Source organism: Cyprinus carpio, chromosome A7, assembly GCF_018340385.1.
Source record: "Cyprinus carpio isolate SPL01 chromosome A7, ASM1834038v1, whole genome shotgun sequence".
Taxonomy (NCBI): Eukaryota; Metazoa; Chordata; class Actinopteri; order Cypriniformes; family Cyprinidae; genus Cyprinus; species Cyprinus carpio.
Window position 1 is genome coordinate 664,221 of NC_056578.1, and position 72,089 is coordinate 736,309.

The window sequence follows — 72,089 nt, forward strand, 5'->3', positions numbered from 1 at the left end:
ATTTTAACCTGTGGCTATTACGCTGATTTATCTTTGAAAGGCAGGATTTTACTCTCGAAGGCAGAAGGAATATCAAGGGTAAACATACGCTGCTCGTATCTTTATGTATAGATCAACCCATGTGTAAAAACATAGATAAAATCCTTAATGATTTTGTATGGAAAAAACGTCGTAATCATTATCTGAAAAAGTCTGTGTTGTAATGAATGAGTACAGTAAAGGTGGCCTTAGTTTTTCTAGACTTTTCTATTTAAAATTACACTTTCAAGATTAATTGGATTTGAGGGGTATTTTAGAGTGCCCCAACCAATCTGTGGAATTTTATTCCCCATTATGTCTTTCTTCAGTTGCGGTCTCCAGTTCTTGTCCCGTGGTATGCACTTATAATATTGAAAAAAAAAAATTCCTGTTAAACTGTCTGTCGTTTCCATAACAAATGCTGCTACTGGCTTGGTCTCTAATTTCCAAGCACACAACTGCACTCCCTCATAGATTTTATATTTGGAACAAACAGATATATATTTGTACAAAAACAAATCCCTGTTCTTTCAAAAGTGTTATGACAATAATATTTCTCTTGTAAATCAATTATTCAATCATATGTGGTCAACTTTATAACTACACGAATTTATTCATCACTTTGGTATCTCCCTATTTCACAAAGAAGAACTTCTCTATCGTCTTCGATGCAATACCTTCAGCTGCCATCTCACTTTTTAAAGGTGCTAATCGTCTGTTGATTCCCTGGTGGATGTGAAGGAAACACAACTGTTGGGAATATCTGTTTTTCACTGCAACCTAAAAGCAAGAATAAGGCAGTTCGTCAACTTTTTCAACAGATACTAGGAATACTCCCACTGCTGTATATTATTGATCCTCATTTGTTGGAGATATTTGTTGGGAAAAAGTTTGGCTTTTTGCCACACAAGTTTTTTTTTTTTTTTTAACCAACAAAGTCAAAGAGATCTCATTCAAAATGCTTCACAACAGGTTCTACCCCACTAACTATTACCTGAAAAAAAATGAAAAAAGACTTGGATATCAGCTGTACTTTCTGTGAAGAGCTAAACGAAACACTGGTGCATTTATTTTGGTCTTGCCCACATACCAAGAAACTTTGGAGCAAAATATCTCAAAATTTATTGTTGTCCATATTTACCCTCAATTTGCATTGCGGTGGGAAAATGTTTTTGTTTGGTTTTACTCAACATGAAAAAAGTCTATGTTCAGAGTATTATGTGCTAAATTAAATTATTTTATTATCCAAATTTTATTTGCACAAGTCAAATTCTTAAAAAGAAACCAAGCTTTGCTGGAACTTGCTGCTAATATTAAGCACTATGTTCTCTCAATATCTGAGTGTACAAACAAAAAAGCTGTTAGATCATATGACCTCTGTGAGCTTTACGAGATATTTTTTTTTTTCCTTCTTTGCCTTTGTTTTCATTATACTTTGTTTTTGATAACCCCTTGACCTCCCTGGCTTATTTGTATTTTGTCCATAGACTTTATTGATGTACAGAAGATGTTTGTTTCCTGCTGTATGTCCTTTCTAAATGGCATGCAAAAAAAAATAATAATAATAATAAATAAATAAAAAAATAATAATAAAAAACGTAACTCGGACACTTTTCTAAATGGCATGCATCTCGCGGTGATCACCGGTGATCGGTTCTGCAGATTTTGTTCATCTCAAACAAGCCTATTGATTATTCACTTAAAACTCCACCCACGGGAACGAAGTTTTTCACGGAACCGAATTTTACACAAGAGCGGTGAGAAGAAGTCATTGCCAGTACAAGTCTTGGATATGAATGAGTTGATGAATTAATAATTTCTTTATGTAGAAACTTAAAACAATCTTAAACTATTGGCTGTAGTACGCATCAAACACAAGACAAACTTTAAGCAAATAGTGTATAATTAATATCTAAATGAATTCTAATTATATTTTATACAATAAAAAGAAAACGTTACCTCAAATAAGAAAAGCCATGGACCAAACTATGCAAACATTTTTTTGTTTAAAAAAAAAAAAACAAAAAAAAAACGTTTTCCGTCCAAAAAGCACCTGATGGAGTTTGCAACTTCACATTAACTGCTTCTGTTTTCACACAAACGCCGACACAGAGTGCATGTGCGGCTAGAATCGCCCTGAAAACTCGTGCATGTTCGGATGCGGAGCTATGCGGAAGTTACAAAATAAATGCCGGCACTCCGAACGTGAATAGATCTGCGCGCACTCAGACCGAAATCCCCAGGCAAAAACAACTGCGATGACCACAAGAGAGATGCGGACGCGTCGAGTATAAATCAGCCTTGGACCGAGCGGCAACTCACGTCTCTCTCGTGAACAATAAGGAAGTGATAAAAACTGCAATTCATATAGAACTGTCCGCCCATGAGGCTGGCTGCAAAAGGGAAGTCAGTCCCATAGACTCACATGTAAAATGCCGAACTTTACAGCAGAAAAAGAACATGTTTACAGCATGGTTCAAAACAAATGATTTTGGTCTATATGCTAATTTTGCACTTGTTGTGACAACTGTGAGGGGGGTGTGAATTTTTTTTATAACTATCCGTGTAAAGTATCATAAGCCTTACAAGTTCTGCATATTAAGGGCGGTGGCCCACTGAGTGACAGGTGGATGCCGCGTGCTGACCAATTCGTTTCGCGCTAGGGTGGGAGTGGGCTTCAGGCACCAGCCCGCCGCCTTTTGCCCATTTTCGATTACCGGGAGAGGTCGCGACGGTGTGACGCGCTGCCAAGATGGCGACAGCCCGCTCGGCACACTTTGAGCTCAAAAACCGCTATTGAGGAGTTATGGGTGACCGTCACGCGACATACGTCCATATTTTCTTAAAGTCTAGGCCTTGACCAGAGAGAAAGGGACCGATGGCAGCCAGCTGGGTTTCGTCTTTGGAGAGGAAATTAGCAGATTATTATTATTATTTATTATTTGATTATTATTAGTTATTTATTATTTTATTAACTTGATTTGTGTGTACTTCTAAACATGTTTGGTTGGTAAAATAAATGTAAATTCAAATCAGAGAGTCTTCCGTGTTCTGGAATGGAGGTATTCGTTGAGTCTATAACGGTAAAACAATAATATAATCAGATAACCTTGTTTTGAAATGGGTTTGGCTAAGGAAGAAAATTTTGGTTTCTGCGTCCTATACTTCTAGGTACTTGTACTGTTATGGCCTGGGTGATAGAATTGCATTACTAAGACGAGACTAAAATACCAATTTCATTGACAAAAACTAGACTAAATGTCATCAGTTTTCGTCGTACTAAACTAGTCTAGGACTAAAAAAAAGAGTATGACTAAAAACGAAATAAAATGAATAATAAAAAACTAAATGACAGCTTCACACAAAGACTAGACTAAAACTAAATCAAAACAGGCCAGCCAAAAACAACACTACTAGGAATCCAAAATAAACCACAACCAAACACTACACGCACCGAGAAGAAGAATGAAACATAGAGTTTGCTCCATTTCTGAGGAAGAATAAGAAAGTAAAACATTTAATTAAAAAAGAACAATTCACATTCATTCAGACAGCAATATAACATCTCAAAGTCTAATTCTAGTTAAAGAATGAAGATGTGAGTTGTTCTTACTTTAGAGGTGGTGTGTTTCTGTTCTGAGTCTGATGTTTCTGTCTGCAGCTTCAAACTATGTGATTATTATATCTGCTCTCATCCCTCACTCAACACGTCCACTTCATTAGTTTACTCTTAAACAGAAGCCCTTTCATTGTTCTTCCTCATTCACATGTATTTCCTTTTGTTGTTTGTCCATCATCTGCATCCCCATTTGCATTTTTGTTTTCCATTTTCTTTCAGTTTTGATATTGTCAGAGACCAACAACATGTTTCTGTATCCCAAAGAAGTATTGTCTTTCCACAGCAGCTTTCACAGGAACAACCACCTCAACATTTACATTTTTGTTTTCCATTTTCTTTCAGTTCTGATATTGTCAGAGACCAACAACATGTTTCTGCATCCCAAACGAAACATTTTCACACAATTTGAACATATTTTGTGTCACCATTAGCACAGTATCTGTCGTGTCATGAAAAACAACACAAACAAAAACATACAAATAAAAAACATAGCCTCAGAGAACATCCACATTATTTCACTATGCAACACTATACTAATGCCAACTTATATAACAGTAAATTTCATTCGGAGGCACTGTCTTCATACAGTAGAATGCCAACTTAGATAACAGTAAATTTCATTCACTGGTGTTACAATTCATGCTTGCATTTGATTTAAATGTTACTTTAACCTCTTTCTCTCATTTACCTCATCCTCTTTAATCTTTCTCTCTCTGCTATTTATTATTTTTTTTTTTTTCACTGATCTACATGCATATGACTAGACATGGGGTCAAGCCAGATAAAAGGTTCCTTTTTAATACTTAAATTCATGTTCAAATTCACCATTTTTACTCTGAAACAGCAGCAGAAGCTACATAATATAGCAGTGAGCAGGTGAGCGTTAATATATTGACATATGAGGTACAAAAGCAGGAAACTAATCTAAAAATAGAAAAGAAGGAACTGGTAAATTCTGATGCAGATGCATTTACATCAGCAATCAGTGTTGACATGAGTCTTTTCCTGCAGCTCTACTCCGTTTTTCCCTTGTCCCAGCTCTACTTGACTCATGAATATTAATTGTTAGCCTATATGAGCCCAGCAACCATTTGACGTCAGAGAGACGTTCAGATCATGTCTGTATAAACGTCCGTTAGCTCAGAACCACTTTTGGGAAGTCTTCTGGATGTGCAAAACTGGCTTCAATATCTGACTGAGACCCTATTTTTACGTCCGTGGAAGTGCAGAACTTCACAGAGGCAAGAACATAAATGTTCTAAAGTAGTGGCAGTGTTATGAGATATGTGTTTGAGCATATATTCAACAACTGGTTTTGTGTTTAACATTTTGAGCCTCATGGCTGAGCATAGGGTGTGCCGATAGATAATAGTATCGTGTCATATCACCTGTTGCCTTTGAAGATAGCAAAACGATTATTATTATTACTATTATCCATCAAAAATACACTACAACGTGGCACAGCTGGTATAAACACAAGCATTAACTATACTGGCTGCAATCAGCTCGTGGCCTTGTCAGAGCTGTGACGTGCCACATACATGTGCAGTGTAAATAAGGGCTAAGAGATTTATTCATCATACAGTTTACATAGCTTCACTGATTATAAAGGGAGTGTTTTTGCACCGACTGAGCTTGACTGACTGCTGAGTACAGCAGAGGAAGGAATTGCGCACTGGGTTTGCTTGAGTCATTCAAACTTAATAAATCATACGGGCACAAAACTTGTTACAAGAGCTATATCCACTATTACGAACAACAAAGTAATATTTGACAAGTTTTGTCTTTCAGATTATGAAACTGATCAAACACAAATCTCAAGATACTCTGGGAGGTCTTTCTCAGAGCAGAGTAACAGGTCCTCTGCACATGAATCAAGACGTACAGGGCCTCGTAGGGAAACAGACTTAAGATTCCAATGGATACAGCAAGTTAAGTACTTAAGTTGGAACTGGTATCAAAAGCACAAGTATTTGAATTGAACAGGACATATAGCATTAGCAGATTTAACTTACACATCTGTTTAAGGATAGCAATAGCATCAATTCCAGCACAATAGCATAATTTTGATTTCAGAGTTTCAGAAAAAAGTTTTGTCTAAATTGGTGGAAATCCACATGGAGGTCAGAAGGCTGGGAAGAAGTGAGCCTCCCCTTCCATCCACCCACAGAGAGCAGCTGGAGACGATGGAGGACTTTGAGAGAGAGGAGGAACGCCTCAAGAAGAGGCTAGCCTTTGAGTCCCTGGTATGATTTGCAAGACACACTCTGGAAGTGATGTAATTTTATGCTCTGTTTTATTTATCAATGTTCTTCTGTCGTATATCAGTGAAGCGTGTTATTATCTGATGTTTTCTAACATGACAGGAATATTACCCCCTATCTTTAAAGGTGTTTCAGCTTGCAAGAATTGGAGGGAAAGATGTAAGGGATTGTGTCCATAGAATTCTTGACAGGTATTTTCAACAGTATCCCTACATTTAGAACTTGCCAAACATGTTAGTACAAAATACTAAGGAAGTCACTAAGGACCAGCAACTGTTTGGTTACCCACATTCTTCAAAATAACTTTCATGTTCAACAGAAGAAATAAACTCATTTAGGTTTAAAACAACTTGAGAGAGGGAAAATGATGAGTGGATGATCTTTTTTTTTTGGGGGGGGGTTAACTATCCCTTTAATGTTGACAAAACACAAAACATCTGAAGATCTGAAGAACTTTAATACAGTTGTTTTAATAAGAATCAAGTGTTACACAGTGAAGTGTATATAATGCTTTATATTTCTTCATTCAATTTATTGAATGCTACTGCTAAATAGCTAATTTGTTTTATTCGTATATTATGTGTATTTTTAATGTGTATCTTTGTTCTTATTTTTTAATAACAAAGATAACATAATGACAAAGTTTTTATTTTCACCCATTTTGGCCTTAATGTCTGACATTTTTTATTATTTATTTATTTTATATTGTGTTACCTTGTAAGGCTTTGATTTTAAAATAGGGAAATTAGTTTGGCTGTACTGCTCAGACAACTTGCAAAAAAGTAAAACCAACATGACAAAGAATCATGATAAAATCGTAATTGTGATTTTCCTGAAACATTATTTTGATATTATATTTTTGCCATATCGCCCACCCCACATGCAATTTAATCCTCAGAAGAAAAAAAAACAAAAATAGTTTGTCTTGGCAATCTTTCATCAAAATCTGAACATTTGCTTCTGCTCTGGAATGAAATTTCTTCTATGATGATGTCAGTGTGATTGGGCAGAATATCCTTAACCACGTCCCTCCAACCGTTAGTTTGCTATGAGTGAGATGGAGAGGAGGAACACTACAATAAAACCATCCCTGCTATTTAATACTCTGTTTCAGTTGGAAATATGTCACTATACTGAAATGAAGTCAGCAGCGAATTCCAGTTCACACAAACTTTAATTATCTGAAATTAAATCATGAGACTGCATAGAAACCTGTGGAAAGTTAAAGAGGATGGGAATGTCATTGGAGCTATCAAATGGTCACCTCCCAGAGGTTTGTTTAATCGATTTCAGAAAACTACAGTGTCCAAAACCACATCTCTTGAGTCCACTCTTAGCACACTCACCCATGCTACAGCTTCATAACAAAACACACAATTCATTTTTAATTGGTGCATTTGTTTCTTTAGGCTCTTTACCAACTGGTTGATGTCAAAATTCAACATGAAGGGGAAGGGAAAGAAGCAGAAACTATATAGAAATTATATACCATGCACAGGACAGACACAAAAATGTGAATATGAACAAGGCAAGAGAACAGACAAGGCAAAACTAGACTAAGGCTAGGACTTGGAAACAGAACAATGGTTCCACAGAGCAGCCGCACTAAGACAGCAACAACACTAACAATACTCCACAACCAGAAAGAGGAAGGCTATGGCTTATAAGGAGTGTCTGATGGGTTAAACCTGTGTGTGATCAGTGCAATGGATGATGGGTAATGTAGCCAGGGGTGTAGTGTGATGGCACTGTATGTAAACTGTAAAAGAGTCCTAGTGGTGATGAATGACCTCCGGTGGTTACTGAAAGGAAGCTCATGGGCAGGATTCGTGACAGTTACAGTCGCTGCACTTGCTCAGCTGCATTTGTTATGTGGCATGAGGCAAAACTTGCTCTCACATTTCATTTTGAGGAATAAGGAGCTGACTGTTCAGTTTATTAAACTGAGGGGTGAAAACTGTGATTTATTCATCAGCGGCAGATATTAGACCAGTGTGGCTTAAAGGTAACTCATTTGTAATATCTCCATTTAGTACATAAGGTTACAGTTAAAATACTCCTCACCCTATAGAAATCACACAAAAATAAATAAAAGCAATAAATGGAGCAACACTCTTTCACTTTGTTGTGTTTTTGTAGTGCTGTCCTACCACCTTTGTCTGATCAATTTTTAATTTGTTCATCCAAATAAACAATTTCTGGGGGATGTTGTGCGTTTGTCCTGCTGTGCCAGATTTACTTAGCTTTGTAAACATGTTTCTCCTGTTTTAGAATGATTCTGGAAAAAATGGTAGATATTTAAATTGCACATAATTGTTGCTTAGATAAAATCAATATTAAACAGTTGAACCAAAAAAAAAATAATAATAATAATAATAATAATTCTGGCTCCATCTTTGTATGTAAAAGTCGGTCAGAAATGTCTCACTCGAAAGTCTCACTGAAATACAATAACACGCACAGTTTATCCTCCTGTTTCATATCAGAGATGTAAATATTGTCCAGCCTGAATGTCTAAATGAGGTGAAGACATAAGCAAATGAGGATGTGTATAAATGCAAACATATTCATGTTTTATAAACAAAGAAACCATAAACACCTGGGGCCTGATGTATAAACGTTGCGTACGCACAAAATGGGCATAGAAACATTTTTCACGCACATATCGGGATTTATAAAAAATAAACTTGGCGTAAATATTAACGCACCGTACGGACATTCTAGACCATGCGTACGCACTTCTTTTTCCTGGAGTGAGAAAAGTAATTAAGCAAACAGCGATTTTAAACTCTGTTTTCATGTCGATATACACATTTAAAACTCCACTCGCATTAATGGATATAAACACTAAAATTATATAATTTTACAAAAAAACTTAATTACATATTTTTTTAACAATAGGCTAAAAAAAAATTCCTGTGGTATGTTGTTTTAACGACAGCGAGGAGTAATAATTCATCTTTAAACTAAACTACAGATCACGTTATGAGAAATATTGTAGTGCGAACAATGATCAATGATGCCCACTTATTTCGATATTATGATGGACACTGCAGGATTCAGTGGTCGAACAGTCCATTGTCCGGTATAGGACCAATGATAATAGCTTTCTGTACAACCGCCGCTGCACGGAGGTGTTGATGACGTGTGAAGGCATCTCCACAACATAATGAAAAATACCACTATGTTTGAAGGATATAACTAGGAGAAAACGGTAAGATTTTTACCTTTCCTTTTTAAAATACTTTGTCAGTGACAAGCCAAATCAGACAATTGTGTTTACACTGCAATAAATATGGACTTATCTGTTTCCACTAAAAAAAGCTAAACGATGTTCATCAGCAAAACTGCATACATTTAATTTGATTTTTTTAAAACAATTGAAATACTATTTGGCCAGTGGAAAAGAATGAGATCAACTCTATTCTATATGATGAAAACAACTTTAAACCATCTTGTGTTTATGGATATTTTCATATATATTATTAACATAACAAGGATACTGGATAATTTTTTAGCAATAAAAATTAATGTGTATGGCACAAATGGCGTTATAGTCCCCATCTCATATTTCTTTAATGTCTCAGTGTTAAAACATAGTGTCACGTGCATGAGAAATATGCATGGAAATGACATGCAGATGAGGTTATATGCATAGTAAAACAAGGCGTTGTAAGCTCCATATATGGTGATTTCGGGGTCGGAGTCAGGGTGGAGATGCACGCACGCACAATCTTCCCCTGACTGGGATTTACTGTATAAAGGGATTTTTTCACAGGTTCTGGCATACGAATGGTTTAATAAATCTGAAAACTTTTGTGCGTACGCAAATTCTGCCTTATGTGCGTACGCACACTTTAAGGATTAAATCTACGCAAAGTTTTATAAATGAGGCCCCAGGAGAATGAAACAAAACAAAATAAGAATTTTCACAAAGAGAAGACCTCTAAAAAGTAACAACGATTCAACTCAAAAGAAGAAATAACCTTTCTCTTCAATTTGTCTTCTCTAATACTCTAAATCCATCTCTTGACATAATCTCGCTCAAGAATCACACTCATTCCTTCATCTCACACGTTTCTTTCTCTTTGTCTGAAGCTCCTCAAACGGAGGGTTTTTAAAGGCTCTCAGTAACCAGTATCACCTGTCTTCACTAATTAACTCAACCACCATTAATCACCTCAGTAGTTGAGTGTTCGTTTCAGCACCAGATAAAATAAAATGTGACCCATTTAAGCAGCTGTTTAGTTGCGAATGTTAAAATACTGTATATATTATAAATGTTAATGTGTACATAATTGTTTGATTAAAATCCCTATTCCTGTTGACAGATACTGACTGACAGATGTTAATATTCAAATAAGTGGAAAGAGATGGACAAATACACACAAACAAACAGAGGAAGTGAAATATGAAAATTAACTTTAGAGCAATAACTGACTGATGAGAGCAGATATAATCATCACATAGTTTGAAGCTGCAGACAGAAACATCAGACTCAGGACAGAAACACACAAGCTCTAAAGTAAGAACAACTCACATCTTTATTCTTTAAGAAAATTAGATTTTTGATATCTTAATATTGTCTTTATGACTGTTAATCATGTAATGCTGTTATTTTTTTTTTTTTTTTTTATTCATTACTTGATCATGTTTTGCTCAGAAATGGAGCAAGCTCTATATTTCATTCTTCTTCTCGTTGGTGAGTGTTTGTGGTTTTATTTCTGGTTTCTAGTTTCATTAGGTTTGATCCTGTTATGAAAAGCATTAAAGCAGCGTCTCTCTTTCACAGCTCTCTGCTCCGTATCTGAATGTGTTCAGCGTCAGTATCACTTTATAAATCAGAAGAAGACCTGGACTGAAGCTCAGAGATACTGCAGAGAGAAATACACAGATCTGGCCACCGCTGACAACATGAACAACATGAACGAGCTGAAGAATTATAAGGAACGTGTCTGGATTGGGCTGCAGAAGACGGATCGTGATGAATGGCGGTGGCCTTCAGGTGAACCTGTGCTCTATCTGAACTGGGCGATGTAGTGATACACGACCTTTCATCTGCAACAACAGTAAGTGCAGCTATTTAAACTGACAAAAAACCCTTCATAAATGGACAAAATACCAAATCTGAGTAATTTTTTATTTGATCATGGATATACACGAGACTGTGGATATTTGTCACACTTTTATCGGTCATTCAATTTCTGTATAGACACACCAACCCCCCCCCCCCAAAAAAAATAAATAAAATAAAAATAAATAATAATTAAAAAAAAACTTTGTGTCAGAAGTATTCCAGAGAGATATATAAGAAAACAAAATCAATAAATAGAAAAAACATTCAAAATCATTTTCAGTAATCTTGAAAATACTGTGAACATCAATTTATCACCAGCTGTAGAAGCAGCTCAAGTCTTTGAATGATATGTTTCTGATGTTTCCACCGCTGCTCCTGTTCACATCCAAACCATAAAGCAACGTAATAATAATGAACAAACTGATTCATGAATCATTGTCCATTTGTTTTTCTTAAAGCAAACACAGGACTCATCTTTATCAATCAGACGATGAAATGGAGAGACGCTCAGAGTTACTGCAGACAGAATCACACTGATCTGGTCAGAGTGAGAAACCAGGATGAGAATCAACAGATTGAGAAGATCATGAATGACAGTCTGATATCTGAAGCTTGGATCGGTCTGTTCAGAGACTCATGGCAGTGGTCAGATCAGAGTAACTCTTCATTCAGATACTGGAAGTCTGATCAGCCTGATAATTATAGAGGTGAGTGACTGAACCAGGAGCTCAGGGACGATGGATTGACATCTCTTGCACCAACCACCAGTTTCCTTTTGTGTGTCATGAAGGTGAGTAGATCCTCACAAAACACACACAATCCATCATCACCTCCAGATCTCTTAAAGTTCCCGCTACATGTCTGACATGACAAATTCATCCCCAGTGTTTGTTCTGCATGTTGTTTTTGATCAGTCTCTCTCTAGTTTCTGCTTGTGCTTTGTTTGGTTTCCAGATAAACTGATTGTGATCAGAGAGACTCTGACGTGGTCTGGAGCTCTGAGATACTGCAGACAGAATCATGTGGATCTGGTCTCGGTTCATTCAGAAGAGATTCAGCGTCGTGTGATGAACGTGGTTAAACTGGCGTCTACTGCGGAGGTGTGGTTGGGTTTACATAACTACTGCATCATGAACATGTGGCTCTGGGTGAGTGGAGAGACCGTGTGCTATCAGAACTGGGCTCCAGGGAACGGAACGAAACCGGAAAACTGTAAAACTCGAGAAGAGAAAAGGAGCAGTTCAGTCTGGAGGAGATCAGCGCTGGATCAGCCGTCCTGAAACTGACAAACTCAACTTCATCTGCAGCAGATATTAAGAGTGAAGGACACGTGAATTGTTTGTTTTCTTGTTCACTCTTTTTACACTTCATTATTTTTCTCACTTAATTATATGTGATATTTTTTTCTTTGATAGCTTCTGAGTGAATCTGATAATTTGGTTTTAAAAGTGTCAAAGTCTTGCTTAAGTCTCAAAAGAATTATAATGATATAAAAATAAAGTTTTCTAACATCAATGTTTAATATTATTTAACTGTTAAAAACACTTACATGATGTGTTTTAAGAATCTCTCTGTATATCTGGTGGGGATAAATCTCTTTGTTTTGCACTAATCATATATTAGAAATGACTGCTTAATTGTGGTTCTGAGAGCAGCAGCTCTTGAGAGAAATCTTCTTTGTTTCTCAGCAGAATGAAATCTGGTTAGTGATTGAAAAGCAAAAGTAAAAGTTGGGTATAAAATATATTGTGTTTGATCCAAAGAGGAAAGATCAAAACCATGACATAAACACATGATAACAGAAGATCAGCTCAAATAAACTCATCTACAGCCAGTATTCTCGTCTACTCACTATTTCCTGATTTCTTTTAGATGTGACAATGAATTATATGTAACAAACATGTAAACTTTACTTTTGATTGTTGATTTATTAGGCTGATATTTAGGATATATTGTCACTTACAAAACAAGCACATTTCAGCTTCCTATGGCTTCGTCAGTCATGTATCATGATGGTAAGCGAGGTAGACAGTCTTCCCAGCTCTACAGCGCCCCACAATGTTCCAATGTAAATCTGTGGTGAAAAATGGGACTGCAGCGCCCTGCTTCGTTTATTAGACCGAGACGATTTCACAATAAAATATGTTTGGTCTTTTTATACTAAAAAAAAACCTTGGAGGAATTGGTCTTGAGAAGCATTTGTTTTCAACGCATAAGTCATTTGTAGAGAAGATGCATTGCTTACCTTTCAGTATTTTTTATTTATTTATTTTTATGTAGGCCTATTCGTAATCATAATCATGGGATTGTTTTAAATTAAGACAAGATTAACATTATTGTATTGCGGAGTCTCTTTTTTGAATCCCCTTTTTGAAATGCCATCTAATGTATCGTCTTCTTTAATCATTAATTTGTTCAATGCTGGGATCACTAAAATTATGGATTTGATTGATTTAACAAAAGGCCAGTGGTGAACAACACATGTACTTGCTGAAGAACCTAGACTCCAGTTAGAATTGTGGAGGGATTAGTCAGGAATCTTAAGGCATCTTTTCCTCCAAAATTGATTTCTTTTATTACAAATGTTCTACTGAAAGTTTTTTTTTTTTTTTTTCTGACATTTTTTTAAGATTTTAAGATTGTTCTCAAGTCTAGGAATATCTACTGATATTGCAAATCAGACAATTTTGGACAATTGAACACGTGTAAAATCCATTTCTCACAGTATTAGATTTATTTTAGTCCTGTCAAACGTGAGAAATCTGTACATCTTGGCACAAAGAGAAACGAAGTACCAGACACTAAAATCCATTTGCTCACAGTACTTATGTATGCTCATCCTTTATACTTTTTAGGGATCCTGTCAAACGTGAGATAAAATCTCCTAACTGTATAAGCTCACATTCTAACAGCAAGCAAAGAGCAGCATCATATCCATCTAGTACTGCTGTTCAGGGTCTGAGGAAGCTGTGGAATTACTTTAATAGATTTCATTGCATACTACTTATTTAGCTAAATTTAGTATGTATGCTCAATACATTCACATTTTGGAAACAGCACCGCTGGCAACCCAGATAATATTTTAATAACATGCATTAGTACAATGATTATTTAAGAGTTTATATTTAATTCAGGAAATAATATGTTAAATTATGACTCCGAAGTAGCAATGAATGTGGTTAAACTCAGGTGTTAAACTCACTTGAACTTAAACAGTTACAGGAACAAGAGTGAATGAAGTGTAATGAAATATGACTAGAATAATAACACTCACTGTTTGTTTCACGTCAGAGATGCAAATATTGTCCAGCCTGAATATCTAAATCACTGTTTGTGGACATAAGCAAATGGATGAGGATGTGTTTGGCATGGACATTCAAACATGAGGATGTGTTCGTGTTATTCGTAAACAACCAAAAAATATACAGTAAACAGCAGCAGTATGAAACGAAACAAAACTAGACTTTTCACAAAGAAAAGAATTATAAACACACACATAAATATATACATATCATATATATATATATATATAAAAATCATTGCATTCCATCCAGTCACAATCAAGTATTTAGACAGAGAAAAACAGAAACATTTCTTCTGAAACAGAAACAAATGATGTTATTATTATTTCAGCTGGGATAATGAGACTCTTGCCTAACATTATAAATAGACCTCAGGAGAATAAATACACAATATGACCAGAGTCTCATTCTCATTCTTCCTCTTTGTCTTGTCCCACTTTTTTTTTTTTGTCTTGTTTTTTTTTTTTTTTTTTTTCATTCTCAACAATCACACTTATTCCTTCATCTCACACTCTGAAGCCTCAAACAGAGGAGTTTTAAATGCTCTCAGTAACCAATATCACCTGTCTTCACTAATTAACTGAACCTTCATCAATCAGCTCATTAGAGTTATTTGTTTCAGCACCAGATAAAAAGTGGCCCAACAGAAAAATATAAAAATGAATTTCAAATAATGTTATGCTGCCCACCTATAACATTAAAACAGCTTTTTAGTTGTGAACGTTAAAATATAAATAAATAATTTTCAGAATATACATAATGTATGTAATTGTGTTAATTAAGGTCCATATTCACATTTACTAATACTGACTGATCACAAACATCAATATGCAAATTAGGGAAAGTGATGGACAAGTACACAAATATAGAGGAAATGAAATATGAAATGGGGTTTTAGAATAATAAACAAATGAAGTGACATGTTGAATGACGGATGAGAGCAGATATAATAATTGCGTAGTTTGAAGATGCAGACAGAAACATCAGACTCAGAACAGAAACACACCACCTCTACAGGTCCTTCTAAAAAAATTAGCATATTGTGAAAAAGTTCATTATTTACCATAATGTAATGATAAAAATTTAACTTTCATATATTTTAGATTCATTGCACACCAACTGAAATATTTCAGGTCTTTTATTGTTTTAATACTGATGATTTTGGCATACAGCTCACGAAAACCCAAAATTCCTATCTCAAAAAATTAGCATATTTCATCCGACCAATAAAAGAAAAGAGTTTTTAATACAAAAAAGTCAACCTTCAAATAATTATGTTCAGTTATGCACTCAATACTTGGTCGGGAATCCTTTTGCAGAAATGACTGCTTCAATGCGGCGTGGCATGGAGGCAATCAGCCTGTGGCACTGCTGAGGTGTTATGGAGGCCCAGGATGCTTCGATAGCGGCCTTAAGCTCATCCAGAGAGTTGGGTCTTGCGTCTCTCAACTTTCTCTTCACAATATCCCACAGATTCTCTATGGGGTTCAGGTCAGGAGAGTTGGCAGGCCAATTGAGCACAGTAATACCATGGTCAGTAAACCATTTACCAGTGGTTTTGGCACTGTGAGCAGGTGCCAGGTCGTGCTGAAAAACGAAATCTTCATCTCCATAAAGCTTTTCAGCAGATGGAAGCATGAAGTGCTCCAAAATCTCCTGATAGCTAGCTGCATTGACCCTGCCCTTGATAAAACACAGTGGACCAACACCAGCAGCTGACATGGCACCCCAGACCATCACTGACTGTGGGTACTTGACACTGGACTTCAGGCATTTTGGCATTTCCTTCTCCCCAGTCTTCCTCCAGACTCTGGCACCTTGATTTCCGAATGACATGCAAAATTTGCTTTCATCCGAAAAAAGTACTTTGGACCACTGAGCAACAGTCCAGTGCTGCTTCTCTGTAGCCCAGGTCAAGCGCTTCTGCCGCTGTTTCTGGTTCAAAAGCACACGCCTGTGCACGGTGGCTCTGGATGTTTCTACTCCAGACCCAGTCCACTGCTTCCGCAGGTCCCCCAAGGTCTGGAATCGGTCCTTCTCCACAATCTTCCTCAGGGTCCGGTCACCTCTTCTCGTTGTGCAGCGTTTTTTGCCACACTTTTTTCCTTCCCACAGACTTCCCACTGAGCTGCCTTGATACAGCACTCTGGGAACAGCCTATTCGTTCAGAAATTTCTTTCTGTGTCTTACCCTCTCGCTTGAGGGTGTCAGTGATGGCCTTCTGGGTTAACCTCTTACCCATGATTGCGGTTTTGAGTAATAAACCAGGCTGGGAGTTTTTAAAAGCCTCAGGAATCTTTTGCAGGTGTTTAGAGTTAATTAGTTGATTCAGATGTTTAGGTTAATAGCTCGTTTAGAGAACCTTTTCATGATATGCTAATTTTTTGAGATAGGAATTTTGGGTTTTCATGAGCTGTATGCCAAAATCATCAGTATTAAAACAATAAAAGACCTGAAATATTTCAGTTGATGTGCAATGAATCTAAAATATATGAAAGTTTAATTTTTATCATTACATTATGGAAAATAATGAACTTTTTCACAATATGCTAATTTTTTGAGAAGGACCTGTATAACACATGATTCTCAGTTTATCTAGAATCGTGCAGCTCTAGTTTACATGTTTATTGCTGCATATAATAGATATATTATATATAATAGAAGTTTAATTTCATAAAGCACAAGTTGATTTCAAAATGCTTCTACATTTTTTGCATTTTGTGTTTTTCAATAAAATACTATTTTCCCCTATATATTTAGTCTTTGAGGATTTCTTTAAAAAAGTCTAAAAATCTTGTCTCGTTCTAGTGAACCCAGTCTCGTGTCTCGACTTGTGGGATAAGTGTCTTGTCACACCCCTATAAATGTTCATATGGATTAGTTAACTAGCTTATTTATTTGCGGTGTAACAACTTCCTTTGTTTGTTTCTCTCATCCGGCTCTTTGTGTCTGAGTCAAGTGTAAGACTTGTAGAACCTCAGACACTTTGATCTAAGATATGGACAAAACACACAGTGTATTAACATACAGGCATCTGTTTCAACATTTCACTGAGAGAGGATGTGAGAAAAGTCCCTTCTCACCTGTCCTTTTCATTCACTTCTTTCCCTCACCCACCTCCCCTCACTCAGAATGGTCAACAGCATAATATAATGTTCTAAATACATGCAAGTGATATTCACAGTCATGTTTGGAATCATTTGAGTTTTCTCAAGTTGACTGGTATGGTCTCAATCTTACAAGTAGACTAGAAGGTAATACAGATCCTAAAAGTTGCTCACTGTTGAGGGTGTGTCATTTTCCAGTGTCTTTCATGCAAATTACCATCTGTCCCCAAAAACTGTAAACTCTCCACAGCTAGGACTTAATCAATGCAAATTCCAATCGTTAGCTCCTGTCTTGCTTTTGGGAGATATTTGTCTTGGTCTGAGTGCTTAAGTGAATGTTGCAAGAAGATTATGCCGCTTCTGTAGCCAGATGAGCCCGGAGTGTGTCCATACACTTCATGCTATGTATTTTTCTTAAGTTAGGTATGCATCCTTTACTCATAAATTAATCTTTGAGAAATTGATGTCTTGTAATGATTGATTTGATAACTTTTAATTGGCATAATACATATTTGCCTGACAGATAATAAACAGTTACGTTTGATTCTATTCTGACTTACTCTGAAATTATTTACTTTAGAAGATACGATGTATCCTTTGTTACCGCAAATCTGCATCCAAGGTTAAGTACACACTAGATCTCAGGTTAGATGGAGCATGAGGCACAGCAGGCGAGAATCTAGATTTCTGATTAACTGCTTGACTTTAAGTTGTTATGCAGTTGATTTAACTATGGGGGCTATACAAGGTACTATTGAGTACGCATGGTTCGGGCATACTTCATAGTACTAGCCATAACCTGGTTATTGTCTCGGCTTTATTCAAGTTGTTATACAGTTAGATCAACTATTGGGGGTTAGATAAACACTATTAAAGTATAAGCGTACAGTATTTCATAGTGCTAGCCATAACCTCTGATTATTGTTTGAGCTTCAACTAAGTTGTTACGTAAGTGACTGTAGGGGGCTAAACAGAACCACTTTTTAAAAAATGACAAGCATGAAGCAGTAAATTAAATAGTAATTATGACCTCTGATTATTGACATTACTCAACAAAATTCATGATCCACGGACACAATAATTCATTACGCAACTAATAAATGATACGAAACAGCACAAAAAAATTCAGGTCTTGATGCCCAAATCCGATTTTCTGACTATATCCAATTTTTTTGACGACCCGTTTACATCATCTTATAAAAGTGATCCGTATCCGATTTTTGCATTTACACTATACACTGCTGAAACTACCAAACGTAGACGTTCTGACCCGGAGAAGGAAGTAAAACAGCACGAAATACAAATGGATGCAGATGCAAATAAAATTATACAGTGTTTTGCTTTCCACAATATTTTGAAAAGTCAACAAAAAAAAACAAATCAACAAAACATCTCGTACGGCGGAGAAAAAAGCGCTTAAACCGTGCCTCCCCATATCTCGTGACATGTCTTCAAACACGGATTTATTTCTGTAACAACCCTGCATTTTTGCCTGCACTGTCTCTTCGCCCCAAAGACTTAAAGACATGAAACCTCCGCATTGCTCCACTGTGTGTATCCTTCGTCCTCCATCGCGCCTATAATAAGTCATGAGATCTCAGTTGGTGGTGTCCACCAGAGTTGACGTCACTTTTTTAATGACGTACGACTCACATTTACTGGGGAATATCCGATTTGTCTGCTTACATGGCACACGCAAATGCACGTATCCGATTCATATCCGATTTATTACCACATATGAATGAGGCCTAAATCCGATCTGAGAAAATCGGAATCCATGCATTTTTTTCCTGCTTACAGGTTCACCGGTCATATCCGATCTGTGCCACATGAGAGGAAAAAATCAGAATTGGGTCATTTGAACCATGCAGTGTAAATCAGGTATCTAGATCAATGATAAAAATGAAATCAGATAACAAAATGTTTAATTGTGCTTGTTTATCAGCTCCCTTTTAACAAAACTAGGTAACAACAGGAAAGTTACACTATGCCTCAAATTTTAAATAGGATTTAAAACTTTATGTTGGATTTTATAATTTAATGATCATTCTGATGTTGGGAAAGAGTCAAGAGATGAGATTGCTGGTTGTAGTTTATTTGAGCTGCTGTTGTTGACATGTTCTTTTATGTTTAGCACAAAAGGATTGTAAATATTTTATACCCAATTTTCACACCTTTGAGAATAAACAATATTTCACTGAGCTAAGGCATGTGTTCGTTAACTCACATTCAACCAGTCATTTCTAATCTAAAGACATGATTAAAACATTAAATGTAATATAAGAAAAAGAGAAGTAGCCACACCAGCAAATTGAGATCCTTAAATCATAAATTTAAAGCTTAAATTCATAAATTATCTCATAATATAAAAGAAGGAAACATTATAAATGTATATCCAATGATGAGTATATGATGCCCTTTGACCCCTCACAAAATTGAATTAACAGATTAACGTCTGATAATTTTGAAGTTAGAAAAAAACAAAAAGACAGAGTTTGTCAAAAAAAAAAGATGTTAATAGCAATTCTTACCATCGAGGCTCTTAATGGAGCAAATGAACCCACAGGAATCACACTGATGCATCAACAGAAATTCATCTACCTGGAGAAAAACTCAACAGAACAAATCAGACCATTTACAGCTCAATAACAGCTTACTGAAGAATATAATTGAACAAAAAAAAAACAAACAAAAAGCATCTGAGCAAAAGATTCACCACTGGTGCGACTGCCTGCTGAGACTAAAGTTATTATATGAAAAATTATTGTTTAACAAACGATGAATGAAAATGAAGTTAAAGGAAGTGAACACACAAGCACTTGTTTTCTTAAATGAAAGGTCTGTGTATCCTTTCACTCTTAAAATCTGCTGCAGATGAAGTTGAGTTTGTCAGTTTCAGGACGGCTGATCCAGCGCTGATCTCCTCCAGACTGAACTGCTCCAGATCTCACTGTGTGTTCACAGTCCTCCTCTGATGTACCGTTCCCTGGAGCCCAGTTCTGATAGCACACCATCTCTCCACTCACCCAGAACCAGACGCCCAAAATGTGAGCGTAACGTAAACCCAACCACACCTCCGCAGTAGACGCCAGTTTAACCACGTTCATCACACGACGCTGAATCTCTTCTGAATGAACCGAGACCAGATCCACATGATTCTGTCTGCAGTATCTCAGAGCTTCAGACCACGTCAGATTCTCTCTGATCACAATCAGTTTATCTGGAAACCAAACAAAGCACAAGCAGAAACTAGAGAGAGACTGATCAAAAACAACATGCAGAACAAACACTGGGGATGAATTTGTCATGTCAGACATGTAGCGGGAACTTTAAGAGATCTGGAGCTGATGATGGATTGTGTGTGTTTTGTGAGGATCTACTCACCTTCATGACACACAAAAGGAAACTGGTGGTTGGTGCAAGAGACGTCAATCCATCGTCCCTGAAAGCTCTTTATATACAGGTCCTTCTCAAAAAATTAGCATATTGTGAAAAAGTTCATTATTTTCCATAATGTAATGATAAAAATTAAACTTTCATATATTTTAGATTCATTGCACACCAACTGAAATATTTCAGGTCTTTTATTTTTTATTTTTCTAATTTTTTGAGAAGGACCTGTATATAGTTGAAATGTTAATAATATTGCTAGAGGTCATCTTGCTCCTATAGCCTGATTTTTATTATTATTTTCACTTAAATCGTTATTGACATTGTGTCCTATGCAAGCTCACTTATTTAAGGGTTTGTGTTGAGATACTGAAAGCTGAATGTATTGCACAGCTCAAGGTGTTCAGATGGTTTATCACAGACTCTGTAGCTAATGATCACAAGTCCATGTCTAAAATGTTTTATTTGTTTCAAACATCTACTTAAAAAGGCTAATTTCTGAGAATAACCATCTCCAAGGGGCAGACTGTCATGCCGTATGTCCAAAAATGATGTCCGGAGGTGCTGTTAGTTATTAATGATCTTACATATTTGATTAAACCAACTATTTTAAATATGACAGAAGAACAAAACACTTAAACTAGTTAAGATATTTCTCTGACAAAATAATTATAGTGCACAGGAAAACACAACATTATCACTTATTAATACTTTGTTCTCTCTCGTTTTTGTATGTGTTCATAATTCCTTTGTATGACACCCTGACCAGGAAATAATGTCACAAATTAACTATTGACTTCAATCACAACAAAGCAATATGCTAACAAAATCTTGAATACAGTTTTACTAACATTTGAATAAAGGTTAATGTCAATTTTCCTAGGCCAGACATCAGTTTTGACCCCCTACTACATGTGTGTTAAATTTTACCCAAAAAAATCAACCAATAATTCATAATACACAACCCAAAAAAAATTGACTAAAAAACAACAACACATAACATATAAATATTGCTGAAAAAAAAAAAAACCAGCTATTATCTCTAATGACAGATTTCCAAGGTTATCCCATGAGAGAGCAAAATATCAACAAGCGTTCAATGAAATACTTTTTTCCAGTTTGTCTCTTCAGAAACTGACTTCAAGTTGTCTATATTTATGACCACATTAAAAAGAAGAAGCAGTTAGTTTTGTGTCAGAACTGTGTACAGCTGAGGTCAGGAGTGGCCAGCTTCGGTTCTGGAGAGCCGCTGTCCTGCAAAGTTCAGCTCCAACCATAATCAAAGATCTTCAGGATCACCTGAAAATCACGAGCTGAAACAGGCTGGATATAAACTTTACAGGACAGTGGGCCTCCAGGAGTAGGGTTGAAAACTGAATATGATGCATCTTTTTATAAATTAATGTTTGTTGTCAATGTAGGGAGATGCACTCACTGTTATTGGATGAATTGCAGATAAAGGTCAGGGACTTATCACATCCCACAACATGCCATTCTCCATTTCTCATCATAGAACAATTGTTATTTTCTGGTTGTCCAGTCGCCCAGTTCAGATAGAGCGCAGGTTCACCTGAAGAACTGCCATTCATCACGACCCGTCTTCTGCAGCCCAATCCAGAACGTTCATCATTCACACTCTTCTTCAGCTCGTTCATGTTGTTCATGTTGTCAGCGGTGGCCAGATCTGTGTAATTCTCTCTGCAGTATCTCTGAGCTTCAGTCCAGGTCTTCTCCTCATTTATAAAGTGATACTGACGCTGAACACATTCAGATACGGAGCAGAGAGCTGTGAAAGAGAGGCGCTGCTTTAATGCTTTTCATAACAGGATCAAACCTAATGAAACTAGAAACCAGAAATAAAACCACAAACACTCACCAACAAGAAGAAGAATGAAATATAGAGCTTGCTCCATTTCTGAGGAAGAATAAGAAAGTAAAACATTTAATTAAAAAATAACAATTTACACTCCTTCAGATAATATTAGCATCTCAACGTCTAATTCTAGTTAAAGAATGAAGATGTGATTTGTTCTTACTTTAGAGGTGGTGTGTTTCTGTTCTGAGTCTGATGTTTCTGTCTGCAGCTTTTAAACTATGTGATTATTATATCTGCTCTCATCCGTCATTCAACACGTCACTTCATTAGTTTACTCTTAAACAGAAGCCCTTTTCATTGTTCTTCCTCATTCACATGTATTTCCTTTTGTTGTTGTCATCATCTGTGTTGGACTTTGCTGCTGTAATTCTGTGGAAGTGTGTTAATTTGAATGAGGTGGAGAGACAGAGAGTCTGCATGTTCTGTAATGAAGTATTGTATTTCCACAGCAGCTTCACAGGAACAACCCACCTCAACATTTACATATTTGTTTTCCATTTTCTTTCAGATTTGATATTGTCAGAGACCAACAACATATTTCTGCATCCCAAACTAAACATTTTCACAAAATTGGTATTTGTTAAACAGTCAGTTATTTAATGAAAATGGGCACCTGTATACCTACATAGAATTTCTTCATATATAAGGTATAATATTCCAATAATACCTAAAAAATATTATATAGTGTTTGATGCTATACCATCCAGATTAAAATGTCTGTTTAAAGGAAATGTGAATAAGGAGACTGTGAGTCTCAGACCTGGGGCAAATTCAAGCTCAAACCGGTGTGCTCTGTTTTGCTACGGTTTCCGGTTTGAACAACATGTTTCCTGGAAACATTGTGCAACATTGTGCAACGGGGTTTGAGATACGTTTTCTCTTGTTTGGTGGGTGTGTCAAAAATGTCAGCCCAATCAGAAGCAACATGTGTATTAACCACACGGTATTAAAGAAACAGCTGGCACAATGTAACTAATTAACATCAAAATAAATTCACAAGAGCAAGTATATTGTTTGCACATGATTAATTACATTAAAGGCAAAATAACTGAAATAATAAGAGCACAAGTATAGATCTGGAACTTATTTAAGTCTGTCTAAATATCATTTAGTAACTGCAATGTCTTCTGGTCCATATCCTTTCCTTAGGAAGGTTTTCTAGTAGACACTGATTAATGTGACATAAAAATACTATACATATTTATATATTTTTTTACTATTGTATTATGGAGTGACACTTTCATAAACTCTTCTATACTCCTCTGATTATATAATGGTAAATATTACAATAACATAGCACAGCAACAGTGATCAGCAATAATGATAAGCCTAATACTCACAATAAAAATAATAAGGTCATATAGATCATAACAATAACACAGTCTCGGAGGTAAGAAGTGGATTATTTTTCACCTGAAATGTTGGGTCACAATAATTAGGAACCAGTGTTTCAACAAATCTCTTCACTGGATTGGGATGTTCTCCTTAATTCTGGATGCAAGGGCAGTGACTGTAACATCGAGCATATTTTGCAGTATTAAATATGTATTTATACCGAGTTCTTTTTGAGGGCATTGACTGGAAATATGCATGGTTGCTGCCTAAAAACATATTGCATAACAAATAAGGTGGGAGAAGTACATTTTAAAGTACTCCATCTGGTATACCCTGTTAAAACAATTTTTCTTAGATTTTGTACTGATGTAGATGTTATATGTGATTTCTGTGGGACTGAAAAAGAAAATGTTGTGCACTTATTTTTTAACTGCATTTAGAGCTAAATGTTTTCGATAGATTTGGAATTTTTCCTTTGTAAATGCCTAGACATGAAAGTTTACTTTTCTGAAAAATGTTTTTTTTTTTTTTTTTAATAGACAAAGATTTCCACCAAACGTGACCTTTATTGTTAATCTTTGTTTGATTATGGGGAAATACCATATACATAAACAGAAATGGGCTAAAGGAAAATGCTTCGGTTACTTAACGTGACATCGGTTCCCTGAGATAAGAGAACAAGCGTTATGTATGGGGAAACTCCTTTTTTCCTTTCTGCTGAAGCCTGATTTGTTCAAGTTTGTGTAGCTGCACAAACCAATGGCTCTTTAGCCTGCCAAAGGGGCGGGGCAGACTGCTATATAAGTCGGCCCGCAGCGCCATTCATCAGATCATTCGACTGAAGTGACGATCATTGATTCATGCAGCTTGTAGTGCGGCAAGTGACATAACGCTTGTTCCCTTATCTCATGGAACCGAGGTTACATTAATTAACCAAAGCGTTCCCTTTTGAACGTTCACTCACGTTATGTATGGGAATGAATCCAATCATGCCGCACTACGAGCAACAATTATATGCTGCTCTGCGAGCTCAGTGTTAGAGCACTAATAAGGGCCCTAAGGGACCTAAGCATTATTCCGCCCTGAGCTTAGCTGAGGGCATAAATAATTACTACCCACATGGGCGGTTTAAACAGATAGAATCCTTGCCTGCAGGATGGGAATGTCTAATTTTTAGACTCTGGCAAAAGTGAGCGGCTCAAATGGGGGCCTTTTTAGGGCCCCTAGGACCATGGATAAGTCCCAGCACGGCACAGTCTGAGGGCAAGGAGGATTCAGTCTCCTCGAGCCCTTCAGAAATTTAACGACCAAGTCGTTTCTGCCCGTTGAATGGCCGGCCTTGAGAGAGTGATTCACTCTGATGGCTGCCATATATACTTTGAGTGTGGAAGGGGCACGCCCCTTATCCAGCAGCTCTTGCAGAAAAGTCAGCACGTGGGACACGTTACATGAAACCAGGTCCACTTGCTGTGCAGAGCACCAATTGAAGAACACTGACCATTTCTGGCCATAGAGCCATCTTGTGGACGGTGCCCTTGCCTCAAGAATGGTGTTGCTTACTCGTGATGGGAGCCTGTCAGACTCCTGTCAAGGCACCAGACCAAATCATGCCTCTCACCTGCGAGAGACGGTTCCTCCTCAACGGGATGAGCCATGGGGCCCTCGATACCAGCTGCATCAGCTCCGGAAACCAAGTCTGTTTCTTCCAGAGTGGCGCTACTAGGAGAAGGGAGCATTTGGTTTCCTTGACTCGCCTGATGATATGAGGAATCAGGGCGACCGGAGGAAATGCATACAGGCGAGCCCTGGGCCAGTCGTGGGCCAGGGCATCTCTCCGTATTGAGAAAAATGTTGGGCAATAAGAGTTGTCTTCCGAGGCGAAGAGGTCGAACTCTGTCTTCCCAAAGACTGCCCAAATTCGCTGTACCATCTGAGGGTGCAGCACCCAATCGCCCGGGGCTACCTTGCCTCTGGACAGCATGTCCTCCCCGAGGTTCATCTTGCCCGGCACATGAACTGCCCTTAGCGAGAGGAGTTCTTTCTGTGCCCAGAGAAGGAGGCGATGAGCCAGTCTGTATAAGGCGTGAGACCTGAGGCTGCCTCATTGTCATGCTGTCTGAACGGACCAAGACTAGGTGGCCTTTGATGGCCGGAAGGAAGGATTGCAGGGCTAAGAAGACTGCCAACATTTACAGGCAGTTGATATGTAGGCATCGCTGCTGAGCTGTCCAGGAGCCGAATGCCGGATTGCCCTCCAACAGTGCACTCCACCCAGAGTTGGATGAGTCTGTCGTGATCACTTTCCTTCTGGAGGCCATGCCCATCCTCACTCCTGTCTGAAACAGGCGAGTGGTCTTTCAGGGGGCCACAGCTTTGATACAGGGGTGGTTCACCCTGACTGGAAATTTCCTCAACCGCCAAGCGTGGGGCGGGTCTCTGGCTTTTAGCCAAAATTGGAGGGTCAGCACGTGGAGAAGGCCCAGCGGAGTTACAGAGGCGGCAGTGGCCATGAGGCCGAGCAGCCTCTGAAAAACCCTCAGGGGGCGTGTCGTCCCCGGTTTGAGGGAAGCCGTCAATCCCTAAATAGTCAGGGACCGATCCGTTGAAATCCACGCTTGCATAAGGGCAGATACTAGAACTGTTCCCAGAAAGACAGTTCGTCATCTGGGCAACAACTGGCTCTTGCAGTGGGTTGATGACCAACCCGAGGAGCTGTAAGTGAATGAACAGCAGCTCTTTGTGAGCGTTCAATTCCCATTCTGATCTGGCTAAAACCAGCCAATTGTCGAGGTACTGTAGTTCAATACGTGGATTCCCATCTGCCTAAAAGTGCATGGGGCCACGGACAGTCCAAACGGAAGGACTGCATACTGATAGACCACTACCTCGAACGTGAATCTGTGACGGGGGCTATGTGGATGTGAAAGTAAGCATCTTTCAAATCCACGGTCAAAAACCAATCCTCGGAGCAAATATGCATGAGAATATTCTTGACCGTCATCATCTTGAATGGCCGGCGCATAAGCGAGCTGTTCAGATGTCTGAGATCTAGAATGGGTTTGAGCCTTCCGTCTCTCTTTGGGACGAGGAAATAGTGACTGAAAAAGCCTGACTCGCTGTTCACTGGGTGCACTATTTCCACAGCTACTTTTGCAAGCATTGCTTGCACCTCCTGCCGGATAACAATAGCTTCGTTGTCTGGGACAAAGTTTTGAGCAACGCCTCTGAAGCGGGGCGGTCTGCGAGCGAACTGCAGCAAGTAGCCTCGTCAAATTGTTTCCAAAACCCATCTCAAGATTCCCGGAATGGCTGCCCAGGCCGTGTAATGGGAGGCGAGAGGTTTTATTTTCTCGAATGAGAGCTTGCCTTGAAAAAGCGGGGAGTCTACATTCATATAAATGATTGAGAGAGGATGAGGAATTTTGCTCTTTAACCCTCTGGAGTCTAAGGGTATTTTTGGGGCCTGGAGAAGTTTTGTCATGCCCTGACATTTGTGCTTTTTTCAGTTCTTGTAAATATCTAAATGGCTAAAGTCTAATCTCACTGTAATCAGCACAAACTGGGCTATAATGATATGTGAGCAGCATGTATGTACATTATTGTGTTTTTGAGAAAAAAAAATAAATGTTATGCGTGGTTAGTGAAAAACTAAAAATGTTAAATCACTTGAATAAGGCAATAAAACACATACAGAAAATTGGTTCCCGGGACTTTTGAGAACTGGAGCTTGTAGCCTAGAATTTTTTTTTTCTAAATGATGTGAAAATCATCTTGTTTACTCACTTACAGAAAACAATATATTGATTTAAATTTTCTAAGACACTTTTTGTTGGTAAAAGTCATATGCGAGTAGGCGTCAACTATCATGAATTCACACCTGAGAAGACAAAGGCCTGCATAATGAGCTGCATAATGAGCCATTCAGTCAGCTGTGTCACTGAGAGGGATGAGTTACAAGAAAGAATGTGAGGACAAAATAAATGTATATCATTTTATGTTTGTAGTTTATTTAGAATATATTTAATTATCCCACAACATAATTTAATATTTACTTGTGAGTGCAGTTAAACAGTTTATTAGGAACGATCAAAGCTGACTTTCAAACTGAATTTTTTGCATCATTACTCCAGTCACACAATCCTTCAGAAATCCTTTTAACAATCTTATTTTCTACAAAAAAACATTTATTGTTATTATTATCATCATTATTATTATTATTATTATTATTAATGTTGAAAAGAGCTGAGAATATTTGTTTAAGGTTTTTTAGGGGGGATAAATTGAAAGAACAGCAATGTTTATTACATTTGTTACAGTTAAATTTATTGTTACATTTATATTATTTACATCAAGCTTTTGAATGGTATAGTAGTGTATATTGTTATTGAAACTTCATAATATTTCACTTGATTAAACATTTAGTCAGGAATTATAGTTTGGAAAAAGTCTTTGGAAAAAATTCTAACTAGTAAAATGTTTACACGTTATGTGAAAACTAGTACAAGTATATAAATAAGAGACTTACTCATGTTTATGATCTCTGCTGAATAAAGTGCTTCATTCTTTTTTTTCTGAGGAAATCCAAATCTCAAATCCTCAACACATCACATCTTTTTGGGGTGAATTATGTCTTATGTCTCTCATCGCGAAGCAAACAGTAAAATAAAAAAAAAATTTGAAGAACAATCTCGCTGCGTTGTCTTCTGTTGTGTGGGCGTATTCAAGCCGCGCGCTTCACTGAAACATTATCATCTCAAAAGTGCGTTCAGCGCGGGGGCGTGGTCGCATTAGAAGATAATTTAGGGAGACGTGAAAAACGGACATCGCGTTGTTTTCATATGGATTACTTTATCACAGAATATTTGTTTTCGGCAGCACTTGTTTAGTTTAAAAGTAGACATGTCAGGCTTTCTATAGATATCTCTCTCATGTCTCTGTGTTGGAGTATTCACTGAGTTACAGTTCATTTTAATGACGCGTTTGTAAATGAAGATAAGCGCAGACAAAGGCTTCAGACAGCACTCCTTGTTTGTTATCTTTATTTTATAAGTGCACAAAGTTTTGTTGTTATTATGTCTGTATACAAAAAAAGTAGACCCTTTACAGATTCAATTTGATGTATTGCTCTTATCTGTACGATCAAAACTGAGAGTGTAATTTAAGTTCTTTTCGGGGTTATCAGGAGAAATTACCCCAAAACGCGTATACGCGTTAATCGACTTCAGAGGGTTAAAGTATGTGGGTCCGCTATCACAGCGGTAAAATATTCGTGCATGTGCTGCACCTGCAGGACGTGACCCGCTGAACACGAAACTTTGTCTCTCAGAGGTGATTGAAGAGGTGAGGAGTGAAGGCGAGCTGTTTTAGGGGGCATTCCGGCCGAGGCGAGAACGGGACCTCTCCTTTTCCTCTCTAGCGCTTCAGGATGGCTTCGGCGGCTCAGGGTCCAACACAACTTGTGGGCGGGGACCTTGACGCTTCGGGAAGGGGAATCGTTTCCCCGGCCTGGATTACTGTTTCAGCCCAGGCTCCGTTTTTCACTGAGGCTGATGCTGCACTGGCTTTGCAGGCTGAGCATTGGGCCCTTCTGGTGGCCCGCAGACGAGGTCCCATGTTGTTTAGGGAGGAAGTGATGCAGCGCCTGCGCAGCACCGAAAACCGTTTTAGTGAACCCATGAACAGCAGAGCCGAATAGCCCTTTCGGCAAAACTTTTCTTAGTGTCCCTGATCTCAGTCAGCATTACCCAGAGGTGGCGCTCCAGCACCACCAGGATGGCCATGGTCTTGCTGATCGCTTGTGCTGTGGCCTTTGTAGCATGCAGAGCGAGATCTGTTGCTGCGCGCAGCTCCTTAAAGGCCTTCTGGTGCTCCTAGCCAGACTCGTCCATATCACGGAGAACTTTGGCTTGGAACACCTGAAGGATCGCCATTTTGTGCAGCGCTGAACCGGCCGGTCCGGCTGCTGCATAAGCCCTGTCGGCGATAGCCGAAGTGGTCCTGCAGGGCTTAGATGGATGCGCTGCATGGCCCTTTAAGCTGAGGGCAGATGGCGGGCACAGATATGTGGCGATTGCTTCCTCCAGGTGGGAAGTTTGGTGTATCCCTTTTCGTCAACGTCGTCAACAGTGGTGAGAGCTGCTTCAGTAGAGGGGTTCACCCGTGCCGAGTAGGGAGCTCGCCATGTCTTAGTGAGCTCGTAATGGATGGCTGGTAAGAACAGGGGATGGATGCTGATGGAAGGATTGCTGGCGGGTCTCTGGCAGGAACCATTCATCCAGTAAGCCGTAGGCGGGCTCGTCAGGAGCCAACCACTCAAGGACCAGATCCAGCTCCTCGCCGGAATCAGCCCAGTCCTCCATTCAATATTTTGGACATCCTTATTTTGATGTTAATTAACATTCCTGATGCCACCAAGGATACAGAGTCGACGGTGGTGATGTCATCAATGACGACGTCCTCAAACGAGGACACGGGGAGGGCCGGGTACGCAGGCGCTGAGCCAACATGATACTGGCCGAGCCCGCTGGAAAGGATAGCAGAGCTGGACCTTCTTCCAAGGCTTCTTCTTGCAGAAGAGTCAGCGAAGAGATGATCCTCGTCGCTGAAGGAGAATTGATCAAATGAATGGAGCTGAGGGCTGACTTATATAGCCCCCTTTGGCGGGCTAAAGCGCCATTGGTTTGTGCAGCTACACAAATGTGAACAAATCAGGCTTCAGCAGAAAGGAAAAAAGGAGTTTTCCCATACATAACATGAGTGAATGTTCGAAAGGGAACCTAACTTTTTATTTCAGATAGATATGAAAAATTATATCGAGTTACTATTTAGGTAGCAAAACGCACTAAGTCTTTTTGTGAAGCTTTTATTTTATTTATATGATGATCTCATACCTGGTCTTTTTTCTGTTTAGTTTTATTATTATTATTATTATTATTATTATTATTATTATAATGCACGACTGCTCAAAACACACACCTATGACAGTGGGAGCAGGACGGGCAGGTCACGTGATACTGGTTTCGGGACAGCGATTGGTCGTGGCCAGGGGTCGCAGCCAATGTGGGCAGGGTTTGGAGACCAGGGCTGCGTTCAGCCCGTACAAAAATGGTGCAAAACCTTTTTTAAACGGAAACGGTGGTGCGTTGAACACCCTGTTCTAATGACGCAAGAGTTGCAACTACGGCAGCTGAGAAGGCCATTCTTTGTGTTCTTTTTGAAGAATTTTCAGAGCCTGATGAAATTGGTATAAATATGTGTTTAATACTGCAAAATACGCTCGATGTTACAGTCACTGCCCTTGCCCTCCAGAATAAAAGAGAACATCCCATTCCAGTGAAGAGATTTGTGGAAACTGTGGTTCCTAATTATTGTGATTCAACATTTGCCTCGCATTTCAGGATGAAAAGACAAACATTTCAGGTGTAGAATAATCCACTTCTTACCTCCGAGACGGTGTTATGATCTTTATGACCTTATTATTTTTATTGTGAGTATTAGGCTTATCATTATTGCTGATCACTGTTGTTGTGCTGTTATTGTAATATTTACCATTATATAATCAGAGGAGTATAGAAGAGTTTATGAAAGTGTCACGTCACAATACAATAGCAAAATATATAAATATGTATAGTATATTTACGTCACATTAATCAGTGTCTAGAACACTTTCCTAAGGTAAGGATATGGACCAGAAGACATTGCAATTACTAAATGATATTTAGACAGACCTAAAGAAGTTCCACATAAATACAATAACCCTTAAAAAAATATCTTGTCTAAAATATAAATAAATTAACAAACAATATACCTGATCCCGCCAAGGATACAGAGTCGATGGCGGTGTTGTGCCAGCTGTCTCTTGAATACATGTGGTTTATACACATGTTGCTGCTGATTGGGCTGACTGTTTTGACACACCAACCAAACAAAGAAAACGTATCTCAAACCCCATTGCACACCGTTTTCAGGAAACATATCGTTCAAACCGGAAACTACAGCAAAACGTTACACACCATTATTAAATCAAACATCCACAATCTGCAGTTCGAGTCATAAGATCCCACTCGTGATGCCTGGACATCTTTTCCCATCTTGCCTCGACTGCACCTCTCACCCCCGGCAGCCGCTCTCGATGGACAGCTGTACGTTTTGGGAGTTCCTTCGGCTGATTCGGCCTGTGATACGCCATGGGTGCACCGTTACAATTCAAGTACTAGGAGCAATGCCGCAACTTTATGCAGATCTCGCCTCATGTGCTTTACAGCTGCCTATCAGCCTGAAAAGTAAAAGAGCACAAACTAGGAATAACACACTCAAAAACTCTTATATAACATAAAGTTTATACAAATATGACTTTCTGGGACTGTTCTGTCACTTACACAAACATTTGTCAGGGTGAACAAAATAATACCAGTTGACTGCTCACTTACTGAATGAGCCTCATATAGGTTAACAATTAATATTCATGAGGCAAGTAGAGCTGGACAAAAAACTGACTAGAGCTGCAGGAAAATGACATCATGTCAACACTGATTAACTGATGTAAGTGCATCTGCATCAGCGCTTTACACTCAGCTGTTGTAGTGACAGAGAGTGTATATTTCATTATCTGTGAATTGAAAATTTAATTCATTTTCTATTTTTAGATTAGTTTCGTGCTCTTGTACCTCATATGTAAATACGTTTACGCTGTATGCATCTTTTTGTGCTATATTACAGTATGTAGCTTCTGCTGCTGTTCCAGAGTAAAAATGATGAATGTGAACATGAAGTTTAGTATTAAAAAGGAACCTTTTTATCTGGCTTGACCCCATGTCTAGTCATATGCATGCAGATCAGTGAAGAAGAAAAAAACTGAGAAAAAAATTTAAGGGGATGAGGTAAATGAGAGAAAGAGGTTAAAGTAACATTTAAATCAAATGCAAGCATGATTTGTAACTCCAGTGAACGAAATTTACTGTTATATAAGTTGGCATTATACTGTATGAAGACAGTGCTCCTGCATAGTGAAATAATGTGGATGTTCTCTGAGGCTATGATTTCCATAAATAAAGAGTTGAGTGTGTTGTTGATGTTCTTTTACTTGCATGTTTTCATTACTCTATATGATAGCACTCATAACACGACAGATACTGTGCTAATGGTGACACAAAATATGTTCAAATTTTGTGAAAATGTTTAGTTTAGGATGCAGAAAAATGTTATTGGTCTCTGACAATATCAAAACTGAAAGAGAATGGAAAACAAAAATGTAAATGTTGAGGTGGGTTGTCCCTGTGCAGCTGCTGTGGAAATACAATACTTCATTACAGAACATGCAGACTCTCCGTCTCTCCACCTCATTCAAATTAACACACTTCCACAGAATTACAGCAACAAAGTCCAACACAGACCTCAACCACACACAACGGAAGGAAATACATGTGAATGAGGAAGAAAAATGAAAAGGGCTTCTGTTTAAGAGTAAACTAATGAAGTGACGTGCTGAGTGAGGGATGAGAGCAGATATAATCATCACATAGTTTGAAGCTGCAGACAGAAACATCAGACTCAGAACAGAAACACACCACCTCTAAAGTAAGAACAACTCACATCTTCATTCTTTAACTTAGACTTTGAGATATTATTGTTGTCTTAATAATTGTGTACGGTGCTTTTATGTTCCAGTTCTGATGGATTTTTAATTATCACTGAAATAATGTTTTAAATGAATAAGACAACTCACATCTTCATTGTTTAAAACCTGAATTTGAGATATTTATATCATCTTAATGAATGTGTACGGTGCATTTATGTTCCTGATATAATATTTAAAATCTAAGTTATCTCTATTATTCTTCCTCAGAAATGGAGCAAACTCTAGATTTCATTCTTCTTCTCGTTGGTGAGTGTTTGTGGTTTTATTTCTGGTTTCTAGTTTCATTAGGTTTGATGCTGTTATGAAAAGCATTAAAGCAGTGTCTCTCTTTCACAGCTCTCTGCTCCGTATCTGAATGTGTTCAGCGTCAGTATCACTTTATAAATGAGAACAAGACCTGGACTGAAGCTCAGAGATACTGCAGAGAGAAATACACAGATCTGGCCACCGCTGACAACATGAACAACATGAAAGAACTGAAGAATTATGAGGAACGTGTCTGGATTGGGCTGCAGAAGACGGGTCGTGATGAATGGCAGTGGTCTTCAGGTGAACCTGCGCTCTATCTGAACTGGGCGATGTAGTGATACACGACCTTTCATCTGCAACAACAGTAAGTGCAGCTATTTAAACTGACAAAAAACCCTTCATAAATGGACGAAATACCAAATTTGAGTAATTTTTTATTTGATCATGGATATACATGAGACTGTGGATATTTGTCACACTTTTATCATTCATTCAATTTCTGTATAGACACAACCCCCCCCAAAAAAAAATAAAAATAAAAATAAAAATAAATAATAATTAAAAAAAAACTTTGTGTCAGAAGTATTCCAGAGAGATATATAAGAAAACAAAATCAATAAATAGAAAAACATTCAAAATCATTTTCAGTAATCTTGAAAATACTGTGAACATTTAATTTATCACCAGCTGTAGAAGCAGCTCAAGCCTTTGAATGATGTGTTTCTGTTTCAACCGCTGCTCCTGTTCACATCCAAACCATAAAGCAGCATAATAATAATGAACAAACTGATTCATGAACCTTTGTCCATTTGTTTTTCTTAAAGCAAACACAGGACTCGTCTTTATCAATCAGACGATGAAATGGAGAGACGCTCAGAGTTACTGCAGACAGAATCACACTGATCTGGTCAGTGTGAGAAACCAGAATGAGAATCAACAGATTGAGAAGATCATGAATGACAGTCTGATATCATATGTCTGGATCGGTCTGTTCAGAGACTCATGGCAGTGGTCAGACCAGAGTAACTCCTCATTCAGATACTGGAAGTCTGGTCAGCCTGATAATGATGGAGGTGAAGACTGTACAGTGACTGAACCAGGAGCTCAGGGACGATGGAATGACATCTCTTGCACCAAAGCATATCATTTTGTGTGTCATGAAGGTGAGTAGATCCTCACAAAACACACACACTCCATCATCAGCTCCAGATCTCTTAAAGTTCCCGCTACATGTCTGACATGACAAATTCATCCCCAGTGTTTGTTCTGCATGTTGTTTTTGATCAGTCTCTCTCTAGTTTCTGCTTGTGCTTTGTTTGGTTTCCAGATAAACTGATAGTGATCAGAGAGAATCTGACGTGGTCTGAAGCTCTGAGATACTGCAGACAGAATCATGTGGATCTGGTCTCGGTTCATTCAGAAGAGATTCAGCGTCGTGTGATGAACGTGGTTAAACTGGCGTCTACTGCGGAGGTGTGGTTGGGTTTACATAACTACTGCATCATGAACATGTGGCTCTGGGTGAGTGGAGAGACTGTGTGCTATCAGAACTGGGCTCCAGGGAACGGAACGAAACCGGAAAACTGTAAACTCGAGAAGAGAAAAGGAGCAGTTCAGTCTGGAGGAGATCAGCGCTGGATCAGCCGTCCTGAAACTGACAAACTCAACTTCATCTGCAGCAGATATTAAGAGTGAAGGACACGTGAATTGTTTTCTTGTTCACTCTTTTTACACTTCATTATTTTTCTCACTTAATTATATGTGATATTTTTCTTTGATAGCTTCTGAGTGAATCTGATTATTTGGTTTTAAAAGTGTCAAAGTCTTGCTTAAGTCTCAAATACGGAGCCTCTGGTCCCACTTTGTCAAAAAAAAAAAAAAAAAATATATAAAAAAAAAATATATATATATATATATATATATATATATATATATATATATATATATATATATATATATATAACGTGGCCTCAAGATACGTAACTCGTGGCCTCAAGATAGTGAAGTGTCTGAAACATGGACCCTTTGTTATTAAACTGGACCCTGTACTGTAGTGCAATGTAATACTTCACATTCTGTGCAATATTCTCTGTTTTAATATCCAGTGTAATATAGTTTGCTGCAGTTCTGCTTCTATTTATTTACTAGTACTGTTCATCACAATCAATTCAATTCTGTTAATACAGTAAATGTAAATCTTGTAGGCTGCATATCCATAGTCCTTTATAATTCTTCTTCATATTTTATAGCATATGTTTCTGAGTTAAACAAAACCAAGTAATTGCAATGATCCATAATACAACACTCGGTTAATCTTTGTAACGTAAATCTCCTCAGATGACATAGACGCCTGAACTTTGTTGGTGTTATTAACGTAAACACGGAATTCATACTTTGAAGTCATGTGACTACCATGGATACCTGGCGGGCAACAAACGCTGACAAAATGCATCCAAGTGTGCATCCAATCGCACAATAACTATCTGCCATGCAGGCGACGATTGTTTATTGTTTTTATACTTTAAATTAGGGCTGTGCAAAAAATCGAATACGATTTTTATGCGCATCTCTTCAGTAAAGACGCTCCTGTGATTAGTAGTATATCTCCAGCACGTACGTTCAGATCAGGGTTGCCAGGTTGTCACAACAAATCCTGCCCAGTTGCTTCTCAAAACTAATCCAAAACTAGCCCAATCGCGTTTCCAGGAGGTTCCCCGATAAAAATTGCATCCCGGGGTTAAAATATACATTTTTGGCAGGGTTTCCCTGGTAATATTCACATTTTAGGGGCTAAATATCACGTTATTGGTATTGGGGTCGCTTCAACCCGCGGACATGAAAAACAACCGCAGACTTGGCAACGCTGGTTCAGGTGGAGCGGCATTTACTACACAGAGCCGTAGTCCACCGACAAGCTACACAAAATCGCTTTCAAAATCGACAAAGAATCGCCTGCGATTTTTAAATCGATTTTGTGTAGATTGTCACTGAATTACGGCTCTGTGTAGTAAATGCCAACCAGTGTTGCCAAGTCTGCGGTTGTTTTTCATTCTGGAAACAGTTCTGCTGCTTAATATTTTTTCAGAACTTGTGATACTTTGAATAAAAAGAAAAAAAAAAAAAAAAAAAGAAGAAGCTATGTTTTTAAAATATAATTATTTTGTAATAATATACACTACTGGTCAGTAATTTTTATCTTTTTTTTTAATAAAATCAACACTTTTATTCAGCAAGGATGTGTTAAATTGATAAAAAGTGATATAAAAAAAAATATATATATTTTAATAAATGTTGTCACTCATTTTTTTATGTTTGTCAAATGTCACTCATTTTTTTATGTTTGTAAAACAGTTCTTTTTAACCTTTTATTCATCAAATATATTAGACAGAACTGTTTCCAACACTCATAATAAATCAGAATATTTGAATGATTTCTAAATGATCATGTGATAGACTGGATGTTACATGTGACACTGAAGGCTGGAGTAATGATGCTGAAAATTCAGCTTTGCATCACAGGAATAAATTTTTTTTTTAAAAGTATATTCAAATAGAAAACTATTATTTTAAGTTGTAATAATATTTCACAATATTACTGTTTTTTTTTTTCTGTATTTTTGATCAAATAAATGCAGGCTTGATGAGCAGAAGAGACTTCTTTCAAAAACATTAAAAATAGTAATGTTTCCAAACTTTTGACCTGTACTGTATGTATGTATGTATGCATGCATGCATGCATGCATATGTAATGAGTACACAATTATAGTACTATATATGTATATATATATATATATATATAAATAATGACTGTTTAATAACAATAGCAAGCATAAGATCCTTTGTGTAAAGGTCTTTCTTTTAATTTTTGACGAGTAGACTGTAGCCTAAGACTATCCTACATTTTGAAATTAACTCCCTGTACATTTTCTAATAGTTTTTAATGTGGTTACAATGTTATATCATAATGTTATTGTTGTTTTACTTACTCCTTTTATCTCATTTTACAATTACATTCAGTTCGCAATCCGTCCCTTTGCGCCACCTGGCGGTAGTTTCGCGAATGAATTTAACACGCGACTGACTTGCAGTTAACCGCGGCGGTATTACCCATTTTGGTTGTCTACCTACTGTACCTGACAGTAACCACTGTTGAGGTCAATAGTGGAGAAACTAGCTGCTCCAGAGAGTGACTCCAGGATTTCTGTAATGTTTGGAAGAGGGTAAGCATCACTTTCAGTTACAGAATTAACCTTTCTGTAGTCCACACCGAATCTAAGTTTGCCATCCTTTTTGGGTACCAAGACCACTGGGGAGGCCCAACCAGAGTGGGATGGCTCAACAATTCCTTGCATCAATATTTCCTCAAGCTGTTCCTCCATGGAAAGTTGCTTAACAGGGGACAAATGGTATGGTTTTTGCTCAATGGGTACCTGACAAGTGGTATAAATGTGGTGCTGCAGAACATCAGTGCGTCCAGTCCGGACAGTACATACCTGAGGGTTGCTTTTCAGGATGTGGAGCAACTGTTGTTTACCATCTGGAGGTAAATGAGCTTCATTTACTGCATTTTCGATTAACATTTTTTTGTCCATAAGGTCAGATTGGTGTATTAGCAGTTGGGGGAATGGAGGTGGAACAGAACTCAACAGGGACAGATTCTGTGTTGATTTCTTCTGTTGCAGGTATTCATATTGGGGACTCACAATTGGCACACTAGCATTACCTGGTTGAAAGGGGTACTCTATTGCAGGGGCAAACTTGAAAGAATATTTTTGATCTGTGACATTAAGTTGCATTCCACTGAAGAAAATAAAGTCCAACCCCAGGACTACAGCATAGGCGAGGGCTTGTGATGACAGAACAACAGCAGGTATAGTGAAGTCTTGGTCATGGAGTTGTATGGTGGTATTCATCCATCCTAATGGAATCTCTGCTTCTCCATTTGCTAGGTAGAGAGGACCACGAGACCATGGATGAAGCTGATCTGGTGATGTGAGCTGTTTCATGATAATTTCATGAATGAGTGTGTAACTTGCCCCAGTATCAACAATGGCTTTTCCAGTCCATGCAGCAATGCTAACGGGAACAACCAACTGCTGAGGTACGGTCATCGGTGCATTAAGGTTTGTGGAGGTAGAGGCTTTCTTGTTTTTAGTTGGAGGCTTCTGCATTTCTGTAGCAGTAACGGAGTTGTTAGAAAACTGACCCCTTGTCTGAGGAGATGAATAGGGATGTTTGCTGCTGGTAACTTGGTGTGCAGATGACTGAGAGGACTGTGGAGGGATATAGTGTGGACACTTGCCTGGAGGATGCTGTCCTCAGCATCTCCAGCACTGAACTGGGATTTTCTCAGCAGGTTGGTTCGATGAGGCTCTTTGTGATGTGGCTGGATGCTTAGGGCCCATTCGACCTTCATATCGAAGCTGTTGCTCATAATCTTTTTCCAGTTGGTGTCCTAACTTGACTAATGCTGGCAAGGTAAGGCTTGATGTTCTTAAGTATCATCTTAATTTCACCTTCAGTTAGATCTGCCTTCCACCTTTTACAAAGGGCTCTGTAGGAGAATGCAAAGTCTCTAATAGATTCTTTCTCACTTTGAATTTTTGTTCTGACCCGTTCAGCCAGTTCATCATCATAATCTTCAGACAAGAACACAGAAAGGAATGCAGCCTCAAACTCACTCCACGTGGATATGCTAAAATGTCTGACCTCCCACCAGTCACGTGCAGTTCCATGTAGGACAGTACGGAACGTAGCCAGGATATCTGTATCAGTTAGGGGATGAAGGGTCAAGCAATCCTGACATTTGGTTAAATACAGTAGGGGGTCTGCATCATATTAAATTAACTTTTCCCACTTTTGGTAGACCATCAGATGATCACTTTTTACAATAGGTGTGGGAAGAGGGGTTTAAGAAGTTGAAGTCATTGCTGGAGTAGACACAGATGGCGTAGCTGAAGTAATGGTGCTGGAAATTTGTAGTGCCAATTTTTGTTCGTCAATTTGATTTTTTAAATCCTGAAATCCTTTCTCCATCTATTTTCTCAACTCCTTTACACATGTGGATAACTGGTCATTTTGGGTGACAAATTGCTGAAGTTCTATAGTAATGTGATCATGGCTTGTTTGAAATGTGTGTTGAACAGCTTTGATGTCCTGCTGAACTTCTGACAGGAGTTGATCCATCATGAAACACATTTCTATCACCCAGGTAGATTCCATCTTTTGGAGTTCAGCTGTTATCATTTGCTTCATAGCTTTAATCAACTTGTCCATTTCAGATTCCTCTTGTTGTTTGGTAGAGGTCAGCAGAGTGAAGACTTGACTCTTGTTATCCTCCACTTTTGTAGCGAGGTCAGCGAGTTGATTTTTGTTTTGGGTAGAAGTGGCTTTCATTTCTTGGGTAAGATCATTCACTTTTTTCTTGTCTTTTCATGAAGTCAAACAAACTTTCCCAGTTCCCTTGTACCTGAGAAGTAAACTTTTGAATTTATTTTCCAGGAGTTGGTAGAATGTTGGGTAGGTCATGCTGTGCACTTGAAAGAGATCCTCCTTCGCAAGAGGTACATAGTTGCATGTTATCCACTGGGGATGCCCAGGTGACTGTTTGCATGGGTGTGCTGCCAGTCAGAACAGGAGAAGCCATGAGCATACAGGACACCGGATGCATGGGGCTGAATGGAATAGAGGTGTTATTCACTGCAGAGACACCAGGTGGAGCTACTGGTGGCATCAGAGGTTGCACTGCTGGTGGCCATACAGGAGTTGAGATGTCTGGAGGTGACTCCATTTCTATAAAAGTGGATGGGGAAAGAGGGGGAGAAAAAAAAAAACACACATGACAAAAGGTCATATAAAAAAAAACAAAGTTCACAACTTTTAACTTGACACGTGAAGTTGAGATGTACGTGCAGAAAACCGTGTCATTCTATTATTTTCCATAGTGGCAGTTTCACGTCCAAGTTCATTCATAGATTGACCACAGCTTTTTGTTGGAATATTCCACCGATACAGACGGTCTGGAAGCGTCACGCTTAAGTTTAGTCAAACTCCACGCCGCTCAAACATCACTCACAGGGAACAACACTCCAAGTGACCGTATTTTTACTCCTCACTGGAATCCATGAACTCCTAACCATGCACCTGTAAACCTTGCACACAAACTTTCTGATGACGTGCTTCACTCAGGTACGTCACATCTCCTTTATATCCTCCATCCTTCCGCCGTTAATTGAAAACTCCGCCCCAGTCATTCCAAGTGAAAACAAAAGTAAACCAAAAGATACGGTGGCCCCAAGTTTTTCACTACCACAGACTGTTGTTCACTAATTTGTGGCTTTAACTCTGCCCTATCCTCCTCATACCTTTTGCAGTCTAGTAGTATGTGTTTCACTGTCTCTTGTACATTACAGTGGGTGCATATTCCAATGGCATGTTTTCCTATTCTATGCGGTGTTAAATTTAAAACAGTATGGTCTATTTTAAGACGCAAAACTAGCATCTCTTCCCCTGGGCTTCTTCTCTTCCTCATGCTAGTGGCTACTTGTCTCTGTCTCAATATTCCTGCCGTCTTTTGAGTGAGTGTTCTCTGGTAACATTAATCAGAATGATACTTCACAAGTGCATCAACATACACACACATAGTGCCGCTGCACTTCCTGTCTCAGACTTCAAAATAAAGGCATGTGTGGTAAGAACATAAACGCTCTTGTAAAACAAATAAGAATACAATGTCCACATTACATATTCAGCGAGAAACATTAGTCAACCAAAACATAAACAAATAAAGAGTTCTTTAGTAACATTTGGCTCAAGTTTAGTTATAAAGTTCTTTTTTCTGAAAGCCTTTCTCAGGTATTTCATTGCAACACCGCCCTCTATGGTTGGAGGTAAAGGTGTCGGCCCACTTCAGTGATTGGTGGATTTAATGGTCATTTACATGAAGAGTCGAGTGTGTTGTTGATGCTGTATTTTATTTACATGCTGTTACACTGTGTGTGCACGTCCATGTCACAACAGATGCTGTGCTAATGGTGACAGAATATGTTCAAATTTTTGTGAAAATATTGTTTAGTTTGGGATGCAGAAACATGCTTTTGGTCACTGACAATATATATATATAAAAAAAAAAAGGAAAACAAAAATGCAACTGTTGAGGTGGGTTTCTCCTGTGAAGCTAATGTGAAAAAAAAAAAAAAAAAAAAAACTCATTCCAGACCATGCAGATTCTCCTGTTTCCTCCACATTCAAATTAACACACTTCCAAAGGATTCCAGAAGTAAAGACCAAAAAAAGAAAATGGAAAAAACATGCAAATGAGGAAGAAAAATGAAAGGGGCTTTTGTTTTAGAGTGACGGAAGTGACGGATGAGAGCAGATATAATAATCACATATTTTGAAGCTACAGACAGAAACATCAGACTCAGAACAGAAACACACAAGCTCTAAAGTAAGAACAACTCACATCTTCATTGTTTAAAACCTGAATTTGAGATGTTTATATCATCTTAATGAATGTGTACGGTGCATTTATGTTCCTGATATAATATTTAAAATCTGAGTGTATCTATATTATTCTTCTCAGAAATGGAGCAAACTCTATATTTCATTCTTCTTCTCGTTGGTGAGTGTTTCTGGTTTTATTTCTGGTTTCTAGTTTCATTAGGTTTGATCCTGTTATGAAAAGCATTAAAGCAGTGTCTCTCTTTCACAGCTCTCTGCTCCGTATCTGAATGTGTTCAGCGTCAGTATCACTTTATAAATGAGAACAAGACCTGGACTGAAGCTCAGAGATACTGCAGAGAGAAATACACAGATCTGGCCACCGCTGACAACATGAACGACACGAACGAGCTGAACAAGAGTGTGAATGTTCAGTTAGCCTGGATTGGGCTGCAGAAGACGGGTCGTGATGGATGGCATTGGTCTTCAGGTGAACCTGTGCTCTATCTGAACTGGGCGACTGGACAACCTAATGGCGGAGATGAGTGTGCTGGGATGAAAAATGGAGAATGGCATGATTTGAAATGTAGTGATAACTGGCAATTCATCTGCAACAACAGTGAGTGCCGCTATTTAAAATTAATTTATAGAAATTCAACAACCATTCATTTATAGATGTGAATATTTTAATGCACTACTAACCCCAATTTTAATTTGATTGTGATATTTGTCACACTTTCATTGTTAATACAATCTCTGTATAGAAACAGTATTTAAAAAAAAATAAAAAATACTTTTGTTGTCACTATGGGGTAATTTTTCACAATGGGAACCTGCTGTTAAATCATAAATAAAAATGGATTATGGATCTAGTTGTTAATAATCATAACAATAATCATAATAATATCCGTAATGTTCATAAGAAATATATATAGCCGTCACAGTCATGGACTTCTTTTGTTGTGTTTTTATTTACTTTCTGTCATCCTTTGATTAGTTCATTCAGTTCACCTGTGTTTGATTAGTTATCATCCTCACCTGTCTGGCCCTTGTTGTATCACCCTACAGTTCAGTTAGCTGCTGGTTATTAGTTGTGTATGCTGCTTGTGTTACCCTTTGTTTTGTATGAATTTTATTTGGATTACTTTTGTCTTTGTGTGCCTCCCTTCACAAGAGCGTGACCATAGAGGTTACAATTTAATTAACACCACATCAACACAAAACAGTAATAGCTTAATTTTACTTGTACATTAAACTAACTCAAGTCTAGTTCATGATAGTCCATTAAAACAATTAACTTATTAACTGTTAATTCATAAATTGGTCATCTACAGTCCAAATGTTTCTATGGATTATCTAACTAGCATATTTATCTGTGGTGTAACATCTTCCTCTGTTTTGATGTTTCTCTCATCCGGCTCTTTGTGTCTGAGTCAAGTGTAAGACTTGAAGAACCTCAGACACTTTGATCTTCTAAGATACGGATAAAACGCACAGTGTATTAACATACAGGCATCGGTTTCAAAATTTCACTGAGAAGGGATATGAGAAGTCCCTTCTCATCTGTCCTTTTAATCCACGTCTTTCCCTCACTCAGCTTGTATACTATAACTATAGCATAATATAACGTTCTACATGAATGCAAGTGATATGTTTGGAATCATTTGAGTTGTCTCAAGTTGACTGGTATGGTCTCAATCTTACAAGTAGACTAGAAGGTAATACAGATCCTAAAAGTTTAGAGATATTTTGCTCACTGTAGAGGGTGTGTCTTTTCCCAGTGTCTTTCATGCAAATTACCATCTGTCCCCAAAACCTGTAAACTCTCCACAGCTAGGATTTAATCAATAGAAAAAACATCAGTGCCCCCATACACCAAGTTAAGTCTGCAAAAGTCTTGGTCTGAGTACTTGAATGTTGCAAGAAGATCAGGGCCCTTCTGTAGCCAGATGAGCCTGGAGTGTGTCCATACACTTTTTTTTTGTCATTTAAAGTTAGGTATGCATCCTTTACTTTTAAATTTATCTTTGAGAATTAGATGTCTTGTATTGATTAATTTGATACCTCTTAATTGGCATAATACATATTTACCTGACAGATAATAAACAGTTACATTTGATTCTATTCTGACTTTGAAATTATCTGAAATTACTTCAGAAGATAAGATGTATCCTTTGTTACCGCAAATCTGCATCCAAGGTTAAGTACACACTAGATCTCAGGTTAGATGGAGCATGAGGCACAGCAGGCGAGAATCTAGATTCCTGATTAACTGCTTGACTTTAAGTTGTTATACAGTTGATTTAACTATGGGGGCTATACAAAGTACTATTGAGTATTGGTACGCATGGTTCGGGCATACTTCATAGTACTAGCCATAACCTCTGGTTATTGTCTCAGCTTTATTCAAGTTGTTATACAGTTAGATCAACTATTGGGGGTTAGATAAACACTATTAAAGTATAAGCGTACAGTATTTCATAGTGCTAGCCATAACCTCTGGTTATTGTCTCGGCTTTATTCAAGTTGTTATACAGTTAGATCAACTATTGGGGGTTAGATAAACAGTACTGAAGTATAAGCGTACAGTATTTCATAGTGCTAGCCATAACCTCTGATTATTGTTTGAGCTTCAACTAAGTTGTTACGTAAGTGACTGTAGGGGGCTAAACAGAACCACTATTTAAAAAATGACAAGCATGAGGCAGTATATTAAATATTCATAACCTCTGATTATTTTTATAATGATAAAAGTTGAGTCTGATAATTGGTATTCTAACCTACATCTGAAGTCATAAAAAATGGAACTAGATTACAGTTTAATTGAAATTTTAAAAACTTTGAGCACTGAAAAGACAGCACATGCAGGAAACCTTCATCCACTATTGGATAACTTTGTTGGGCCAATTGCGTGGACCTTACAAAGTTATTCATAATGCATGAATAGAATGTGTATTAAAATCATCACAATGTTCCCCAGTGTTACTTCATGTTAGATCTTTAAAATAATCCTGAACACATTCAATATATCACCAGCTGTAGAAGCAGCTCAAGTCTTTGAATGTAATGTGTTTCTGATGTTTCCACCGCTGCTCCTGTTCACATCCAAACCATAAAGCAGCATAATAATAATGAACAAACTGATTCATGAATCATTGTCATTTGTTTTTCTTAAAGCAAACACAAGACTCATCTTTATCGATCAGATGATGAATTGGAGAGATGCTCAGAGTTACTGCAGACAGAATCACACTGATCTGGTCAGAGTGAGAAACCAGGATGAGAATGAGAAGGTTAAGAAGATCATTAGTGATGATAATAATAAATCTGGATCATATGTCTGGATCGGTCTGTTCAGAGACTCATGGCAGTGGTCAGATCAGAGTAACTCTTCATTCAGATACTGGAAGTCTGGTCAACCTGATAATTATGGAGGTGAAGACTGTACAGTGATTGAACCGATTGCTCAGGGACGATGGAATGACATCTCTTGCAGCAAACACTATCCTTTTGTATGTCATGAAGGTGAGTAGATCCTCACAAAACACACACAATCCATCATCACCTCCAGATCTCTTAAAGTTCCCGCTACATGTCTGACATGACAGATTCATCCCCAGTGTTTGTTCTGCATGTTGTTTTTGATCAGTCTCTCTCTAGTTTCTGCTTGTGCTTTGTTTGGTTTCCAGATAAACTGATTGTGATCAGAGAGAATCTGACGTGGTCTGAAGCTCTGAGATACTGCAGACAGAATCATGTGGATCTGGTCTCGGTTCATTCAGAAGAGATTCAGCGTCGTGTGATGAACGTGGTTAAACTGGCGTCTACTGCGGAGGTGTGGTTGGGTTTACGTTACTCTCACATTTTGGGCGTCTGGTACTGGGTGAGTGGACAGAGCGTGTGCTATCAGAACTGGGCTCCAGGGAACGGTACATCAGAGGAGGACTGTGAACACACAGTGAGATCTGGAGCAGTTCAGTCTGGAGGAGATCAGCGCTGGATCAGCCGTCCTGAAACTGACAAACTCAACTTCATCTGCAGCAGATATTAAGAGTGAAAGGATACACAGAGCTTTCATGTAAGAAAACAAGTGCTTGTGTTCACTTCCTTTACTTTACAAAGTGATGAATGCAAATGAAGTTAATCATTTTACACATAATTTCAGTAGACACTTCAGGGTTAAAAAGGTAGAAATTTTTTGTACAGATGTTTAATTTAGTTCAAACATATTCAGCAGTAAACTGTTATTGAGCAGTAAATTGTCTTTGTTCTTTTGAGGGTCTGTTTTTCTCCGGGTAGATGGATTTCTGTTGATGCATCAGTGTGATTCCTGTGGGTTTGTTTGCTCCATGTACAGAGCCCCATACTCACTGTTAATGCATGCTTTGTTTCCAAACTGTCAACATGTCTTATTTACTAATTTCAGAATTATGAAATGTTAATGTTTATTGAATTTTGTGAGGGGTCAAAAGGCATCATATATACTCATCATTTTATACATTTATACTGTTTCCCATCTATTTTATCATAAAATATAAATTAAGAGAATGAGTTTTTGTGTGTGTGTGTGTGTGTGTGTGTGTGTGTGTGTGTGTGTGTGTGTGTGTGTGTGTTTTTTTATGTTGCTGTCGCTACTTGGTTCTCTTTTATGTTAAGTTTCATGTATTAATCATGTCTTTAGATTAGAAATAACTGGTTGAATGTGAATCAGTGAGCATCAACATTATGTGCTTCTGCTAAATGTTCTTAAAATGGTGAAGGTTGGGTATAAAATATCTACAAACCCGATTCCAAAAAAGTTGGGACACTGTACAAATTGTGGATAAAAACAATGCAATGATGTGGAAGTTTCAAATTTCAATATTTTATTCAATACAACATAGATGACATATCAAATGTTTAAACTGAGGAAATGTATCATTTTAAGGGAAAAATAAATTGATTTTAAATTTCATGGCATCAACATATCTCAAAAAAGTTGGGACAAGGCCATGTTTACCACTGTGTGGCATCCCCTCTTCTTTTTATAACAGTCTGCAAACGTCTGGGGACTGAGGAGACAAGTTGCTCAAGTTTAGGAATAGGAATGTTGTCCCATTCTTGTCTAATACAGGCTTCTAGTTGCTCAACTGTCTTAGGTCTTCTTTGTCGCATCTTCCTCTTTATGATGCACCAAATGTTTTCTATGGGTGAAAGATCTGGACTGCAGGCTGGCCATTTCAGTACTCGGATCCTTCTTCTACACAGCCATGATGTTGTAATTGATGCAGTATGTGGTCTGGCATTGTCATGTTGGAAAATGCAAGGTCTTCCCTGAAAGAGACGACGTCTGGATGGGAGCATATGTTGTTCTAGAACTTGGATATACCTTTCAGAATTGATGGTGCCTTTCCAGATGTGTAAGCTGCCCATGCCACACACACTCATGCAACCCCATACCATCAGAGATGCAGTCTTCTGAACTGAGCGCTGATAACAACTTGGGTTGTCCTTGTCCTCTTTAGTCCGGATGACATGGCATCCCAGTTTTCCAAAAAGAACTTCAAATTTTGATTTGTCTGACCACAGAAGAGGTTTCTGCTTTGCCACAGTCCATTTTAAATGAGCCTTGGCCCAGAGAAAACGCCTGCGATTCTGGATCATGTTTGATATGGCTTCTTTTTTGACCTATAGAGTTTTAGCCGGCAACGGCGAATGGCACGGTGGATTGTGTTCACCGACAATGTTTTCTGGAAGTATTCCTGAGCCCATGTTGTGATTTTCATTACAGTAGCATTCCTGTATGTGATGCAGTGCCGTCTAAGGGCCCGAAGATCACGGGCATCCAGTATGGTTTTTCGGCCTTGACCCTTCAACCAGAGATTGTTCCAGATTCTCTGAATCTTTGGATGATATTATGCACTGTAGATGATGATAACTTCAAACTCTTTGCAGCTATTCTCTGAGAAACTCTTTTCTGATATTGCTCCACTATTTTTCGCCTCAGCATTGGGGGAATTGGTGATCCTCTGCCCATCTTGACTTCTGAGAGACACTGCCACTCTGAGAGGCTCTTTTTATACCTAATCATGTTGCCAATTGAGCTAATAAGTTGCAAATTGGTCCTCCAGCTGTTCCTTATATGTACATTTAACTTTTCCAGCCTCTTATTGCTACCTGTCCCAACTTTTTTGGAATGTGTAGCTCTCATGAAATCCAAAATGTCTCAATTTCAACATTTGATATGTTATATATATTCTATTGTGAATAAAATATAAGTTTATGAGATTTGTAAATTATTCCATTACATTTTTACTCACAATTTGTACAGTGTCCCAACTTTTTTGTAATCGGGTTTGTACAATCCTTTTGTGCTAAATATAAAAAGTGTTAACAGTAGCTCTCAAACTCCCGTACAACCAGCAATCTCTTCTCTTGACTGTCTTCCAACATCTAAAATCATTTTTTTCAATCATAATTCATGTTTCAGTCACCACTGTTTTACAGTAGAATGAAACTTAAGAGATGAAACAACGACAACAAACGCCCGCATTGACAATTGCTTGTGTGAGCGGGATTTCGAGAGAACCTCAACTTTAGATTGAAAGAGTACAAAGACATTTTTATCAGTCATAACTTCTGGAGAAAAATACATAAGAGGCTGGACAAAGATGAAACATTCTAGAGTGCATGAGTCGACTACCTGCGTTCGCACACTCTATCAAATGCAGTATATTTTGAAAGGCAACGCATTTAACTGTATTCATAAGCTAGCATACGTGTACAAAAACTAAGTATACTTTGGGCTACAGTATAAGCTGTTTCCCAATGCATCACAACCTATCTGTAATATCTCCATTTAACCATCTTGCAACCTATTGTTAATATCATCCACATACCTATTTGTCTATCAGAAATGTCTCTGCTATGCCCTGATGGTAGCGGTCATGCAGTTGCTAGGCAACAAAAAGGGCGGGGGGCAGTAAACCCTCTGTAGACCGTCTCATTTAACACCGGTTACTTTGACCTTCATGGACTTCAAAGGATACAGCCTCAGAATTGGGACATAGTTGTAGTGTAAATTTCCTGTTGTTGCAATAAAACAGGGCCCGTATTCACAAAACATTTTATCTTAAAACTAAGACATCTCCTAAAAAGCAGTAAAAAGTTTTTAGCTAAGAGTTTTCTCTTAAAACCTATTCACAAAGCTGCTGAGACAAACTTTTACTAAGGAATTAACGGTGGTGGGGCCCCAGAAACCCAATTGCAGTCAAGATTCAAAAAATAGGGCGGGCGCCAGACAGGTCTAAGCCTGCCAAAAAAAAAAAAACCAGGATAGCTTGAAATAACCACCTGTTACATTCAATAAACTCAAATCATTCACAGTCTTTTGTCTCTTTTTTCCTTCCAATCAAAAACTTGTAATTAACAACAATAGTTTTTACTCAAAACACTGCCAAAGAAAGTCTAGTTTGATCTAAAAATAAAAAATACAGCCACAAAACAAAAAAAGAAACAAAGATTTATAGACAATAGAATACTTCCAGACTTCTCTTTGTTCTGCGAGTAATTTTTCAAACCCCTAAGATATGTCAGATGTGTCACAGTTCGTTGTCCCAGGGCTTTTCATACACATGTCCCTTTTAAATCCCAGTTTGCTCATGTAGGTAACACACCACTGACTAAGTAGTTCGTAGGGTAAGAGGTACAAACAAATCAACAAAACCGTATATATCAATCAGGCTCGATCAACGAGGTAAACTAAATAAATTAACCCATCGGTGTGCATTGTAAATTTGTGTATGTGCCTGTGGGACTGAGTGCGCGTGTGGGGACATTGTTTGTGTGAGAGAAACTGACCCAAGTGTAGCTCACACGGATTATGAAGAGTGTCTAGAGACCGCCGGGGACTCAACGATTTTTTACGTCTTTTCCTATTTGGATTACTGAATAAAGCTCATACGTGAAGGTACTTCCCGCCCGTTCACGAACCTCGGGATAACCAGCATCTCTGGAAGCCGTCAGGTCGACAGGAACACGAGCCGCCCCTCAAGCTTCTCTCGCCACAACTCTCACGAGAACGTCCCCGCTCTTCCCCGTTGTGTGAGCCTAGATATTTTATTTCTCCCATTAAATATGCACGCCTCCCGTTACACATTGAAAATCAAAGCTGGCATACAGAGTTTTCCGTTCTGCCACAAAACTTTTACTAAGGAATAGAGAGAAGTCATAAGCTAAGAGTAAGGGCGGGGTTGACCTCATTGCTATGGATGATGTCAGCATGCTTACTAACTATGCACACAGTGATTGGCTGATAGTCTCTGTCAGAGATTTATTCACAGAAATATTGTAGAGCACAGTGTTGCCATATATAAAGGTTTAAAAATAAAAATGTTGCCACATTCAAATAAAGATTTTAAAATGCAGGCCAAGTCTCACTATTGAACAAATATATGTTCAGCTAATTGTCATTCTCTTACATGTGTGCTTCTTGTAAACAGTTAGTGAATATGCATATAAACAGCATTTTAATTAACATAGTAGAATAATCAAGGCTGATAGTAATACATGCAAACATAAAAAAAAAAATTAAAAAAAATACAACCCTGTTACTTCTTGCCCAACTGGTCAGTGAAATGAGGATATAATCAAAGGAAAATTTGGAGTTGGGATAACCTCCAAAACCAAAGGTGATACCTTTTAAAAAGATCATTATCTTCAAATGTTTCTTAAATGTTTACATTAAGAGGCAGATTGCCGGCAAACAGCCATTTTAGGATAGCTTGTGGCTTGGTCTTAGTGACTTGGGAGTTCTCTTCACTACTCCTATCCTTTCACAGATTTAGGAGCTAGTTTTAGAGCTAAAACACTTTGTGAAATACTCTTAGAGCAAAAATTTAGGAGTCCTAAATTTAAGACTCACACGCCCACTATTTTTTAGATTTTCTCCTAAATTTGCGAGTTATAAGCTACATTTAGCCTTAAGATGTTTTGTGAATACGGGCCCTGATGAATAAGACTGAAATACAATAACACTCACTGTTTATCCTCCTGTTTTACATCAAAGATGTAAATATAGTTGAAATATAGGATATAGCCTGAAGGTCTAAATGTGGTGAGGACATAAGCAAATGAATGAGGATGTGTTTACATGCAAACTTTGTTTTCTTAAAAAAGATAAAATAAACAGCATGAGTATGAAACAAACAAAATTAGAAATTTTAGAAGGGAATCATCTTATATATTTTTTTCACCCAAATCCTCCTCTCAAAAATACAAAAATCAATAGTCAAAATCAGATATACATTAAAAAAACACACATACCAACCACTAAACGCCCTCTGATGGGCATCATTCAGTAGTGTCCTGCATTAGCCAAATAACTGTCCAGCACATGAGTAACTAATCCAATCACATGTCAAATATTCCCTAAAAACACCCAGTAAAGACAGTAATGTGGTCAAGACCGAGGCTTAAACACTCTCATGCAGTGTCTGTTTCATTCATACTCAAAGCCGGAGGAAACTCTGAGACACAGAAAGTCCAGAAAAATTTTATGCATCTAAAGCTGACTGCCGCACGAGCGCGAGGTCCCTCTTTCCCAGCGCGCAGACACTTCTCTCTCTGCGCTTTCAGTTAAAACACTGATATGTTGCTTCTCTAATTTTACATATAAGTATAGCTGAAATCACAGCACAGCTATTGTCTTCAAGCTTTTCTGTAGCCTATTTGATTTTTATCAGACGACGGCACGATTATATATTTTTGTGCAGATTAACTTCTCGGAAGGGAGTACTAGTCTTAATGGGTCGCGTTTCAGTCACTATTTCATATTCATCCCGTTGTCTGACAACAAACAGTCAAATGTATCAATGAAAACAGTTTTGAGAATTTAGCTGCATCAAAATACAGTATGTGGCACAGAGAGGCAAACAAATGTAATAATAAATAATAAATGTACATTTTGCATGTTCAGAAGTGAGCTGCCCTGTCATGCGAAAATGCAAACAGGTTTGTGTAAAGTGCTCAGTGCAAAGAAAGAGAAGTAATAGGAAGCTAGTATTTCTGTTTTTTTTTTTTTTTTTTTTTTTTTCATGTGTCTAATAGACATGAACAAGTTCTTTGAAAAACATCTATGACCTATGAAACATGTCTACTCTTCATGCTCTGTTAACTGGTTTCACTAATAATAAACATTTATTGCATAAATTAATTTTTGCATTACAAAAATGCCTTAAAAGAAAGTGTTACAGGTGTGCATATTGACACAGAACAATGAGTTTTAAGATATGTCAGAGCAAGATATTGTCAGTTGAGACAGCTCAAACATGCATTTTAGTCTGGGACTAGCTTAAACCTTGTCTGTGAAACCATGGGGAAAATATTCATTTAAGGTACATTTAGAACAGATAAAAATGTGCAATTAAGTTGCGATTATTCACAAGTTAACTCATGACAATCATGCCATTAATTGTGATTATATATTTTAATTGATTGACAGCCCTAAGTTAAAATGACTAAAATAAAATGTAGGCTTACGCTGGTAACTCACATTTTCATTTTACCTGATAAAGTACCATTTATGAGCTGAGCTGTTTTGTTTAGAGCTGTTACCGGGGGGAAACCACTATATTTCTGACTCCAAAAGCACCTCCTACTGGCAGAGAATGAATGTCCATTTTCAATAACCCAGTCTGCAGTTTTTGTTCAGACCAATGCGAATATTCACTCACATAAATCTGTTTTAAATAATATAATAATTTATACTTCTGACTCATCCCAGAAATATAAAGTTTCAGTTGTGAGGTTTATCATTTTATAATTTATTTTGTTTTGTGTATAAAAAAAAAAAAAGGTAAATCAATTGCTATTTCTTGGTCTACAACATGAAATAATAAAAGTGTCTGCTAAATGAATAAATGTAAATGAAAGAATCCTATTAGAACATGTACATAAAAAATGTAGAAACATTGGACACAACAATGTGGCACCATTGTGCAGCAGCAAGCATCACGACAAAAAAGGGACCTCCAATATTGATCTAGGTAAATGTGTGCAAATGTATAAGGCCCCATTCCAACACATTCCCTTCGCCCCCAATTAACAAAAACAACACCACACAACAATATATAGTTTATGTGTGTCTTTCAAGTCATCTCCAGGTAGGCTAATAAAAAGCATCTGAATAATGCAGTGTTAATTGGCATAGCATTTATTACAGCTATAGAAACTAGAAAATATATGAAATATAAAAATGAAGTGAAGTGACGTGACGTGTGGCCAAGTATGGTGAACCATACTCAGAATTTGTGCTCTGCATTTAACCCATCCAAGTGCACACACTCTTGCCGTGAACACACACCCAGGGCAGTGGGAAGATATTACTAAGATATTATTATATTACAGATGCCATATTGCTGCAGCGCCCAGAGAGCATTTGGGGGTTCGGTGCCTTGCTCAAGGGTCTCACTCTCGTGGTTATTAAATACCCCTACAACAATTCCTGCTGGACCTGAAACTCAAATCCACAACCTTCGGGTTACAAGTCGGACAATAATAATAATAATAATAATAATAATAATAATAATAATAATAATAATAATAAAAAAAAATAATAATAAACCTGTCAGTTAGACCGAAAAAGTATTATTATTTTTGACATTTCTGTCCTCCTCACTTCTGAAATGATGGCTACGCCAGTGCGTCAGGGCTCGGAACTATCATTTGTCTGTCACTGCATGTCACTGTAGAAAAAGTCAGTAACACAGAAGTAGAGCTGAACAATTCTGGATAAACTGACAATCATAATTTTTTTTGTCATTTCAAATAGAGATCATGATTCTCCCATAATTCTGAAGAGACAACTAAACAAAATAGCATGTAATTTACTAGTTCTCACAAAATGTTAATTACTGCAATCTATTTTTTTTTATTATTATTTATTGCAAAATCTATACCTCTTCTCTGGCTAATATTAATTTCATAATGATCCGTATTCTGTGAAGTCAAGCAGCAGAAGTTAAGTGACAGTGTGCAAATACTACAGGCCCACTCTGGGGTGAACTAAATATGCAAGACTTGACACGTCACGGATTATAACGCAGGGCGTTCATCCTTTGCTGGGATTGGGAACAAATTAAGAGTATAGCCACTTCTCAAAGAACCACTACACCACCGGTCTAAATCACTCCATCATCTCACACATTTCTTTCACTTTGACTGGAGCCTCAAACGGAGGGTTTTTAAAGGCTCTCAGTAACCAGTATCACCTGAAATCATTAATTAACTCAACCCTCATTAATCAGCTCATTAGTGGGGTGTTTGTTTCAACACTGCATTAAAAAGTGGCTCAACAGAGAAATATACATGTCAAATTGAACAGGGATTTAAATCGAATTATGCAGTCCACCAATAACATGAAATCTGCTGGTTAGTTGTGAATGTTAAAATGCAAATTATGAATGTTCTTATGTTTTTAATATTCTTATAATTAAGGTCCATGTTCATGTTGACTCAAAAAACTGACTGAGACAGACGTCAATATGCAAATTAGGGGAAAGAAGTGGGAAAATACACCAGTATAAAGGAAGTGAATATGAAATAAGGGTTTTAGAATAATAAACAAATGAAGTGACGTGCTGAATGAGGGATGAGAGCAGATATAATAATCACATAGTTTGAAGCTGCAGACAGAAACATCAGACTCAGGACAGAAACACACAAGCTCTAAAGTAAGAACAACTCACATCTTCATTCTTTAACCATAAACCATTAATCCTGTTACACTAATAAGATGCTCTTTAAAATATGTTTTACTACAAGATGAATAAGAGAATATTTCTTCCTCAGAAATGGAGCAAACTCTATATTTCATTCTTCTTCTCATTGGTGAGTGTTTGTGGTTTTATTTCTGGTTTCTAGTTTCATTAGGTTTGATCCTGTTATGAAAAGCATTAAAGCAGTGTCTCTCTTCCACAGCTCTCTGCTCCGTATCTGAATGTGTTCAGCATCAGTATCACTTTATAAATGAGAACAAGACCTGGACTGAAGCTCAGAGATACTGCAGAGAGAAATACACAGATCTGGCCACCGCTGACAACATGAACAACACGAACGAGCTGATGAAGAGTGTGAATGGTGGACGTGTCTGGATTGGGCTGCACAGGATGGGTCGTGATGAATGGCATTGGTCTTCAGGTGAACCTGTGCTCTATCTGAACTGGTCTGCTGGACAACCTGATGGCGGAGATGAGTGCGCTGGGATGAAAAATGGAGAATGGCATGATCTGAGATGTAGTGATAAAATGTGGCAATTCATCTGCAACAACAGTGAGTGCCGCTATTTAAAATTAATTTATAGAAATTCAACAAACATTAATTTATATATGTGCATATTTTAATGCACTACTAACCCCTATTTTAATTTGATTGTGAATTTAGTCTTAATTCAATTTCTGTATAGACACATGTATAGACACAATAATATTTAAAAAAAAAAAAAAAATTCATCTTTTGTTGTCACAATGGGAACCTGCAGTTAAAGGGACTACGCACATACATATATATATATATATATATATATATATATATATATATATATATATATATCATAGAGAGAGAGAGACAGATATGGATCTAGTTGTTAAAAATCATAATCATCTGATGGTTATAATTGAGATGTTTATAAAAAATATATACAGTACAGCAGTGACTAGAGGTGACAGAGTTTATTTCAGTCTTAAGTATCTCAATACAAACCTGTAATAGCTTTATTTTACTTGTACATGAACTTAAGTTCATGATAGTTCATTAAAACAATTAATTTATTAACTATTGATATATAAATTATTAATCTACAGTCCAAATAAATGTTAACTAGCATATTTAACTGCAGTGTAACATCTTCCTCTGATGGACGTTTCTCTCTTTGTGTCTGAGTCAAGTGTTTATAATGGATCAATAAAGAGAGCTTTAAAATCATCACAATGTTCTCCAGTGTTACTTCATGTTAGATCTTTAATATAATCCTGGAAATATTGTGAATATTCAATATATCACCAGCTGTAGAAAAAACAGGTACTTTGCTTAACAGTTTTGGTCTGGCAAGATTGCGCCTGTGCTCTGCTTTGCGCTTGCCACCTCTCTGACGACTCGGACACTATTCCTCTACCTAGTGGTATATTATGCCCTATCAAGCCTGTCAATTAAATGCTGTGTCTCTGCTGTTATTCAATATGATCGGCACACGCTATTTCGTATCAAGGACCAAATGAAAAATGTGTGTGTTACCTGGGACAGGTATAAGGATTATTTCCCTCCATTTTTTGAATGTGCCACGTCATCACCGGAGTATTTGCTGCTAGTGAAACGCGGCGGCAGGAGAAGGAAGAGGGGATCGCGGTCTGGTGTAGAGTCCAGGCAAAGAAAGCAGGGAGGTCAAACTTCATGGTTCGACGGGTCCAGATCTGTCGGAGCCGAGCGGTACCTTCGTCTGGTTCCAGTCAGTGACCGGACATGGGAGTCAAACCGTGCGCCGCCGGCCCCAGCCTCTCCACGTCTCTCTGATCGGATCTTTCCAACCCGGCTGGCCTGGATCCTCGCTCCGCGTGAGCATGTCCTACGAGCCATCACGATAGATAATGCTCTGGCTATGCCGAGGTGTCCCACTGGTCAGCGCGCACTTCCTGTCCATTGCGCGTGGCAAACGCGGTTTGCTTTACTGAATGTCCGCTCTACATCAAACAAGGCACTTTATCTGGGAAACATACTATCATTTAAATGAACCGTCCTCTGGACTGCTCCGTACTTGGAACTCCACTTGGAACTCCACGGGTTGCGCGGCGAGGAAGAGTTTATAAATTTTTATAAACAGGCAGTAATAAGCCCCATTTTTCTTTAAAAGCCCAATTTGGATCCAGCGGAGCATTGCAATTATAGGCCAATATCTAAACTGCCTTTTCTTTCAAAAGTCTTGGAGAAAGTAGTAGCTGAACAGCTGACAGCTTTTCTAAGTAACAATGGCCTCCTGTATAAGTATCAGTCTGGCTTTAGAAAGATGCACTCTACCGAGACTGCTCTCCTCAAAGTATCTAACAAAGTCCAAATGGCGGCCGACTCAAGAAGATACTCAGTATTGGTTTTATTGGATTTATCATCAGCCTTCGATACAATGGACCACAAAATACTGTTACATAGATTGGAAAATGAGTATGGTGTGGCTGGGCCCATTTTAAAATGGTTTTCCTCTTACCTGAGCGAAATAACTTTTTCTGTATATGTAAATGATATATTGTCTGAAGCCACTCCATTCTTGAATGGTGTCCCCCAGGGATCTGTCCTGGGTCCACTTCTGTTTTTACTGTATATTACCCCTCTTGGAAATATTTTGAAACATTTTAACAATGTGTCATACCATTTTTATGCTGATGACATATAGTTGTATTTGCTAACTGCAAACTAACAGATTTATTGAATTGTATATCTTGTGTTAAATCTTAGCTTGCTAGTAACTGTCTCCATTTAAACTCGAAAAAGACTGAAACCCTGATTATAGCCCCAGACAACAAAATTCCATCAATTGTCCAACACCTTGGTTCTCTGAGCTCCACTATCCAGTTGAGCATCAGAAATCTAGGTGTCTTGTTTGACCAATTGTTGTCTTTGGACTGCCATTCGAGACTTCTGGTCAGAAATTGTTTTTATCACCTAAGAAATATTGCTAAATTGAGTAGGATTTTAACAGACTCTGATCTTGAGATTGTAATTCATGCTTTTATTTCCTCACATTTAGATTATTGTTACTCTCTTTTTACTTTTCTTAACAAATCTGCTCTAAATCGTCTTCAAATGGTACAAAATGCTGCTGCAAGGCTTTTAACAGGATCTGGCAGACGGGTTCACATCAACCCTATTTTGTCCTCCCTACACTGGCTACCTATCAAATTTCGCATTGATTTTAAAATATTAGTTATAACTTTTAGAGCTTTAAATGGTCAGGCCCCACAATACATCACTGACTTGCTTTGCACATACTCTCCAGGTCGTTCCCTTCGATCAGCAGGCCAAAGTCTTTTAATTGTCCCAAAGACTCGTTATAAAACCCGGGTCCTTTGAGGCTGTAGCCCCCAGACTGTGGAACGCCTTGCCTTTTTTCCTCCGTGTGGCTGATTCTGTTGAGTCCTTTAAAAAGCAACTCAAGACACTGTTATTTAGACAAGCTTTTAGTTGATTGGCCCTAAGTTTACTTTGTGACTTTTTACTTGTTTTAATTTTATTTGTATATTAATGTGGTTGTACTTTATAAAGCACTTTGTGATTGTATCTGTGAAACGCGCTCTATAAATAAACTTTACTTACTTACTTACTAGAAGGAGCTCAAGTCTTTGAATGATGTGTTTCTGATGTTTCCACCGCTGCTCCTGTTCAAATCCAAACCATAAAGCAGCATAATAATAATAAACAAACTGATTCATGAATCTTTGTTATTTGTTTTTATTGAAGCAAACACAGGACTCATCTTTATCAATCAGACGATGAACTGGACAGACGCTCAGAGTTACTGCAGACAGAATCACACTGATCTGGTCAGAGTGAGAAACCAGGATGAGAATCAACAGGTTAAGAAGATGATTAGTGATAATAATAAATCTGAATCATATGTCTGGATCGGTCTGTTCAGAGACTCATGGCAGTGGTCAGATCAGAGTAACTCGTCATTCAGATACTGGAAGTCTGGTCAACCTGATAATTATGGAGGTGTTGAAAACTGTACAGTGATTGAACCGATTGCTCAGGGACGATGGATTGACATCTCTTGCAACAAACAATATCCTTTTGTGTGTCATGAAGGTGAGTAGATCCTCACAAAACACACACAATCCATCATCACCTCCAGATCTCTTAAAGTTCCCGCTACATGTGTGACATGACAAATTCATCCCCAGTGTTTGTTCTGCATGTTGTTTTTGATCAGTCTCTCTCTAGTTTCTGCTTGTGCTTTGTTTGGTTTCCAGATAAACTGATTGTGATCAGAGAGAATCTGACGTGGTCTGAAGCTCTGAGATACTGCAGACAGAATCATCTGGATCTGGTCTCGGTTCATTCAGAAGAGATTCAGCGTCGTGTGATGAACGTGGTTAAACTGGCGTCTACTGCGGAGGTGTGGTTGGGTTTACATAACTACTGCATCATGAACATGTGGCTCTGGGTGAGTGGAGAGACCGTGTGCTATCAGAACTGGGCTCCAGGGAACGGAACGAAACCGGAAAACTGTAAACTCGAGAAGAGAAAAGGAGCAGTTCAGTCTGGAGGAGATCAGCGCTGGATCAGCCTTCCTGAAACTGACAAACTCAACTTCATCTGCAGCAGATATTAAGAGTGAAGGACACGTGAATTGTTTTCTTGTTCACTCTTTTTACACTTCATTATTTTTCTCATTTACTTATATATGATATTTTTTCATTGATAGCTTCTGAGTGAATCTGATTATTTGGTTTGAAAAGTGTCAAAGTCTTGCTTAAGTCTCAAAAGAATTATAATGATATAAAAATAAAGTTTTCTAACATCAATGTTTAATATTATTTCATTGTTAAAACACTAACATGATATATGTGTGTTTTAAGAATCTCTCTGTATATCTGGTGGGGATAAATCTCTTTGTTTTGCACTAATCATATATTAGAAATGACTGCTTAATTGTGGTTCTGAGAGCAGCAGCTCTTGAGAGAAATCTTCTTTGTTTCTCAGCAGAATGACATCTGGTTAGCAATTGAAAAGCAAAAGTAAAAGTTGGGTATAAAATATATTTTGTGTTTGATCCAAAGAGGAAAGATCAAAACCATGACATAAACACATGATAACAGAAGATCAGCTCAAATAAACTCATCTACAGCCAGTATTCTCATCTCCTCACTATTTCCTGATTTCTTTTAGATGTGACAATGAATTATATGTAACAAACATGTAAACTTTACTTTTGATTGTTGATTTATTAGGGTGATATTTAGGATAATTGTCACTTAGAAAACAAGCACATCATGTACAGGTCCTTCTCAAAAAATTAGCATATTGTGAAAAAGTTCATTATTTTCCATAATGTAATGATAAAAATTAAACTTTCATATATTTTAGATTCATTGCACACCAACTGAAATATTTCAGGTCTTTTATTGTTTTAAATACTGATGATTTTGGCATACAGCTCATGAAAACCCAAAATTCCTATCTCAAAAAATTAGCATATCATGAAAAGGTTCTCTAAATGAGCTATTAACGTAATCATCTGAATCAACTAATTAACTCTAAACACCTGCAAAAAATTCCTGAGGCTTTTAAAAACTCCCAGCCTGGTTCATTACTCAAAACCGCAATCATGGGTAAGACTGCCGACCTGACTGCTGTCCAGAAGGCCATCATTGACACCCTCAAGCGAGAGGGTAAGACACAGAAAGAAATTTCTGAACGAATAGGCTGTTCCCAGAGTGCTGTATCAAGGCACCTCAGTGGGAAGTCTGTGGGAAGGAAAAAAAGTGTAGCAAAAAATGCTGCACAACGAGAAGAGGTGACCGGACCCTGAGGAAGATTGTGGAGAAGGACCGATTCCAGACCTTGGGGGACCTGCGGAAGCAGTGGACTGAGTCTGGAGTAGAAACATCCAGAGCCACCGTGCACAGGCGTGTGCTTTTGAACCAGAAACAGCGGCAGAAGCGCCTGACCTGGGCTACAGAGAAGCAGCACTGGACTGTTGCTCAGTGGTCCAAAGTACTTTTTTCGGATGAAAGCAAATTTTGCATGTCATTCGGAAATCAAGGTGCCAGAGTCTGGAGGAAGACTGGGGAGAAGGAAATGCCAAAATGCCTGAAGTCCAGTGTCAAGTACCCACAGTCAGTGATGGTCTGGGGTGCCATGTCAGCTGCTGGTGTTGGTCCACTGTGTTTTATCAAGGGCAGGGTCAATGCAGCTAGCTATCAGGAGATTTTGGAGCACTTCATGCTTCCATCTGCTGAAAAGCTTTATGGAGATGAAGATTTCGTTTTTCAGCACGACCTGGCACCTGCTCACAGTGCCAAAACCACTAGTAAATGGTTACCTGAACCCCATATTACTGTGCTCAATGGAATGCCAACTCTCCTGACCTGAACCCCATAGAGAATCTGTGGGATATTGCGAAGAGAAAGTTAAGAGACGCAAGACCCAACACTCTGGATGAGCTTAAGGCCGCTATCGAAGCATCCTGGGCCTCCATAACACCTCAGCAGTGCCACAGGCTGATTGCCTCCATGCCACGCCGCACTGAAGCAGTCATTTCTGCAAAAGGATTCCCGACCAAGTATTGAGTGCATAACTAAACATAATTATTTGAAGGTTGACTTTTTTTGTATTAAAAACACTTTTCTTTTATTGGTCGGATAAAATATGCTAATTTTTTGAGATAGGAATTTTGGGTTTTCATGAGTTGTATGCCAAAATCATCAGTATTAAAAACAATAAAAGACCTGAAATATTTCAGTTGGTGTGCAATGAATCTAAAATATATGAAAGTTTAATTTTTATCATTACATTATGGTAAATAATGAACTTTTTCACAATATGCTAATTTTTTGAGAAGGACCTGTATTATGATGGTAAGCGAGGTAGACAGTCTTCCCAGCTCTACAGCGCCCCACAATGTTCCAATGTAAATCTGTGGTGAAAAATGGAACTGCAGCGCCCTGCTTCGTTTATTAGACCGAGACGATTTCACAATAAAATATGTTTGGTCTTTTTATACTAAAAAAACTTGGAGGAATTGGTCTTGAGAAGCATTTGTTTTTGCATTTTGCATTACTTACCTTTTTTTATTATTATTTTATGTAGGCCTATTAATCATAATCACGGGATTGTTTTAAATTAAGACAAGATCAACATTATGGTAAAGCGGAACCTCTTTTTTTTTAATCACCTTTTTGAAATGCCATCTAATGTATCATCTTCTTTAATCATTCATTTATTCAATGCTGGGATCACTAAAATTATGGACTTGATTGATTTAACAATTGTGGAGGGATTAGTCAGGAATCTTAAGGCCTCTTTTCCTCCAAAACTGATTTCTTTTATTACAAATGTTTTACTGAAAGTTTTTTTTTTTTTTTTTTTTCTGAGACATTTATTTTAAAGGTTGTTCTCAAGTCTAGGAATCTACTGATATTGCAAGTCAGACAATTTTGGTTTTGTGTTGTATTGAGAAAAAGTGTAATATCATATTTGTGTTAAATCTGTACATCTTGGTAAATTGAAACGAAAACCAGACACTAAATGGAGGTCTTGGCTTAATATTTCAGATGATATGACCATCCTGGAGATTACTGTACAAATCACCTTCCTCTAAAAAAAGTGGGAATCTTCAGTGAAGATTATGGCATTGTATTGTAGCCTCAAACTCTTTTAATTCAAAGCATAATGACACTGTTTTACCAATATGCCCATTTTGTAATGCAATTGTTTTGTGAGTGTTTTAAACTCAGCTTAGCGAGCAATTTTTAAGTCTCATCAGTGCAAAAATACTGTGGAGACTAAATGAATTGGGAAACCTTATCTTTAATTAGTAATGTGTAATGTTATTATTATTATTATATTTTAATGTTTGTAAATTAAAGTGTTTTAAAAGTCAAAATCCAGGGTTCCTCAAATCTTGCCCTGGAGGACCAATCTGCTTCAGAGTTTAGCTACAAACCTGATCAAAGTCACCTACCTGTGTTTTTCTAATGATCCTGAAGACATTGATTAGTATGCTCAGGTGTGTTTGATTAGGGTTAGAGCTAAACTCTGCACGAAAGTGGATTTCGAGGGCCAGATATGAGGATCCCTGTCAAAATCTCTCTCTTTCTCAAAGAGAGGGGTTTTAAAGGCTCTCAGTAACCAGTCTTACCTTGTCTTCACTAATTAACTCAACCCTCATCAAACAGCTCATTAGTCAACACTAGACAAAAAGTTTCAACACAGGCATTAAAGCAACTGTTTAGTTGTGATATTATTTCGAATATTGTACTAAGCAATATTTAAAAAACGCTCTTGACCACAGTGTCGTAAAATGCATTTGTTGCCAATCAGCAGTAAGGGGCGTGTTTAGTGATGATCGGGAGAGAGCGCTCAGTGCACAGGATGGTTATTAGCTGACGACTATAGATAGAGAGAGATGGTGGATAAAAAACTGGGATATTTCAGAAGAGCAAAAAATTTAAAAGAAGGGTAACGATCAGGCAAGAGGTAAGACCCGCGTTGATATTGGAGCATCTTTCCAGCAGTGGAGAAACTAAAGAGCGGGAAGACCTGGAATCAGACGCCGAGGTTGCTTTGTTTCACACAACTGTTTAGTGTTGGCTTTTACTTGAATATGCTTGTGTCATCTTCGCTTGTTTGTTCATTTGCAATCTTATTGTCGTTCGCTTCAGCTATGATAAAGACACATTGATTTCCACATCTTTGACCTGAATTACCATAGTAACACACATCGCTTTCACTTGATGATATCATACCCTCGGCCGGCAGGCATAGCAGATTCCACCATCGTCGCTGCCGGGGTTGTGTATGAACGTGTGGGGCGGAGTTATCGAAATAGGGGTGAGATTCTGTTGTATGGGCGTGTTTGTTTTGGTGCTTTCAAATATCAACATTGTTTGGCAAAATTTGCTTAGTGCACCTTTAAGTAGGTCCACACAAACACACTCAGACAAAAAATGCACACACGCACACACATCACATGTTTATGTAGTATGGCACATGTGCACTACATGTAAACATCAGATTTGTTTTTTGTTTTGTTTTTTCTGAAAAAAAAAAATCTATAATTCCGAGTCATAAAAATATATGCAATTTTTCAAAATATTTTACATATTTAATAAAACTGCGGCAGCCAGATAAATGGCCTTACGACTCACAATAGTGAAGCCATTACTAGAGAGCCTAAGTCATAATTATTTACTAAAATCCATTTGTCACAGTACTTAGATCATTTATACTTTTAGGTCCTGTCAATCTTGAGCTAAAATCTCCTAACTGTATAAGCTCACATTCTAACAGCAAGCAAAGTCACCTTTATTTATTTTATATAGTGCTTTAAACAAAACGTATTGTGTCAAAGCAACTGAACAACATTAATTAGGAAAACAGTGTGTCAATAATGCAAAATGACAGTTAAAAGCAGTTCATCATTGAATTCAGTAATGTCATCATCCAGCTCAGTTCAGTTTAAATATTATCTTTGCAATCATTTGCAATCAAGTCAACGATATCTTTGTAAATGAGGTGTCCCCAACTAAGCAAGCCAGAGGCGACAGTGGCAAGGAACCAAAACTCCATCTGTGACAGAATGGAGAAAAAACCTTGGGAGAAACCAGGCTCAGTCGGGGGGCCAGTTCTCCTCTGACCAGACGAAATCAGCAGTTCAATTCCAGGCTGCAGCAAAGTCAGATTGTGCAGAAGAATAATCTGTTTCCTGTGGTCTTGTCCCGGTGGTCTTCTGAGACAAGGTCTTTACAGGGGATCTGTCTCTGGGGCTCTAGTTGTCCTGGTCTCTGCTGTCTTTCAGGGCTGTAGAGGTCCTTTCTAGGTGCTGATCCACCATCTGGGCTGGATACATACTGGATCCGGGTGACTGCAGTGACCATCTGATCTGGATACAGACTGGATCTGGTGGCTACGGTGACCTCGGCATAAGAGAGAAACAGACTAATATTAGCATATGTAACCCCTCTCATTCCCGGGTCTTCACCGCTAAACCTCGTCCTCACTCCGAGTGGGCCTCAAACCTGGGTCTCCGGCATGGGAGGCGGACGCACTAACAAGGAGGCTAAATGACTGCAGCCACTAGTGTCTGTCGCTAGTGCGTCTCTTGAGATCGGGGAGTGAGGTTTACCTGCACAGCACCTACTCTCTGGCCTCCGTTAAACAAAGATGCCATTCTTCTAATGATGTAGCAAGTACATCAAGTGTTATGGGAAGTGTTCCTGGTTCCGGTTTACCTGATTAATGCAGCCTAAAAATCCTTTAACGGATTTGGACATTAGAAGCGTATTAGTGTGTTATGTGTAAACCAGGTTAAAGAGATGGGTCTTTAATCTAGATTTAAACTGCAAGAGTGTGTCTGCCTCCCAAACAATATTAGGTAGGTTATTACAGAGTTTAGGCACTAAATAGGAAAAGGATCTGCCGCCCGCAGTTGATTTTGATATTCTAGGTATTATCAAATTGCCAGAGTTTTGAGAACACAGCAGACATGGAGCTCATTCAAATACTGAGGTGCTAAACCATTCAGGGCTTTGTAAGTAATAAGCAAGATTTTAAAATCTATACGATGTTAAACAGGTAGCCAGTGCAGTGTTGACCGAACCGAGCTAATATGATCATGCTTCCTGGTTCTAGTAAGAACTCTAGCTGCGGCATTTTGGACTAGATGGAGTTTGTTTATTAACATGCAGAACAACCACCCAATAGAGCATTACAATAGTCTAACCTTGAGGTCGTAAACGCATTTAACATTTCTGCATTTGACATTGAGAGCATAGGCCGTAATTTAGATATATTTTTGAGATGGAAAAATGCAGTTTTACAAATGCTAGAAACGTGGCTTTCTAAGGAAAGATTGCTATCAAATAGCACACCTAGGTTCCTAACTGATGACGAAGAATTGACAGAGCAGCCATCAAGTCTTAGACAGTGTTCTAGGTTATTACATGCAGAGTTTTTAGGTTCTATAATTAACACCTCTTTTTTTTCAGAATTTAGCATTAAGAAATTACTCGTTATCCAGTTTTTTTATATCGACTATGCATTCCGCTAGTTTTTCAAATGGGTAAGTTTCGCCAGATCAGAAAGAAATATGGAGCTGAGTATCATCAGCATAACAGTGAAAGCTAACACTGTGATTCCTGATGATATCTCCCAAGGGTAACATGTAAAGTGTTAAGAGTAACGGCCCTAGTACTGAGCCTTGCGGTACTCCATACTGCACTTGTGAACGATATGATACCTCTTCATTCACTGCTACGAATTGATGGCGGTCATATAAGGTATGATTTAAACCATGCTAATGCACTTCCATTACTGCCAACAAAGTGTTCTAGTCTATGCAAAAGAATGTTGTGGTCAATAGTGTCGAACGCAGCACTAAGATACAATAGCACTAATAGAGAGATACAACCACGATCACATGATAAGAGCAGGTCATTTGTAACTCTAATTTGAGCAGTCTCAGCACTATGATACGGTCTAAATCCTGACTGGAAATCCTCACAGATACCATTTTTATCTAAGAAGAAGTATAATTGTGTGTATACTACCTTTTCTAGTATCTTGGACAGAAAAGGGAGATTCGAGATTGGTCCGTAATTAACTACTTCTTTCTGGTCAAGTTGTGTTTTTTTGATGAGAGGCTTAATAACAGCCAGTTTGAAGGTTTTGGGGATATATCCTAATGACAATGATGAATTAATAATAGTCAGAAGAGGATCTATGACTTCTGGAAGCACCTCTTTTAGGCACTTAGATGGAATAAGGTCTAACATGTTGTTGGGTTAAATGATTTAACAAGTTTATACAATTCTTCCTCTCCTATAACAGAGAATGAGTGGAATTGTTCCTCAGGCGATCTATAGCATGCTATCTGATGGGATACTATAGCTGACGGCTGCATGGTTACAATTTTATCTCTCAAAGAGCAGCAGGGGCAGCATCATATCCAACTAGTACTGCTGTTCATGTCAATATGATGTTTACTTTAATGTATTTCATTGCATACTACATATTTAGCAAAACTGATTATGTATGCTCAATATTCACATTTTCCAGATAATATTTTAATAATTAAATGCATTAGTACAATGATTCTTTAAGAGTTAATATTTAATTCAGAATAGAATATGTTTATTTTTTATTGCACTGAGTTAAATTATGACTCTGAAGCCGCAGTGAAGGCGCTTAAACTCAGTGCTGGCATCACTCACAGCAGTCACAGTTACAGGACCAAGAGTGAATGAAATGTAATGAAATATGACTAGAATAATAACACTCACTGTTTGTGTTTCACGTCAGAGATGTAAATATTGTCCAGCCTGAATATCTAAATGTGGCGTGAACATAAGCAAATGGATGAGGATGTGTTTACATGCAAACATATTCGTGTTTATAAACAACCAAAAAACATACAGTAAACAGCAGGAGTATGAAATGAAACAAGTTTTCTCAAAGAGAAGAATTCAACTCAACCTTCATCAATCAGCTCATTAGAGTTGATTGTTTCAGCGCCAGATAAAAAGTGGCCCAAAAGAAAAATATAAAAATGATTTTCAAATTATGTTATGCTGCCCACCTATAACATTAAAACAACTTTTTAGTTTTAGAATTTTCATAATATACATAATATAGGTAATTTTGTTAATTAAGGTCCATATTCACATTTACTAATACTCATCACAAACATAAATATGAAAATTTGGGGAAAATGATGGACAAGTACACAAATATAGAGGAAATGAAATATGAAATAGGGTTTTTTAGAGTAATAAACAAATGAAGTGACGTGTTAAATGACGGATGAGAGCAGATATAATCCTCACGTAGTTTAAAGCTGCAGACAGAAACATCAGACTCAGAACAGAAACACACCACCTCTAAAGTAAGAACAACTCACATCTTCATTCTTTAACTAGAATTAGACTTTGAGATGTTGATATTACCTATTATATATATGATAATATTATATGTTAAGAGTATCTGAGTTTTTTAAAGTGTTTCTTCCTCAGAAATGGAGCAAGCTCTATATTTCATTCTTCTTATTGGTGAGTGTTGTGGTTTTATTTATGGTTTCTAGTTTCATTAGGTTTGATCCTATTAAGAAAGCATTGTAGTAAATTTAAGCTCAAAAGGGAAATGTATATAAATAATTACAATTAATTATGATTAATTACAATTATTTATATGAGCTGCCAGTAGTAACTGTAAGAATTTAATTGCTATCAACTAATCTGTTCGTCCAGTGAACCCTTAATGCAATTTCATGTCAACTCTGGCTGTTTCCGTGGCCACAGAAAATACTTTCATACAGTATTAATGCATTAGAGCATGTAGCAAAATCAGAATCGTAAAGGGACATTGATTTGTAAGGCAGAATCAGTAACTCATTTAATTTGTCCACAATAGTTTTATTAACTAAACATTAAAGCAAGCTAGTATAATAAACAAACAAACATACATACATACATACATACATACAATCACTCATACAGGGGAAAGGGCAAATGAGATTTGATGGATGATTCCATCAGGAAAACCAGAGAATGAAGCTATGAAAAGAGTCAGTTAAACCATCATGGCCATTTATAACATGGTCTATAGCTTATACTAAACTTCTGTTTCGTTTAGTTAAATGTATGATACTTGCATTTCCTTGGCCTGGAATGAGTGTTTGGATGCAAAGTCTTGATCGTTTGGAGGTTCGGTGATGTAGGCGTCGCGATCACGTTTTTCCGGATTTGAAGAGTGATGAATACCAAAGATGTCCTGACTCAATGGTGATTGGGAGTTTCTTCCCAGTGGAAAGTGAAAAGAACTAAGAGAGATGTCAGCTGAGATCCTAAGATCTTTGGTCAATGGAAAGTCAAGGCACAAGGCCTGGCGCAGACTTAGTGGGTTCAAGAGAGTTCTAGCTCATCCTTCTCATCCCCTTAGGATTTAAAAGAACCGCAGACCTAAGGCTCACTGATGTGAGACCTGAGAAGGTCTGAGAAGGTTCACGCCTCTCAGGATGGACTTGTCCAATGAGAAAGGCTGAAATTCCAAGAGGGTGGTTGGAACTAATGAAGAGTTTTACAACCCTTTGTGTGAAAGCATGGCGATTTGCAAAATGGAACTTGAGTGGGGGTTCAAGAGAAGAATCTTCAAGATTCTTAGAAAACTAATATATTGTACCAACATATAATATACACTCTCATTTAGATCATCAGAAGACAAATTCATATAAACAAAATATAGAAAGATTACATATAGGTAAAATTACATGAACGAGTAGTTCTATCACAAGCATGCATAAAACAGTATACAAGGGAAAAAAAAAAGACAATATACACAATGACCTGAAGTATATGTGTGTTCATTCAAAGAAAGGGTCTTCTATGAATTCATTAGAGAAGAGTTCATTTTTATTGCAGTATGTTTCAGAGAGAACTCTCCACATACTCTTAGACTGTAAAAGTTATCTGGTCTGGCTGTGGTGTCATGGTTGTCATGGTAACCAGGGGTCTGGAGTCATTCACAGACATCCTGGCACCTAGTATGTTTAGAGAGGTCTGTGATCATTTGTTAATCTAATGAATAATTGATTTGTTAAATCAAATGATAAACTGTGTGTCTGATTGGTGCAAATGCTACAGCATTAAAGCAGTGTCTCTCTTTCACAGCTCTCTGCTCCGTATCTGAATGTGTTCAGCGTCAATATCACTTTATAAATGAGAGGAAGACCTGGACTGAAGCTCAGAGATACTGCAGAGAGAAATACACAGATCTGGCCACCGCTGACAACATGAATGACATGAACGAGCTGATGAAGAGTGTGAATGTTCAGTTAGCCTGGATTGGGCTGCAGAAGACGGGTCGTGATGAATGGCAGTGGTCTTCAGGTGAACCTATTCTCCAACTCAACTTAACGAAAAAACAAACAGAAAATAACAATTGTTCTATGATGAGAAATGGAGAATGGCATGTTGTGGGATGTGATAAGTCCCTGACTTTCATCTGCAATTCATCCAATAACAGTGAGTGCATCTCCCTACATTGACAACAAACATTAATTTATAAAAAGATGTATCATATTCAGTTTTCAACCCTACTCCTGGAGGCCCACTGTCCTGTAAAGTTTATATCCAGCCTGTTTCAGCTCGTGATTTTTCAGGTGATCCTGAAGATCTTTGATTAGGGTTGGAGCTGAACTCTGCAGGACAGCGGCTCTCCAGAACCGAAGCTGGCCACTCCTGACCTCAGCTGTACACAGTTCTGACACAAAAACTAACTGCTTCTTCTTTTTTAATGTGGTCATAAATATAGACAACTTGAAGTCAGTTTCTGAAGAGACAAACTGGAAAAAAGTATTTTATTGAACGCTTGTTGATATTTTGCTCTCTCATGGGATAACTGTGGAAATCTGTCATTAGAGATAATAGCTGTTGTTGTTTTTTCAGCAATATTTATAAGTTATGAATTCAAAAATATCAGTCCATTGTTTTGGGAATGAATAAATGAATGAATGAATTAATTACTTGGATCAAATTTAACACACATGTAGTAGGGGGTCAAAACTGATGTCTGGCCTAGGAAAATTGACATTTATCCAAAAGTTATTAAAACTGTATTAAAGATTTGTTAGCATATTGCATTGTTGAAAGTGAAAAAGTGAAAGTCGTGACATTTGCCAAGTATGGTAACCCATACTCGGAATTGGTGCTCTGCATTTAACCCATCCAAGTGCACACACACAGCAGTGAGAAGTGAACACACCGTGAACACACACCCGGAGCAGTGGGCAGCTATATCCAGCACCCGGGGAGCAACTGGGGGTTCAGTGCCTTGCTCAAGGGCACTTCAGTCATGAGTATTGAGGGTGGAAGAGAGCGCTGTTCATTCACTCCCTCCCACCTACAACTCCTGCCAGCACAGAGACTCAAACCTGCCACCTTCAGGTTACAAGTCCAACTCTCTAACAATAATTCCACATCAGCCCCCAATACAAAGAAATAAATAAAAAATAAAAAAACGACAATATTTCCTGGTCAGGGTGTCATACAAAGTAATTATGAACACATACAAAAACGAGAAAGAACAAAGTATTAATAACTGATTATGTTGTGTTTTCCTGTGAGCTATAATTATTTTGTCAGAGAAATATCTTAACCAGTTTGAGTGTTTTGTTCTTCTGTCATATTTAAAATAGTTGGTTTATCAAACATGTAAGTTCATTAATAACTAACAGCACCTCCGGACATCATTTTCCGGACAGTCTGCCCCTTGGAGATGGTTATTCTCAGAAATTAGCCTTTTTAAGTAGATGTTTGAAACAAATAAAACATTTTAGACATGGACTTGTGATCATTAGCTACAGAGTCTGTGATAAACCATCTGAACACCTTGAGCTGCGCAATACATTCAGCTTTCAGTATCTCAACACAAACCCTTAAATAAGTGAGCTTGCATAGGACACAATGTCAATAACGATTTAAGAGAAAATAAAAATTCTGGCTATAGGAGCAATGATAAACTAAAAACACAAATTTTACCTAATGCTATATCAACAAAATCAGTCTTTGAATGTAATGTGTTTCTGATGTTTCCACTGCTGCTCCTGTTCACATCCAAACCATAAAGCAGCTTAAGAATAATGAACAAACTGATTCATGAATCTATTTTTATGTGTTTTTCTGAAAGCGAACACAAGACTCGTCTTTATCAATCAGACGATGAAATGGAGAGATGCTCAGAGTTACTGCAGACAGAATCACACTGATCTGATCAGTGTGAGAAACCAGGATGAGAAACAACAGATTGAGAAGATCATGAATGACAGTCTGATATCTGAAGCTTGGATCGGTCTGTTCAGAGACTCATGGCAGTGGTCAGATCAGAGTAACTCTTCATTCAGATACTGGATGTCTGCTGAACCTAATAATGCTGGACATAATGAAGACTGTACAGCTGTTGAAAAGAGCGCTCAGGGACAATGGAATGACATCTCTTGCACCAACTACCTTTTGTTTCCTTTTGTGTGTCATGAAGG

At 37.9% G+C, this 72,089-nt stretch overlaps 1 protein-coding gene, 1 long non-coding RNA gene and 3 pseudogenes across 2 annotated transcripts; 4 read left to right on the plus strand and 1 right to left on the minus strand.

Moving 5' to 3' along the window:
• The first annotated feature begins 10,815 nt into the window (after positions 1 to 10,815).
• Positions 10,816 to 12,593, plus strand: LOC109046112 (annotated as a pseudogene).
• Positions 12,594 to 19,461: 6,868 nt separating this feature from the next.
• Positions 19,462 to 20,937, minus strand: LOC122145535. The gene is made up of 2 exons (XR_006160377.1): positions 20,772 to 20,937; positions 19,462 to 20,607 (listed from the first exon to the last, which is right to left on the minus strand). It is a non-coding gene; the product is annotated as an uncharacterized LOC122145535 (long non-coding RNA).
• A 12,313-nt stretch (positions 20,938 to 33,250) lies between these two features.
• Positions 33,251 to 35,723, plus strand: LOC109067721 (annotated as a pseudogene).
• Positions 35,724 to 42,198: 6,475 nt separating this feature from the next.
• Positions 42,199 to 47,149, plus strand: LOC109067708 (macrophage mannose receptor 1-like). The gene is made up of 5 exons (XM_042759316.1): positions 42,199 to 42,323; positions 42,459 to 42,497; positions 42,588 to 42,935; positions 45,494 to 45,845; positions 45,977 to 47,149. Exons 2-5 carry the CDS (start codon positions 42,461 to 42,463, stop codon positions 46,365 to 46,367), a joined length of 1,128 nt encoding a protein of 375 aa, XP_042615250.1. The 5' UTR covers positions 42,199 to 42,323; positions 42,459 to 42,460; the 3' UTR covers positions 46,368 to 47,149.
• A 22,555-nt stretch (positions 47,150 to 69,704) lies between these two features.
• LOC109083522 overlaps positions 69,705 to 72,089 on the plus strand; it is a 3,218-nt pseudogene continuing 833 nt past the window's right edge.

What these genes read in the sequence shown, in the direction of transcription:
- LOC109067708 (XM_042759316.1), top strand. Translation starts at nt 42,461, where the DNA reads ATGGAGCAAACTCTATATTTCATTCTTCTTCTCGTTG. An exon ending in GCAATTCATCTGCAACAACA is followed by an intron (nt 42,936 to 45,493) that starts GTGAGTGCCGCT and finishes TTTTTCTTAAAG; the next exon opens with CAAACACAAGACTCATCTTT. An exon ending in TTTGTATGTCATGAAGGTGA is followed by an intron (nt 45,846 to 45,976) that starts GTAGATCCTCAC and finishes GTCTCTCTCTAG; the next exon opens with TTTCTGCTTGTGCTTTGTTT.